The 72,089-nt window shown below is 42.1% G+C and overlaps 2 protein-coding genes across 4 annotated transcripts; both read right to left on the bottom strand.

The window, feature by feature from the left end:
- Positions 1–1,877: 1,877 nt before the first annotated feature.
- On the bottom strand, positions 1,878–17,100 carry PPM1F (protein phosphatase, Mg2+/Mn2+ dependent 1F). Its single transcript, XM_057411287.1, has 6 exons — positions 16,673–17,100; positions 13,376–13,575; positions 12,595–12,783; positions 11,323–11,466; positions 10,799–10,892; positions 1,878–10,506 (listed from the first exon to the last, which is right to left on the bottom strand). Exons 1-6 carry the CDS (start codon positions 16,842–16,844, stop codon positions 10,133–10,135), a joined length of 1,173 nt encoding a protein of 390 aa, XP_057267270.1. The 5' UTR covers positions 16,845–17,100; the 3' UTR covers positions 1,878–10,132.
- A 12,809-nt stretch (positions 17,101–29,909) lies between these two features.
- Positions 29,910–43,875, bottom strand: TOP3B (DNA topoisomerase III beta). Of its 3 annotated transcripts, none has more exons than XM_057411321.1 (17): positions 43,728–43,875; positions 42,887–43,018; positions 41,729–41,835; positions 39,912–39,986; positions 38,829–39,025; positions 37,889–38,045; positions 36,698–36,811; positions 35,722–35,812; positions 35,254–35,408; positions 34,925–35,030; positions 34,464–34,610; positions 33,590–33,763; positions 32,670–32,798; positions 32,264–32,413; positions 31,747–31,847; positions 31,310–31,511; positions 29,910–30,427 (listed from the first exon to the last, which is right to left on the bottom strand). In XM_057411321.1, exons 1-17 carry the CDS (start codon positions 43,795–43,797, stop codon positions 29,946–29,948), a joined length of 2,589 nt encoding a protein of 862 aa, XP_057267304.1. In that variant the 5' UTR covers positions 43,798–43,875; the 3' UTR covers positions 29,910–29,945. The 3 variants fall into 3 exon arrangements, with proteins under 3 accessions (XP_057267304.1, XP_057267305.1, XP_057267306.1); XM_057411322.1 differs by having other exon boundaries at positions 34,925–35,023; positions 35,250–35,408; XM_057411323.1 differs by lacking the exons at positions 39,912–39,986; positions 41,729–41,835; positions 42,887–43,018; positions 43,728–43,875 and having other exon boundaries at positions 38,795–39,024.
- Between the last annotated feature and the right edge of the window lie 28,214 nt (positions 43,876–72,089).

Here is a 72,089-nt window from a genome sequence, read left to right on the forward strand (position 1 = left end):
CAAGAATTTAAAAAGCCTCCATTTGTGTTGCAACAGTCACTAATTCAGGCTGAAACAGACACAACTGCTTCATCACCACTGTTAGCTCATTACTTTCTACACTGAAGGAAATGAGTGGTTCAGATTTTACAGCATATTGCAAAGACACATACATCAAATGGGGGTGGTTAAACAGGACTTGAAGATTTGTCATTGCTTGCTCAAACAATTTAGGTGGATAACGCTTCTGTGTCATGAACCCCATTCATGGCATCTAGTTTAGCTAAATGTAGCTTTAAATCAAAGTTTTACATTCATTTCCATGGGCTTATTGATTGCTTCTTGCTCAAACCCACCAGCAACAGAGACTGCAGATGACTGATACCACAGTGCAGAAGGTTGGCTGTGAGCCCCATGTTGAACACATGGTCTACTGGAGATCTGCTAGATGAAAAAGAAAACATTCATGAATAAGATAGCATAGCCAACGAGAATCAGCAACGCCAAGATTTCACCTCCTACTAGTCAAAAGAAGACAGTAAAGCCAATGCTGGGCACCAGCAAGGAGAAGCAATAGTGATGCCCAGTCCTTTCCTTGACTGCAGCTGGAATGGGCTGTGAGCTATAGGAAGACAGCACCCTTTGACAGGAAGTACCAAAGATGCCTACATGACACTGGAGTGATTTTGTTCAGCTCTGTGTCGTTGTCAGTGAAGAGCAGCTGTAGTGCCTTTGGATTGTGGAGTTACCTGGATGATGAATTCCCACAGTTGCTTTACATAATCATGAAAGAACAGCAGCACTTAGCTGTTGCTTATGCTCCCTGGTGAGCTAAGTTAATCACAGGCTAGGAAACTGCTGCTAAGCCTCGTCAAATAAATCCCAACCTACACTCTTCTGAGAATTTGCTACTTCTCTATAGATTATTACAAGTGAATTTTCACCTCTGGAATTCTTAAAGTTAAACACCTCCCAAACAAATCAACCAACAAAACGTTTAGAACTGTGAAATGGAAGATATTTTCAAGAGATTTGAGGTCTGATTTGAACTAGGTTCAAGTATTCCCACGGCATCTCAAGCAGAACCTACCTGATGATTACGGTTTTCCTTATTTCTGCATTTCAAGAAATATCTTCTCTGCCTCCCTCTGATGCATTATCCTTGGCTCTTACTAGATTTTTATTTTTCTTCACTAGGATAAATACAACAGCATTTAGACAAACTGCCTAAAAGACAGCATCTCTCAGATCCCTCGAGACTGTTAAAGCTTGCTTTTTGTTGTGTGCCTCAACTCTGTCCTGCTCTCCTGACATATTCTTTCCTGAGCATATGAACACCAGCACTTCAGAAACAATCACACAGATTGGTTTAGCTCCCAAGCCATATTTTGAAAGTTACCATCCATCTGAAAACTTCCTCTATGTAGCAAATTAACCCTAATGTACTCCAAGAATTCACCATCCATCCTTCCACTTCAGCAGTTAAAGACCACTTCTCTCACAAGTATGCAATTAAACAACTGGTCACAAATCTCTGCTGCAACAGGGACCTTCAGATCCTTATCCCATATTACTGTACACGAAACTTAACCTGCATTATTGCTGCTGTTAGCTGGTAAAAACAGTGAAAGAAAACTTAGATCAAATCAATGACTTAAGAGGTACACAGGCCATTTCTGCAATGGTTTTAGTGACATTATCATTTCAAGTAAGCATGCTCTCTGATTCCAAGGACTGCTTCCTTCTACTGCTTCCACTGGTCTCTTTTCCCAGGAAGGCGCTATGGAAGAAAGTAAGATTTGGTGATAGGGTAACCATTCAAAATGTGCAATATTGCAGATCCAGCTATTTGAAGTATTAGAATTAAAAATACATTTAAGAAAAGAAACAAACAATGCTTCGAGTCACTATACTTTATTAATACTTCAGAAACACCAGGTCCTACAGTGGCGAGTTTTTCTCCCCACCTGTTCCAATCACTGCTTTGAAACAACTTCTTGCAATATGCAAATAGATACATGAGGCACTGTGTGAATATAAAAGTGACAATACAAAAAACCCCAACAATTAAACCTCATGCAATACATACATATATATAAAAAATATGGTAATGTAGCATAATACACACAAGCACTGTTAGAACAATCCATGTAAATGAATGTACAATATGCATAGCATTTAATGATCGCTGACAACAGGTTTCTGACCTGTGCACAAAACCAGACAGCTTAAGTAAGAGTTTTAAGATACTAGGTAACTGGTTAAGCCACAGTTTATAAAACCTGCTGTACTGCAGCTTTTCTGCTCAGGGTCACAAGTGCAGATTAGCATACAAAATAAATAAGGACTACAATTCTACAACACTTGGCTAACAGCTTCTATTTCAAAGTCACTGGCCCTCTTACTTTCATTCAAGGTTCATTAGCCAACATAGTGGCAAGAAATGTGCCTAAAGCAACAGTTCTGTTCTTGTACTATTTTAATACTGATAAGAACACAATTTTTTAAGTCAGCAGAAGTAGTTACAGAAGTCTAACTTACCACTAAATAAGCACAAGATTGAAGTTGTCGTACAGAGCAGACACTGAAGAATTACACTGACTGAGAGGTTGATTAGCCACAAGGTATGCTGCAGTTACCATCCTGCCTGTTCCGCCAACTAGGGCAAGAAAGAGAGAACTGGAGAGGTGAAGAAAGTCAGAAGGCTTTTTTTCCCTACTCTAATCAGTGCAAATGTTTGAAAACACAATCTGCAGAACAAGGAAATACAAAGAAGAATATTCCTGAAGTCCTGTGTTCAGGATGAGAGCTACTATTACCTGAAATAAGCTTAAGTATTCCCATGGAATAACATGCAAATAACAGCATTTTCTTCTTACACATCCAATAGTGGTCAATGCCAAAGACGTAACAGTTGTTGTAGTCTCTTATTGTCCTAGCTGACATGGTACTTCCTACACTCAGTGTTGCAGCCTCCAAAGATCAGACCACATTCACTATGAACACAGATAAAATGAAAATTATGAAGTGGCAACTAAACTGACTTAACAGCCAACGGAGTTTACAGTCTAAGAAGCAGCATTTTGGGGAGGGGGACTGGCAGTGTAAAAGGATATAAAGGATAGAAGAAAACTGGGAAGAGAATAAGGAGGAGATAGAGCAGGACTGACTTTTAGAAGAGGAAGTTAAAAGTAATCAAAGTAGTTAAAAGTACTTCAAGCTAAAACTATACTGGCCTTTTTTTTGTTTGTTTTTTCCAGTATAAGGTTTTAACCCCCCAAACAAACACCTTATTATTAAACACACTGAAAGGAAAAAAATAAAATAAAAGAAAGCAGCATTAATCATCCAGTATTAAGCAGAATGCCATTTAACCAAGTTAGAAAGGGCAACACAAAAAGAGGAAGTCATAGTATTTAATTGCCTTGAGAAGGTGCCCATATTCTCTCTAGTACTCTAGCCATTATCTCCTTATCCTTAAGACATCCAAAAAGGAACCATCACCCTCTAGGTAAAAGGATAAATACCTTGTGCAGTAAGGGATGGTCACACCTTCCTGCTCCGTTTGCCAAAGAGACAAACCTTCCATAAGCCTCAGGTATTGCCTCACAAATGATAATAAACTTCAAGAATTGATCTGGTGGATCAGGAAAGACTGATAAACTTCTTGTGCATGGAAATCCAGAACCATTTCATCATTAGTAATTTCAGTACTCACTCTATTAATATCTCCTGGAAACGAATAATCAGGCTTAATAGTTGAGAGAAAATTCAATAATCACAATCTAACTAGTCACAAAGCCCAGATACATTCAGCTCCTTAGGAAGTTAAATATATCTTCTCTCTTCAGACTAAAAAGCACATACCAACAACAAGATACGGAACCCTGACTGAGAGGAGTTTGTTAACAAAATAAAGCAGACATTACAAAGCAGCCAAATTCATTTGCTTTAAACAGTGGTTTTCAGCTGACAGTGTGCTGCCAACTCTTCTAGGTTGCTTTTTTTTTTCTGTATTCCATTGTTTGCATTCCAAGATGCTTGAAAACATTTCTTTTCCTATCGATTTTGTCCTCTTCTGGTTGACAAAAGCAGCATCTTGCTAAATTTTCTCTGCTGCCAACACAGCTGTCTTTTGTTTATTTCTGTGTGCACCAGCAGCAGCATGCAGGGCTCAGAAAATCCATTCAACTGGCAACACTGAACAGCTTGTAGGGAAGGCTTGCAAGTGTCCAGGCTCTGACGGCTCACACCAAACTAAAGGTTTAAGTGATTCTCTGTCAGATTTTGGTTTCCTGTTCTGTTCAGAGATAAGGTTATCACAATAAGGTAGTATTTTAAGAAATCTCTATGACAGATACATGTTCAGGTCCAGTCACCCCCTCATGTCTCCATTTTACTGCTTTTCAGCTGATACAACTGCTATCAACAGAAATAACTTTAGATACAGTGAAATCCAACAAATACATTAAAACTAACCAAAACATATGCAGAAAGTGGCTGGCTTAGCTCTTAAGAGCTGTCAATGCTGCAAAACAAATACTTACCAGGGCTAGCTGGTTTAGTGGCTTGAATTAGGAAAGCAAGGAGGACTAACCTCTTGGGTTTGGTGCTGCCAGTTTTAAAGGTTATGCCTACCTTGGCAGGAAACCTATTGCTTTCTAGGACAACTGCTCAAATGCAATCAGACCTGCTATAAACACATGTTTAGCGAGAATACATAACTTAGCATAGATTGGGAAATTCTGCACTCATTTGAAAGCTCATTTTTCTCCCTCTCCAACCCTTCCTAAATGACATTTTGTCTACCAGGACTTGTTTGCTCCTCAAAAAGGGGCGAAGGACCATTACTTCTTACTAGGATTTTGTGCAGTGGCACAGGCCCCATTGTAAAAGGGACAGTAATAGAACTAAGCAGGGAAATTTAAATCAGGCTTAACCAGAGCTAAATTGTATATGAATCATCTGCAATCTGCTCTGTTGTGGCTAACATCCCCCCACCTTCTCCCTAAAGCATTTGCTTGATACCTAAGTACTGTAAGAATGGAAATAGACCATGTCTGGTGCTGTGCATTAAGTACCTGCATCCATAAGAACACTAGTAATTTAACCAACAGGGTCTCACACAAAGAGTAGAGCTGCAATCTTAATTTAGACTTTAAGCAGTCCAACTGCCTGCCTATGTTCTTTACAGACGAGGGTATTTGCTGGTTACCTTTTGTCAGGGCCCTTCAGAAACACTCATGTTTCTCAGCCACTTGTTTTGGAAGCACCTTTTTGTTACTTTTTAAAGGACTGCTTGGGAGGGAAGTTTTAAACTCAAACAACTGCTTTAAGCTATCAGCTGAAAATGAGTGTTCCAGTGCAGACAGCCAACTTATCTCCAGAATTCAGAAAGCAAGAGAAGCACTTTTCCCAACATCCAACAAAAAAATGGAAATTTTAGTGCCTTTTCATGACAGGAAGCTAATAGCACTGGAAATGCTTTTAAAATGAGCAGCATCTCATCTGACTTTGAATTCAGATAAGTGTCTATTAAATGCTATTAAAGTCATCACTGTGATTAACACTATTCAACTGCCAACTCTGCTGTAACCACTCTGTGCCCAATTACTCATCTTATGAGAGCTCACCAGCCTATCGATTCATTAACACACTTCATGGCACTTACTCATGGCAGCAGTTGTGCAGTGACCAGCAACTACATCTACTGGATGCTCCCTCTTAGCTGCTCCTCATGCAGAAGGATGTTTAGAAAAATCCATTTAGTACTATTAGCTTCCAAGACAGTGTTGAGGGGTCACAGTAAGTCACCTTGGATGCTTTTACTGTGATTCCTTTCTGGGCTGTTTGAAGACAGAGTTACCATATCTGAGTTTTGCCTTTTTAATGGGTGTGTTTCTAATTCTTTCAGGCACTGGTATTTCACTCTAAAGAACTGACATTTGTAGCTCTATTTTCCAGCCCACTTCCTTTTTAAAATAGGCATTAATAATAGTTAAATGCATTCCTGTCTCTCACTCCTCCATCACTCAGAGGGTGGATTTTACTTAATCTCCCTCTGTTCTAAAGACTTTCCTGTATTTCCATCCTATTCTCAAAAAGAAAACAAAACCCTAAACCAACCCCTCAACAAATGCAATTTGTAAAATCATAATCCTGTCTATGTCAGCCCCAGAATACTGTCTTAGGTATGTTTCTTTGTTGGAGAGGGTGAGGTAGGGAAGGGAAAGAAAGGGAGAAAGGTAGAAGTATGAATTACCCACAAGCAAAGGAGATACTGGATACCCACTAAGCAGAATGACTAAAGCTAGTTTTTAATTAAGCACAATACAACAATTTAAGCATGCTGTGTTTTAAATATGCCGGATGCTTTAAGAAGCTGGGGGCTAAAATGCAGCAGCACCATTCATTTGGAGTCTAATAAAATATGAAAATACTCTCATTTTTCATTGCACATTTGTATGGAATCCTTCAGCTATTTACTACAGCTTCAGAGAGTTTGGCTAGACTCAAGAATTGGTTTTGTTGCAGGCTATTCAGAAAGACAACAAGGAAACAGGCAAATCATTCCATTTGGCATTAGTTGATTTGACATTGGTGGACAAGTGTTAGTACTTGCAGATGACACCGGGAAGTCCCAGATAGGTGGGAGCACTCTGTCACCAAAATCATGTCTTATTTTTAACCAAGAGAGGGAAGGAAAACAGAACAGCCAACGCCAGATATCCAAGAAGTTTTAAGAGGAAAGGTAAGAAAAGATGATGTAGCAGATTAGGACTGTAAATTCAAAACATAGCACCATTTCATATTTTGGAATATTTAGTTCAACTTCATACCTTCTGCTAGAGCTCCTTCCCTCTCTCCTCACCACCCATACTAGTGGCAGTTCTTGTAACAGCATTATGCATTACAGCTGGTGGCTTCTAAAAGTGATCTCAAAGTCACAAGTGAAACAAAACCTGGAGGTTGCCTTCCCATCCCAAGGGTTAGACCATCCTGATAACCATTTGCAACAGAATTGAAAAGTGCACTTTCAAACCCATACTTGCATCCTGTGTCACGCTTTCATTACTGGTTCAGCATAAAATTGTAATCTTGCGGCTTCAGTTCAAAAAAAAAAGAGTTTCCATAGGTTTTGATCAGGCTGCCAAGGATAGACAAGACATCGCCAAGACCGATTTCCCCCCCAAACAGTATTTGGAATTCTGTTGTAGATGACACATTAGAACTTATTTATTCCACTGACAGGATACAAACGGCCATTTGTGATCCAGTTACAACTCCTACAGATGTGAGCAGACTTCTTAAAGCTAACAAGAAGTCTCTGAAAAGAAAGGAAATATTTTTAATCCCTACTGAAATCTGAATTCCCAAAGACTGCTTCTATCCCTTACATCTCAAAGAAATGAGGCAACAGGTCATTCAGAATGAAAACCTCTATATAGGGGAACAGCTTCTCAGAACATAGGATTTCTTCCTGAGAGCACAGCTTGAGAATTAAATTTTCTGATGACCACAGACAGCTTTTTAAAGGCCCATTTCACTCAGCTCCCATAAAAAAAACCAACAAACCAATATCAAATTTGAAACAAAAGAAAGATATTCTCACATAACTCTAAGAATTCACTGAAGGTCTTAAGACTTTGTTTCTTCAGTAATGCAAATCTGCCCCAAAAAGGCCAAAATACAAAGATCATTATGAAGAACTTGGCTTGCTCAGGTCCCTCCATGTTTCAGGAAATTTGGCAAATATCAGAAACCAAGCTATACTACAAACTCACCAACTTTGCACACCTCCCTTCATGAATACAACAGCTTGCCCTCACTCAGCAGTGAAATCAAACAATTCTGTGTGATCCTTACCATATTAATAATGAGAACTATTTCCAAGACACCAAGAGGCACTAGTGGTCATCAGAACTTAGCATGACACTGAGTATCTGGGTTAGAAATCAAAGAGCTAGGAGATGGTAAATCCGAAGAGATTACTAAGCAAGTCTAAAGGCTTCCTTAACTGAAGCAGGTTCACTACAAAAATTGATAGCCCCCTAACACCAGGTTGCCATCACCAAAAGCATTCTCCACATATTTTAGGACAGCAAAATGGAGGACAGAAAAACACCTGCAACCCTCTCAGGGCTCCCTGTTGCTGCATAGCAGAACAAGGAAGTCACTATCTGAGTTGCTATGCAATGAGATGGTATCTTATGAGGAGTTTCTACATTAAACTATATGATCGTTCATAGTAATCCAGCAAAGCACTCAAGTCATTTGGGTAGCTGCATTGCCCTACACTAGCTAATGATTCAGAGACACTGTTCTTCCTTTCAGCCATCTCAACTTTTCTACCTAAATTTCCTTCCTAAGCAACAATAATGTTCAACACATTTTAATCAACAGCACTGACATATTGCAATGCCATGTGCTTCTAAATTAGGCACACAATCTTGGGGCCAGATGTAAAGCACTTTTTGTTTAGATACAGGAATTACTAACACATTTACTGTTGAGCCTTCAGATCTTGTCGAGTCCTGCTAGCCAGGCTAGTAAGGCAAGACAAAACACAACCAGAGGCTCCTTCACGTAATGGAAATAACAGTTGCACAACAACATACACATTCATTAGGATTCTTTCATCCTCCCCTTAGCTTTGTATCTCCTTAGAGAGTTACTTAGACCCAAAAAATTCACAGAGTATGGCCAAATTAACCATCTATTAATCAGAAACTGTTACTAAACTGTTTCTAGTTTGTGTTATTACATTTTCTTGTGAAGGTCAAAAGCATATTTGTTTTTAAATGAAAGTCATGATGACTCAGACTTGCTGCTTTATGGTTAACTACAGCTTTTTGCATGGGGTAGGGGGTAAGTCACAGTAAGTATTCTGAAGCTTTTATGGCAAGCCACAAGATTTGGCAACAATGAAAGTTGTTTTTTAAAATCCAGTTCCCACTAAAATAATTCACACAAAAAAAGAAACATTTAAGTGCATTAAACATTAGTATTGAAATAAAAAAGTCACATTTTAAAAACACTATAAACTGGCTCACCAGAATATGATAGAAAGCCAGCAATCCTTGGGTGAAATATTTAAGGCACTTGAGGGTAGTCAGTTTTTAAACCCAGATAATAAAGACACAGCCACTTTAAAATTCTAATTTAAATAAAAACCACAATAAAGTAACACTGCAAAAAATTCCTCCAACTGTAAAGTTCAGTAAATAAACACGCATTTAGAATAAAAATAAAATTCTCATTTGTTATAGTACACAAAAAAATGGCAGAAACAGCATATTTAACTGCTAGAGCACACATACTGTAAAGATCTCTCTCAAATACAACAATAAGGGTCCTTTCTTTTCAGGTTGCCAAACAGCCACTAGAGCATGTTTTTTTAGGGGAAAATAATCCAGTGCAGTTAAATATTGGATTCCAGTTTATAAACCAGAGCATCCCAGGAAGCAGCTGATTTGCATCATTTTGCCTGGGATATTTCTAGTTAGCTCTCTTGCTCTTTTTCTGGAGCATTCAGTCAGTTTTATTTTCTCCTCTCCATACAAACAAAATTAAATGTCTCTGTTTGAATGAAGAGGCCACATCATTCTCATTTCATCTTTGGTACAAAACAAAAGCAACTTACACAGTATAATGGTGTCACCCAGTCTCACACACCAAGCCTGTTCCTGCAGACCACACACAATAACAAGCTTTTCTATCTGTCCTCCCAATCTCCAAACTAACATCACAATTAAATACAACATACAGCATTCTTTTTAAGCACTAATTTTCAATTTTCACTCAGAATTCACAAACGGGTGTTCTCACCCATTAGCTTATACATATTATGGTTTCTTCCCACTTCCAGGGCAGAGGGACATGACCAGCAGCCCTGGGACACATGTTAGAAGTCTGCTCCCAGAGACAAAATAGGTGTACAAATCTCCACATCTGCTCAGTGTTTTTTGAAGGGAGAAGAAAGGAAGGAAAAGACAAATGGGAATTCAGTAAAAGGAGTCTTGCCTTTTTGTTAAATGTTTGTCCATTTGTCATTTCTCTCCTGACATGTTTTACCTATTTTATTAGAGGCTTCTTCAGTGGAAAGCAGTTCCTTATGTGAATTTATTTGAATGTTCGGATTAAGCACATTTTGTCACTGTGTGGCTGCCGCCTCACAGCTGAGGAAGTTAAAGGGTGAGCTCTGAGCGTCATCACCAGCCCCAAGGCTCTTAGGGTCTTTGAGACAGTCTGCCAAGATGTCCTGAGGATCCCTCAAGAAGACCACCAGAACAGTGATGTTATCACTGGATCCATTTTCCTTTGCAGCAGCCACCAGTCTTTCTGCTGCTTTGAGACCCACTCCTTTGGTTTGCATTAAATGATCTAAGACCAAGTCTACAACCTCATATGGCTTGACAGCATCAAAGAATCCATCGCAGGCTAGGAGCAAGTAATCTTCAGAACCAGTCAGCTCAAACGAATCTCCATCTGCATCACCTGAGATGTAGGGTTTCTGACATATGTCACCTATGACAAACAATCAAAACAAAGGCTTTCTTACTTCAAATGTTAACAGTTCCTTCTTCAGGCACCAACTGCTTTTACCATCCTCACTGTAAACCCAATAAGATTATATGGCTGCAAGCTATGTAAGTTACACAGCTGTAAGACAACCTTATGGCAAAGACAGTAAGAGTGATTTACTACTTGGTCAATGCTGAGCAAAATGTCATTTACAGTAAACATAACATACAGTCTCAGGTGGTGAGTTTTAATCAAATTTAAGCTGAAGTCTACTAATTCTGGTGGTTTATCTTACCAATTGCTCTGGAGACAGCCAAGGTACCATTAACCCGCCAGCAGTCCATATAGGTCACACAACCACCCAGAGTCTCAATACGTTCTCTCTCATCCTGAAAAACAGTAGAATATAATTTTTATACTGAAAGCCTACTCATGGCTTACTGACCTTGCTGTTATCCAATCAAGGAGGAAAAAAGACAAATCCCAAAACCAAAAGCTGCTTCAGCTTCTGTATTTATACTATGAATATAGCAAGCACATGTATCAGAATCTAGGGTGGAAAAAAGCAATTAAGATTACCAGAAACAACCCACCTACTTCCCAGCTATACCATGGCTTGTCCACAAAAAAAGCAGAGTTCTTAAGTTTTTGTATCATGATGTTCTTTCCCATATAGATGAGTACCCTTTCCTGCCACTTATTCCCATATGCAATTATGTAAAGCACCAAACACTTCACTTTAGAAGGCCTGATTCCAAAAGGTTTCATCAGAGATTCTAACAACATGTGCATGAGAGGAAAACACCAAGTCAGACTTACTTCTCTTTCCGGTTTGTGAGGTTCCATTAACGTCACAGCTTTTCCTTGCTGTACAAGCATTACCTGCGAGTCCCCTAGCCATGCTATGTGTAGCTTGTTCCCTACAATCAGTGCAGATACACCTGTTGTACCACTCCGCAGCTTCTACGGAAGAACACAGATATATTAGGTGAATATTCAACAAGTTCTACAAGGTTACATGGCAATATTGCAAACCTAGGTTTAATCACACTTAAATGCAGCAGACTAGACCTGCCAATCATAATTTAGGTACCTGAATAAAAGGTACAGGCATTAGACAGACTTGAATTAAACTATTTACATATTCCAACATGCAGCTGGCTAATACTGCCTGTTACATTCTTCCTTCTCTGTTATTAATTCCAAAACTGGTGTAGGAGACTAAGACCTCTATTGTTCAAACCACAGAGAGAATATAAAAATGAAAAAAAAAGGTTCTGAATTTCAGTAGTATAAACATTTCTCTCACACACAGAGGTCTTCCCAATCCCTTTCACATTCTCTATCACTAGCAACTACAGACACCTTGCTCCACAGACATTCCGTTAACCTTGAGTATTTAAATGATGATGTAAACAAATGAGGGCACTATCCTAGATTCCCTAGATTAGTGAAAAATTAGACCTCATGAAGATGCTGGTCCCTCTTTTGTACCTCATTGACAGAAATTAAGGTATTAACAATGAATACTTCCATATTCAGTTACTGCTATAACAAAAGAGTTCTCATTAAACTGTATAATAAAACATCCTCCCATTATGTAGATATGAAGAAAGAATGATCATCATACAACTTGATTCAAAGCTGATCAATATCCTTAACGAACTGAAGAGCCCGATTTAAATCATAGAATATTTTTCATCTTACGACCTCCTGTGACATTAATGGCAGGACAAGAAAGAGGGAGACAGTCACTGAATTACCAGGAAAAGGACAACAGGACATCCAGAAGCTGCCTAATTTAGGCAAAGAGGGAGCAGAGTGTTCTCTCAACTAATTAGTATGTCAGAATCATTTAAACCACTTAACACTTCTTTTCAATCACTCATCTTGAACTCGCAAAAACTGTCATTTTGTTTTTCCTCAAAAAAAAGAAATGTTTTGATCAAAGAAAATCTTTGATGTAGCATAATTTCATAAAAAGGTCAGTGATTCAAAGAAACTGTACTGGCAGATTTTTCTGGATAATACCATGTTGTCCAACAGTTCTCAATGTTGTTTAAACACAATGGAATTAATCTACCCACTCACCTCTCTCTTGGCTTTGAAAAGAAACATTTCATCTGTCTTCTGGAAAGAGCATTTCAAGGCCTCAGCTGGATTCTTAACAATCTCTTCATGTAGTCCAACATTTACATGTAAATGGGTTGCCGAATAATTGGCAGCATCCACTCCACCATGGCCATCAAATACCGCAAAGAAAGCACGATCAGTGTCATCCTTTGGTGGGGAGAGAAAGGAAGAAATATTCACGTTCAAAACCAAACTAGCTCATAGACTGGTACCAGTCAGCAAAGATGCTTTATCCTAGGCCTTCTTTCATACAACTTTGCATGGGTAAGGGCAATTTAAGTCAGTTTACCCATATGCAAAATGGATCAAATGGGTACTTTGCAGGGGACTTTTCCTTGTTTGCTGTCAGTCATTTAATATCCTTGAAAGTAATCTGGAACTGAATCAGCAGACAGCTGGTTACGTAGTTCCACTGCAGCTTCATTAATTGGCACTTGCACAATGGCTGTTCTCCCCCTTCTTTTCTTAATATATGTTACCTCAGTCACAAGAACATTGTAAATCCAGCAACCTAACAGTAGGTGAACTTCTCTTATGACATAAAACCCAAGGTCACAAGACCCTTCTTCACCAGGCCAGTAGTAAGCCGGCAGCAACCCGAGTCAGTAAGTCCTAGCTCAAGACATGATAAAATAACCTGTGGTAACAAATTCTTACCCTTCACAGATTACCCATCACCATGTGTACAGGAACACTGAAAATCTAACAAACTGGCCTCCCCACTTGTGTCCACACTTACTGATAAACCAAAGAGCTGGTTGAACTCTGGGAGCAGAACGTGGCGGTCCTCCATTTTCCGCCGGGTGTTACGGATGGCATGGATAGAAACAAGCAGGAACCGCTTCAGTGGTCTCAGTGGTGGCAACTGCTTCTGCCACTCAAAGCAAACATCCCAGAGCTTGTTAAAGAAGCAACGCTGCAATGACTCTCCATCCAGCACTGACAGCACAAAGACAGACAGTAAGTTGTATGCCCACTTGCCTACATTACCCCATCTTTTGGCTTGTCTATCCTTCAAATGTTAACAGCTCTTTGCTTAGAGCTATATACACACAGTCAGCACTCTGCCTTTACAGGCTCTGCAAGAATTAAAATAGGCTTCTGAGAATAATGGGGATAAAAAGTTGGAACTGAAAACAGTATAACAGCAAAGATAAGAAAAGCTACTTGCTCATTCTCTTTCAAAATAGAGGGTTATCAAGTAGGTGATTACATCACAAAAATCATAACAAAGATACCATATTATATTACATTATATTACGTCAGGCTGGCATATTAGATGTAAATATTATTATGGAAATAAAATTAACAAGATTTAGTGGTAAAAATACATCCTAAAAAAAAAAAAAAAAACAAACAAAAAACCCAAACCAAATAAAAAATAAAACCCAAAACCAACAACAACAAAAAAAGCCCAAAACAACCAAACAGAAAAAACAAGTGGGCAGAAAAGCCTTCAAGATAAAAGACGGCTGCTGTCTTGGACACAAAGGTTGAAAAACATTAGCCTGGCTTTGAGTTAGGTTATGTCCTACTGAACCACTTCCACTGAAATGACAAGGAAGCCTGAGAATGTTTTGCCGAGATCAATAGCTCAACTCATAGCTGAGCTGAGCAGATGAGAATTTTAAGCTGTTGTCTTTATGTTTTTAAAAACACATGGGTGTAGGAGCCAAAAGACAGCAGAACACTTCCACCACTTTCCTGCTCTGTCATTACAGAGCACAACTGTAAACATCCATTGAGCAGAGTGTGAAAAGCTCCAGCCAGACACTCAAATCCTTTCCTGGATAGGTCCCAAAGATCAATTAATCCAAACTTATTGTTCATCAGACTGAATGCTTCAGTTTGGCATTGTGTCTAGCTTTGCAATGCAGTCTCTCAGAATATGTAATAATTTAAAGTTTTGCTATTTGAATAAGTGCTGAATCAACTAACTTCAGAAAGCAGCAAAAAGACCATCTATAGAGCAAAAATAATTTGCTGCTCAGTAATGTGTTTCCTCAAGAACTGCAGTACATGAACTATCTTTTCTGTTCTATTCTGACTTCTGCTAACACTGCTTGCATTAAAGCTTCCTCAGAATTCCTTTTTATAACTCCTGGTTCTCAAACGAGACTTCTTCTCAGCAACATTGGAAGGCCAATGAAATATTTGTGCTGAAAGCCTATATATTTATCAAATGTGGTTATAATCTGATGTTCTTTATTTTAGTATAAAGCCTGAGCAATAACAAATAAAGATATACTACTGGAACACAACATCACAATTCAGTAAGATACAATTCTTTCTAATGCAAAAGAGACAATAAGAAAGATGCTTTTATACCACTTTTGGCATGTCTTACCACATGCCTTATGGCCACTGTGGCAATACAGAGCTTCTAGTCATGGAAGTCATGCAGAAAGCCATGCTCTAGTACTGCTGCCTGCACTTCTTTACTATCTTACAACTGCAGCGATCTAGTCACACAAAACTCTCACAAGCCAGCTGCTTATCTCGGGCAGAGTCCTGCTCCCGGTTAAGTTAGTTGCAGTGAAGCCCGTGCGATTGCTCTCGGACAGGAGAACGTCCCTATATCCCTACGGAACATACTTGCGGGCTGGCTCTGTGAGGAGGTGCCAGGAGGCTCCAGCCACAGCAGAGCCCGGGCAGGCCTCCGGGCGGTCGCAGCTCCGCCGATGGGCGGCAGAGGGCGCGATCCGCCCCCCGCCCGGTACCGCCCGCCGCTGCCCACATGCCCGTGGAGCCGCGGACCGGTTCCTCCCTGCGCCCGAGGAGGAGGGCCAAAGCACGTTGTTGTTTAGAGCCCAGCCACGCTGATGCGAAGCCAGCTGTTCCCATGCAAAGTGCTGGAAACCTGCTATATCTCTCCAGGCACATGAAGGCTGCAAACATGGAGGCAAGGGATGAAGTAGTCAGGGTGCAACCAGGCTTTATTAAATGTACCCCCTCCTGCTGTTTCAGACTTGTATGTGAATACTGGAATAGGCTTCTGGAAAGCGCCGCATCCTTGCCATTACCAGAGGTCTACTTGGAAACACACCCTCTGGGACACATTGAACTGCCTTCAAGTCATCCCAGGGAAATGGAAGGGCGAGCATTTCTTGTTACAGGATAAACTAGTTTGCCCAAGCCATCTCTCTTCCATTTTTATCTTCAACTCTGCCTGCATCCGGCTCCATTTAAATTCTTGGCACCGGGATTGAAGGTTTGGTGAAGTCTAATGTTAAACATTTCAGCATGTAAATGTAATAGGACCATCTGTTACATGAGGCACAAACCCAGTACTCAGTCACCAAGGTCTGTTCTCTCTACAGTTCAGTCAGGAGAGAATGCAAGCATCAGGAAGAAGCCATGCACCAGGTTCTTCATCCCTCAGCATCCCATCTTTATAGGGGAGGGTGGGAAGAGAAGAAATAATCACTAAAGACAGTGACTATTAAGAAACTTGCCAAGAGAAAGATCCACGGTTTCAAGACGTTCAGGTTGTGGAGGGGACACAGATCCCAAAATCTGGTTCCCAAGAAGAAACAAAAGCAAGCTGGACTATATGGATGAATTTAAGGTGCCAGTATGGCTGCACAAGAGGAACATGTAGGAGTAGTTATCTAAGGTCAGTTTACCAAAGAGAAAAGGGCACTTCAAAAATATAAAAGGTTATCAACTTAAGATAGGAACTGAATCAGTTCCATTCAAGTGAAATTACCAATGAGGAAAATAAAAGTTCTGAACTAGTTCAGTTCAGGAAGCCCAGTGGACACAGTCATCAATTCTTTTTGGGAAGAGAAACACTCTTCTCTTTCCAGAAAGCCAACCCCCACAATCTGTCCGGAGCTCCAGACCCCATGTTTGCATCCTGCCCACAAAACTAGCACAGCTACTTTCATCCCACAGATACCCAGCAGGAGCAAATAAGGTTCTGTTCGCTGCTGCTTGCCAGCTAACCAAATATTCTGGGAAACATTTCAAAACATGGAAGTCTTCCAACAGACAGCCTCTGGGAAAACCACAGAAGGAAAGAAAGCATACTTACAGGTGAACCTTTCCTCATCTCCTTCTCCCTCTGTTTCCACATTTTGCTGCTTGAATTCAGCCAAGTCTGTTTGGAGAACTTCATTAACTGCAGCATGGATCAACGATGCTGCAAGAAGTGGTGAAACACCTCTGCTGGTAAGAAAAAGAAGGGAAAGAAAACCATACTGCATTAGTTGAAGTTGAGCTACAACCTCACTGGTTACAGGTGATGACCTCAGAATTACATGCAATCAGTAAATCCAACTTAATTCGTAAACTAGTAGAGGAAACCATATGTTTAATATTTATTCATACAACTCTTTAGTAAGATCTTCAGTTAGACAACTGCCTTCGCAAGCATTCAAAGAGGAATAAGCGTATGAATCATGTTTTCAAACTGTTGCCTCACACTCCAGTCGCAGATGGTACCTCCTTCACTTCAGCTCTTGCATGGGAACTTCTACCCTCTGAACACAAACATCTTGTTTCTACTCACTATACAACGTTTCTTTCTTGCAGTCAACTGTAAACCACAGACAGTACCAGGATCTCTGCGTTATGGTACACACCAATCTCCAAAGAGGTTAATTAAGACTCCAGTTCCCTCCACAAGAAAAGTAACGCTCAGTACTAACCTACAGCCCTTTAACACTCAGTTTCTCCTGACTGGAAGTTCCCCAAAGAAATCACCCAGGATGAAGGTGCAAAAAGCTGGCTCTGCGGAGGAGAATAAGAAAAGACTCCAAGACTTGTGATTCAGCTGAAGCGTCTAGAAGACAGTAATGCTACACAATCTATGCAGCCTCTCCTTTTTATTCAACACTTCATGCAAGCTTCGTGCTTTTGGTGGGTTAACCCTGGCTGGACACCAGGCGCCCACCAAAGACTCTCTGCCACTCTCCTCCTCAACTGGACAGGGGAGAGAAAATGTAACAAAAAGCTCATGTTGAGATAAGACAGAAAGAAATGGTTCACCAGTTACTATCACAGGCAAAACAAACTCAACTTGGGGAAATCAGTGTGATTTATAACCAATCAAATCAGAGTAGGACAATGAGAAATGAAACAGAATCTTAAAACCACCATCCCCTCACAATCCCTCCCTTCTTCCTAGGCTTAACTTCACTCCCCATTTCTCTACCTTCTCCCCACCAGCAGCACAGGGGGACAGGGAATGGGGGTTGTGGTCAGTTCACCACATGTTGTCTCTGCTGCTCCTTCTTCCTCAAGGGGAGGACTCCTCACACTCTTCCCCATGCTCCAGAATGGGGTCTCTCCCATGGGAGACAGTCCCTCGTGGACTTCTCCAGTGTGAGTCCTTCCCACAGGCTACGGTTCTTCACAAACAGCTCCAGTGCGGGTCCCCAACAACTCTTATATTCACTATATTCCCATGGCAGGCACTAAAAATTACAGTACATAACACACATTCCAGATATTTTCTGTGAGCACAATGAAGAATAAGCATGGATGTCCATAAAAAGCATTTTTTCCGTTGTGCATGGAGTGTTTGATACCCACAAAGTATCAAATTATACAGCCAAAGCAAAACACATTAAGGCACCTGCAGCAAGTCAAGGGTAACACATTTAGAGTCCTGCGTAATACTGGTTGGCTACAGACTAAGAAATGGTGGAAGCAACTGGTCTCTGCACATGTTCAGCAGAGATGACTCGTTCTGTGCGTACAGAAGAGTGGGGAGGGGAAGACCATGAGGTTTTAGATCTCGGTGACAAGAAGCTGAAATGCATTTTGCCATTGTGCTTCTGAAAGAGAGGCCTTGTCATCTCCTCACAGCCCCATACGAGTACCTCCTGTGGCAGCAAACAGAAAGCATTGTGTTAGTCAGCAGGCTGCTAACAGAAGCGTGTTTCATGCTATGCATTCTGTGGCCGTGATGGCCTACTTTAATGAGTCATTTCGGTACTTCAAATAGATGGCAACGTGTTTGCAGTCCTTTCAGTGCCGGCTGCAGTCACATCACATCACGGGAAGCCAGAAAGTGGCATTTTCTTTCTTTTAAGGCTAATATGTTCAGGGGAGTCAGTACCTTTCCTACCCAAGTTTAAATTGACAATGCCTGCTTATACTTTGACACCAACAGAAAACCTTTTAAAAGGTCAGGCAAGAAATGCATCTGAAACAGATATGGCAACCCCCCCACAAAATCTTGCTTCCTGTTTTTGTTGGTAGAGGTGGAAAAGAAAGGAATATAGAAATAGAAGCCACACAAACAGTTGTCAGATGTGTAGCTGCTGCTGCTGAAAGTCAAGAGCTTTAGTTAAAGTAGGTTTCAGCTCCAAGAACAGAGACAAAAGTGAAGCAGCTATGCATTTACATGCACAGTGAGAGCCACAGCTGCAGTTATCTTCAGAATTTCTCTGCTATGCTAGAAGAAATATTCAAATCTAGCCTGGGTTTCCAGCTAGGCATGAGAAGAGGGCTTAATGCTTTGATTTTAAACTTCCTCAACTTCTGCTTTCCAGAGCCTAGGCTTGCTGAACTGAGTCCATAAAAAGAAGCTTAAACAAAAGGCAATACATTAAATGCTGTAATTCACAAGTCCTGGGAATAAACCTCTGCTTACAGGATGCCTGTAACAAAAGTTTTTGAGTTATTATGTCACATCCTTCAACTTTTTCCAGTTGCCACCCAGTCCCTAAAAAGGAAATTCAGAGGTTCCTCAGTACCGATAGCTTCATTCAGTTTTCCTTTATGCATTTCCTCCCCCTCCACAGTTTTGCAAACCTGTGCAAAGAAGATGGTTGTTTATTGGGAGTTTACTTGTTATGCAGCCAGCAACAACACTGAGCAGTTGATTCTGACATGCTGACAAAAGATAAAAGCCTAAAAAATGAGTCTACCTCTTCAGTTATATCTCAATTCCAAACAGAACATATTTGTCCATTACTTTATAAACTTCTAATACCAGTACTGCCATATTGCTCAACCTGTTTTTTACTCAAGCTCAGGTAAATGGAGGTCCAAGGCAATGGCATCTTCCATTCAGATGAAAGATGGCTCTGATTTCATCCTCTAAATCAGAGACTTCAAGGGTTAACAAAATAGATAATTAAGAGTAAGAACTGCTGCTTTAGTTGAGAGCTACAAGGTCTCACATGGCTAGAGAGGATCTGGAAGCAGACACAGTACCTATGGCAACCAGCATAAAGGCAGAAGCCCACTGCAGTTACCATAACAGACTTCAAACCTTTTCTGTAAGCAAGAGAAGAATGTCACTTAGTGTTAAAATCTTCCTTTCAAAGCAGCCCAGGACACCCTGCTGACAGGCTGAACAAGCATAATTTAATCTTCCTGAATCGGAAGAAAAACTGGAGCTGTTTCCTAAGTGGAAAAACAACTGTGTTGGGAAGAAGAGGGAAGCTGGTGGGGTGTGTTATGTGGAAAGGATGTTACCTCCTCGTAAGCGTGTCTTAGAAGAAATGTGTCAGCCCCATTTCTATGACACACGCAAGACTAATTGCCTAGCCTCAGCATACACAGGCTAGTAGTAAACAGACTTAGAATTTCTTTGCTACAGGCTATTTCTTTGCTAACAAAAAGGGTGTGTTTTGACCACAATGGAAAAAAAATACTAAAAAAGAATGAATGCATGTTGTAACAGTGCAGATGAGACACTGGCGCTTCACCACCAGGTAAAGTCAGATTGCTAGTGGCTGGAACATATCCCCCAGACACTTCATGGTATCCCCAGGCCACTTCATGGGAAAACACAAGTCTCATTTAAAAACCTGAGTAGAGATAGAACTGTTAAAGAGTAAAGCAATACTTATGCTAAGAAAGAACACACTTAAATTTATATGCCATCCTCCTCCTTGAAAGATTCCAGACTGCTGGACACATCCAGTATTGTTAAAAGGAGCTGTGGAAAGCTCCTTTGGACCTGTGGGCCAAAATAAAGTTACACACAGAAGGAGAAAGCAATTGTGATAATTTGCATACATTAGATTTGGCATGAGGTATAGAACAGAACTTACTTCTCTTGTTGTTTACCTTGTTTCTCTTCTGCAAAACAATTTAGTTCCCAATTTTATTTCACTTTAAAAGACCACCTTGTCACAGCCACAATGTATTTACGTAAGTCAGCTCAATCAAAAGACTTACTGAACACTTATATATCAGCTTTCAGGAGGACACAACAGAATATACACAAGTTCCTTCAGGAAGCAGAAACCCCAGTAAGATCACATTTTATTTGGTTTTATTGGGTCATTAAATCCCCAGTACACTCACAGTGAGTGTTGCAGACAAGTCACCAGTTCAAAGATGCCCTCACCTCTTCTTCCCCTCAAATTTAAGAGGGTATATTGAGAAATCTGTAGTTAACAGCTTTGCAGGCAAGGGAGAAGCACCCAGAGCATCAAAGGTCAGGCCACCACTTCTCATCCAGAGCCTCAACTATGACTGCACTTTTTTCAAAGGCTTGGGAACAGATGACAGCCTTTCTGTTGTGCACTATGCCCACAGCTTACGGCAGCTTTGAGACAGCAGAGTAGGGCAGCAGATGGCAGATTCCAAACAGCTGCTCTTCAGCACTTGGAGCAGAGAGAAGCAAGCTCTGTGTAACCTGGTGGAGAGTGGTACAAAGCCTCTCTAGGACATACCAAACACCCAGTGTTTACACAAAGCATTTTTTGGAAGGAAAATAACTGGCATCTTCCCACCCCAGACGCACAGATATTCTCTCACAGTACTGTCAGGAAATCTGTTTGTAGGAAGAGAAGCACGAGAGATTGCCAACTGTATTGGCCAAGCTGTTGATCACTTCTCACCTTTCAAATTTAAGAGAAAAAAAAAAAGGTTACATGATGTTGTTTCTAGATATTATTAACAAAGTGATGGCAACAAGGCAGCACTGGAATTGCAGGCTATAGCACCACTGTATGATCCTCTTTTCCTTTCAGAGTGTGCATATATATATGTATGCATGCATATGCTGGCAACAGAGAGGTGCTGTATCTGCGAGCAAAAGCTTCTAGAAGTCAGTAGCAGCTGACTTATATCAGAGGGAAGATATATTTGTGCACTTATTTGCTACACAGACTCTGCAACACCAGATCATCACATATAGCACAGCTTTGTCAGTAAAGCAAAGTTTGTCAGAGCAGACTCAGTGTGTTTCCAGCACATTACAGCTATATCAGCAAAGCAGTTTTAGTGCAGATTTGCAAGCACTAGCAGTTCTCTAGTAAGTGAAAGATCCTCTCATACTGCCAAAATAATAGCAGGTCACAAGTTTCCTCATAAACAAAAGCTGCTTGTATTCAGTATTTTCTCCCCAGTCTGCTACTTTTATTTTCCTCCCCCATTTTTATTCTTATAATCAACTACAAAATGTTTCCATCCAAGTTGCTCTAAGCATTAGTATTTATTACAGCAGCACTCAGAGTTCCCCAGGTGATTGTGACCTGAAAAGTACAAATATGTATCTGCTGCGAACATCTGACATCCTACAATGCACAGAAGTTGTTTCTTGCACTAATGACATCAGGTCTTTACAGTAGATGATAAGATGGAATCAAAACAAGTATATAAACAATGCCACACACAGAATTTCAGTCGTTCATGTTTCCATCCATTCCAACATCCAAGCCATTTTTTGTACAGCTTTTCTTCTGAAACTATCAGAAGCGACAGCTTTATAATCCAGAATCCATCTGCTTAGGCCCTTAAGTCATCATGGAACAGTTTTTGCAGAGAACATGCAATGCAGTCACCTGCTGCTTCCATTTCCTTCTCAGCAGGAAGAAAAACCACACAGCAGAACAGGAGAGACATAATTCCACAAAGGACACTTCTCAATTAAGCCATAAACCTGTTGTTTCAAAACTGAGTATTTCTTATCTTGATGCCCAATTCAAACAGCAACAGAAAGGATATTTCGCACAGATTACAAGAGCAAAATATGCAAGTTCTAGGGACAGACAATTTCAGTTTTCCAAGCAGAACTCAAGAAGCTGATTTAAACAGCACCGAGTCAGCCCTAGAAGCTTCCTCATCATTATACATTTGCCCTTTTTTTCAGCATTTCATCAATTTTTTCTCTCTTGCATTGCAGGTGTCCCCATACATACACTTCCTTTTTAAAGGCAAAGTGATTATTTCCCAAAATACTAAAAGTATCTTGTAGCAGGAGAAACTCCCTGGGAGCTTTAAATAAAGAAATGTATTCTAAAAAGCAGTTTACTGATCTCAAAATTAACTGTTTGTCCAGCCTGTAAATACTGTTAGAGGCAATTCTGAACTGCCCAAAACAGTTACCCAGACACATGTTCAGTGTGAGCTGCACAGCATTTCTCTCTGTGCGTTGCTCTGCCATCAGCTTCAGAGCCATCAGCGGACAAACCACACATGACAAAACAAGCTGGTTCTGACCATCATCCAAAAACACCAGAGCCACTTTGTTAACCATTTGCTAAATTAACTAGTTAACAGCAGAAGTACCACATTCCTCTTGTGCATTAACTTTCTCAAGGCTTCCAACTCTAACATTATTAACCACAAACCAGTGAGAACACTGGTGTTGCTGAAAGAGCAGGCTGCTCCTGCTAATCCTATGCTTGCGTTCAACACCAAGCACAACTGGTCCCCTGAAAACTAGAAAGTTAGTTTACAGGCAATCACACATGAAATTCACTTTCTTGTCTGAAATGAATGGATGGCTGATACCACAAATGTGCTCTTAGCAATGAGAAGCATTACTGCATTAAAATAACATAGACTGAATGGTACAAATTTGGAATAAGGAAGTAAATTTTAGGGGATTTATTAAAAGCAGAGGTTACAGTAGCCAGGGTATTAGTAGTTTTCACAGAGGAAGGGACTAAAGAGACTTTTAAGAAGAGATTAGGTAAACTAGATGCAAAATGAGATTACTTTTTTCCCCGTCTTCCTGCTTACATCACATAAAGCCATCGAAGTATCAGAATTGCTGAATTAACCATTCTAAAAGCAGGGAAATGCTGAAAATAAAGACGCTGGGGCCACACCTTAGGTGAAAGCATTACAGTGTAAAACACAAAGACACAAAACAGGATGCTGAGGCAACCAAGAGATGAAACACAGTGAATCGTTTGGGACGGGGCAGAACAGGAAGCTGGAGTCTCACAACTGTTATTGCAGTAAAGTCTCCTCAAACAGGAAGGCTGCTGGAATTTCACATTGTTCTTTGACTGTGTCACAGGATGGTCATACAAGTTACTGCTCTTATCAAGGAAAAGGAGACATTTCTGTATTTGGGGGTCTGATGTCATCTCGTGTTCTGTTTCAGTGCAAGTCACAAATTTTCACATTAATTTCTAAAGCTCTGGAAGTAATTAAATGGACTCTGCATCCACACTGACCCATTTCACAGATGGCCAGAACACACAGCTCATACCTAAAAGGGTATGTTAACTAAAATTCTGCAAAACAAGATTACTTAAGCCTGCCCCAATTCTTCAGAGTTTTATGTACATATTTAGTTTCATAAAGGCGGTTCCATTGATTTGAATGAATTATTCAAAGTAGAAACATCTGCAAAGCTTCACCAGATTAGCGATTTAAGCACAAGTCCTGCCAGGAAGCAGAAGTGGTTGGGTCCCTTAGCTAGTGCTCAGCTATCCCAGCTGCATTTGCAGAAAATGGGCAAAATCATTCATTTTAGATGCGTAAAGACATTCAAGGGGGTTAGCCTGGAACAGCCAACTGCTTCCATGTAAGAGAGGTATACAGCCTTAGAAAAGCAATAGCATTCAGAAGCTCCCTGTTGGACATAACATGTGTTACTCCTTGCCCCATTTATCTTTGCAACAGCAGTCCTGATTGGTGGTGGAGGAAGAATGTTTCTCCTTGCAAAGACAAAGATGCACGCCTCCAAGTAAGTGGAAGAACAAGCTAAACATCACTGTATTTTGGCCAAGCCAAGGATATCATTGGGCTTTTATCAGCTTCGGCCCTTCAAGACATGACCCACACATCTGTGTGAATGTGAATGAAGTATCTCACAAGATAGAAATAAGAAGCAGAACCATGTGCCAAGCTTGACTCCAAATAACACTGATCTATCAAGAAATCCTTCTTCATTACTAATCATCATAAAATACATTCTGTGATGCTGGAGTGTTAGAGAAGTCCCCAACTAAGGAAATACAGAACAAGGATCAATGCTAGAAGCCAGCGAAGTACCCCTGATAACATCTCCAAAATGTTAAACCGGGTTATATGGGCACTGTGATATTTGCATGTGCATATTTTCCACTGAGCTACCATCTGTGTGCCAGGGAGGCTACCATGATAGCCTGCAACAGCAGATCGCTAGATCTAAGCTTCAGTGACCTCTCACGAATTTGTTTCTTAATCTGGCATCACTTCTGCATCTTCAACAATTTCTACACAAACATTTACATGTCTTGTAAGCCTCATTCCTTTTCCTAAACCTTTAGCATCCTTCTTTCTCCTGTCTCCTTACATTCCCTCATCTGTTTCAGCAAAGATTTGGGGTATTCAGAGCAACTGAAAAGTTTATTTAACCATCAAAGCTACATTTGGAGTTGATCTGTAGTAGCAAATGTGGGAACAAAAGTGCAATGCTTGGCAGTACCTCACACAGAGACTTCAGGTTTGGTTCTTAATTCCATGGATTATGAAAAGGTGGCCTGCATTTCTGAAATAACTAGATTCTTGGCCTGGCCTTGGGCTCCACATGCAAGAACTTCGCCTCCCAACAGGAACCCACAGCCTTTTTGCAATTGCAAAATGAGGCTTCTCTTTCTCACAGGAGTCTAAAACTGAGCTGTAAGTCTGCTGGGATCCCTACGCTTGACATTTCAGTTATGCTCCACTGTGTCCAAGCACCCAGCTTCACACACAGAGTTGCTTCACTGTTTTGCCTGCAGGCAGCCAAAAGAATTCATGAAAACACTTTCCTTATGTAGTCCTGTTTTCCAAGTATATTTTGTGGAAATAAGGACAAACAACTAGACTGCTGCACTTCTATTCTGCTTTATTTTCTTCAGCTCTCTTTCCCTTCCTTTATATTCCTTTTTTTCTTCTTTTGTGCCAGCTCAGACTACAGAAGCTCCACAAATCAAGCTGTCTAATCAGCACTAGCTGCAGGGCAGGTATGTGAGAAATGCAGCTTCTGACAGGGCAGGCTCCTTTCCGTGTAAACACCACAAGTGACAGGTGAGATGAAGGCATTGCAAAAGCAGCACTCTTTCTGTTTCCACTTGTTAATACGCCCACTAAAGAACAACAGCATGTTAGCAGATACAGTAATTCAAATTACTGTTTTAGAAATCACTACAGTTTGAAGAACTGATCCCACATCTCTCCAGCTTCATACCTTAGAAAACCTCAGCCTGACCCACATGGCAGATTAGAGAAGTATTTGTTCAAGATTGGCATTGCTCTGTTCTTTCAAGCGCTCATGCAGAACCACTGTTGCCCCACAGAGTTCAAAGATTCAGTGCACGCAATGCAACAGCTGTGTTTTGTTCAAGAGCAATTTAGCCAAAGCACAACTAAGTAATGCAATGATCAACCAGGTCTTTTTCAACTACAGCCGAAAAAACTCTTTTTTTTTTTTTTTTTTGCATGCATTTCTCATCTTTAAGTTTAGGCACACCATTTAAGTGAATGATGTTATGCCCGGGAGCATCTCTGTAACACAAAGCACAGAACTAAGTTGATTTTTTAAAGGCAACTTAATTAAGGCAATTTAATTTGTAATCACCCATACCCTTTCAACGATAACAACACCAAAAATCTATTCAGTGTTCATAAACTCACCAGACAGTAGCTAGAGAGAGGTGTCATTCAAATCAGTTTTCCAGCTTTTTATCAAATTCCTCTAGTAAGGGGGTAACATTCAGCACATACCTAAACAGAACCAGTGTCCCTTAACTCCGTCTTCACTAGTTACCCCCAGCACAACAGCACAAAGTCAGCTCTCCACTTGGATTCTTTTAGACCATCTGCAGTCCCTGCTCTTGACTCCTAACACACACATTAATGAATCAGGTTGTGGTAGGAACTTTGTAAGCCCCAGAACTCCCAGGCCATACAGCCCAAGTGCTTCAGGAAGCAGAGGCAGTGTCAGGAGACACGGGATTAGAGCAAGACAACTTGTTCTTGTGAAGCACTAACTTGCCACAAGCAGTAAGTCACATCCCAATTCTTAGCAGTCTTAGAGAGAAGTCTAAACAGGTCAGGATGTAGATCTCTCTGCCAAGATCAGGGGATGACAGAAACACCACTGAGAGAAGAGCTGTGTTTTCCAGTGGTGTGTTGTGACTACGCTCTTGAAGTTTGGAGAAAACATCCACTTCAGAAACCCACGCAGGCACGTCCTGCTCACCAGGACAACTCAAGAGGGCCGGGAAGCCAAATCCTTTTCTGGCTGGCTCGCTTCTTACGCCTGACAGCCCTGCAAGGCAGGTTGCAGCTCACTGACTGCCTCCCTCCCCAGGCTTTTAAGTAGACCCACACAGATGCCCTTAGGGACCTGAATTCAAACTATTGGCACTTTACCACACGAATCGCCCTATCACGCTAATTACAGGATTGTAATTTAATCTCTCGTGCACCAAGAGCGAGAGAGAAATGTTTTCGAGAGCACACAAACATTACTATAAAAGCACAGAGCTCGACAGGAGGCCTGTGGCAGAAACGCGCTATTAAAAGCCCAGCTTTAAGGAGAGTATCCACAAAAAACAACTAAGAAAGGGGAAATAAATAATAATAACAATGAAAAAAGCCAGAATTCCCTGGGAGACGTGGAGCACCGCTCCCCGGGCAGCCCAGGCACGGCGAGGCCCGCGGGCCCGGCGGCGCTGGGACGTCTCCTCAGGAGGAGGCACCTCCCGCCGCCTGCACCTGCTCCAGCCCCGCACAGCGCCCGCGGGCCCGGCCCGCTCCCCTCAGCTACCCCGCTCCCCTCAGCGGCCCCGCCAAGTGTCAGCGCCCGCACCGCCGGGCTCTCACCTGCCGCCCAGGAGGCTCCTCGCCCGCTCGGCCAGGGCGCCCGGCAGAAATCGCAGCGCTCGGCACACACCCGTGCTGACCGGGGGCGCCTTTCCACCGAGCGCTCTCGTGCTCAGCACTCACCCGGATGACCGGTTTTCATCCTAAAGCCCAACTGACTCCACAGCGGGTTCTGTTTACACGCTCTGACAGGCCAGGTGCGGCTGGAAGTGCGCACAGGTTAGGGGTTCACCCAAGAGACAATCCCCCCCCCCCCAAGTCTTGTTACTCACAATCCCTTTTTGCTTCCATCCACACCAAAATGCCCATTAAAAAAGGCTTCAGAAGACCCGAGGTAGCCGTGGCAGGGTTGTGCTGTATGTAAGTCACTGCAAAAAACCTGTGCTAGCTTTCAAAGCCTTATCACAGGCATAAACGCAAGACACCATCACTTCCATAGATTAACTAAAAGTATAGTGAGTTTGGAGAGAACCATATAGGAGGCTGACCAGTTTGTCAAATAACCATGTCCATCAATAAGCTATAACCTTTCCTTGCTCATTTAAGAGCACCTGTAGCATAGAAAAGGAAGTGCATCAGTAAATCAGATGGAATTATCTTTGTCCTATTCTGGAATCTTCCAAAGAAAGATTGAATGAAAATCCTGAACCCTAGACACACAAAAAGAACACAATACCAAACCCTGCAGTGAGGTTAGTAGGACACAGGCATTCAGAATACGTGCACTCACCTCACTCCTAGATCTTTTGGGTATTTACAGCGTATCAACTAAATCCCTTCCTTCTTGCCTCACACCAAGCTGTGTTTCTAAGCCATTAAAGTTAAGAAGGTTCATATCCCACCTCTTTCCTGTTTTTCCTTTGGTAAATTACAATAGCCTGTATCCTGCAACATCCCTGCCATAGTCAATCCCCCAACCCAAAAGTTGTTTTTAAGTAGTGAAATGATTTACAACATTCTGAGGACACTAGAGCAAGACGGACCTTTAGAACGTGAGAAGAAGCTACTCAGGCTAAGGGAGATGCAGAAAGAACACAGTATTTAGGAAACAAATCCAAACCAACCTCTGCCTATGGCTGGGTCTTTTAAGCAATACTATTACAACACAGCTCATGTTTGAGCTGTAACTGTATAAACATTTGATCAGAGGAACAAGCTTGGGGCTGTGGTGTTTCATCTGTGTTCAGCAAATGCAAACACCGTGCCAATTAAAACAGCAGAGCTGTACATTACCTTTTGTAGGGACTTGTCTTTCCTCTCTGTTGCCAGTGAATCACGTGTCAGAGTTGCTCTCTGCATATTCTGCCTTCACATGCAGTAGCCTTTGCACCTTGTAAAACTGCTGTGGCATCCCCCCATCCAATCACAACTAGTGCTGTTTTGGGGCTGTAGATGATACAAACTGTACTTGACCAGACGACCAGACAAGATCAGCTATGTGCACATGGAAGGAAAGGAGAGAGTATTATAGATCCATACAGTTAAGAGTTTGTAATGTGGGACCCAGTGCCACAGTGGTTAGATACAGCTCCATACAAAAACAAGAGGACACCATCACCAAAATGAGTTCGGGATACAGAGTGTACAAACTATTTGATCAGGTATGATCAGCTGTGTGAACACAGGAAAAGAAGAGCATGGGTACTCTACCTGTCCTCCAGCTGCCGAGGGAGGCCTTACTTAACAGAGGCCTGCTGACCAAAAGATACTAATTTGGCTGCACAGACCATAACTTGGGAATCACTGCTCAAGGCAGATACAAAATGGAAGGCATAAATGTGAGTATGTCTCTTGGCATGACTCTCTTATGCAGCAGAGGGACAGGTCTGAAATGGTGCTCTTGCTACTGCAGATGTGATTTAAAAATCTGACAGCTACTAATCTTTTATCATTTTTGAAGATTCAAAGTCAAATGAAACAGGACTCATTCCATACCTGAAGACTACAGCAGTGTAGCAGTGATTTTAATCACCTCTTATATTGCTGGCACTTGAACCGTTGACAAAAGCCTCAGAAATGATGGAAAATTTCGTTTTCTTTCTGTCAACCACAGGTAACAGACTAGCTTCCCTATTGTTTGTGAGCTCTACTTGGACCAATGAATTCCAATTAAAAGCTTAAAGGCTTACTCAGTTATAAACTGATCATCCAGAAGAATCTGTTTTGTGATTAAGTCAAGGCATACAACAACATAAGGTGTTTAACTTTTCTAAGAACACAAAAGCAGTGAAGATCAAAAACACTTTAAAATGAACTTAAAGGGAAACAAATTTTTATAAGAAGTTTATTTTTCTGTTGTGTGCCCATTATACAAAGTAAGCAGCCAGAGCTGCCATTTTGTCCTTGGGTTTCTTTGGATTGAGTCTTCCTCCAGGCCTCCGGCCTTTACCTCTTCCTCGGCCTTGCCTTTTTCCTTGTCCCCCACGGTGCATGGGGTGCCTCATGGCTGCATGCTTCAGCTCCACCAGATCTTGAAACACGGGATCACAGAACACACAGCCTGAATGCTGGGTCTCACCCCCAGGTAAAGGAGATTTGGCTTTGTTAAAATCAACATCCACAAGGGCTGCATCGCACAAGTCGCAGGTCTCCGGTGACACTCGGACCTTGTGGGCATTCTCAAAGAAGTGCACAATCACATTGCATTTGTTGCAGGCCATCTTCCACTTGGGACCTGACGTTGAGTCCAGCACCAGAACCCCATTCTCACATTCAACGCACTGCCCAATTCCAAGCATGCTAAGAGAATGCTGGCACGTGGGGTGCGTGCATTCATTACAGCCCATTCCTGGTGGAAGAAGAGTAAAACCATACCACCAGGAAGCCTTCATATCACTACCCACAGGACCCAGTTTGGAGGAAGTGAGACACAGAAGTCAGAGACAGCTTAGTATACTACAGGTTTTCTAAATCACTAAAGAATGGAACGACTCCCCAAATGCCAACTTGCCTTTTCACAGATTCAGAATATTCCCTTGCTCAAAATTTCTTCTGTTATTGCTTTCAAAATTGCCAAATACTGCCACTGTACAGGCAGTTTGGACACATTAGTGATGAAAACTATGTTTTCAATTGAAATGTATGGCTCCTAGCTGCTATTTCATACTTGCCCATACACTGTTAGTACAAGACATTTTTAATTAAGAAAAATGGTAATAAAAAAAATGCCATAAAGCTCCTGGTTCTCAGCTTCAAAGACTATGTTAAGTAAGTTACCAAACTGCAACTTTAGAAACTGGTCTCAGTTACCAAACTGCAACTTTCACCCCCTCTTACATCCTTCAACAGCTTTTGACACACCATCTACCTCAGTATCAAAACACTCTCAAGACCTGGTCCTAATCTACAGCTCTATCCATAGCAAGCATACTCCAATTTGCAAAGTATCAGAATCCCAGTGTCTTTCACTGCAAACCAAGTGTTACAAAGGTCACCTCCTGTGCATGCACATAAATTAATTTCTTACTCCTTTTATAAAGAGAAAAAAAAAGTATTCAGAAGTGAGATAACTAATAAATTTTGGTCAGTAAGTTTGAGGTGAGTTTTAGGTATCTGCAACCTAATTTGAACAGCGCTTTATACTAAGTAACACTGAATAAAAACTACTGTATAGACTGCATCTAATCTATTTCAAGTGAGGTCATTCCCTGCATATTTACAGAATTCCTACCTTTTTTCATGTCCCTGAAGGGAGGATGGTTGTAACAGTATGGACACAGTGGGTAGCTCTTTCCTCTGGATCCAGACGACCACAGCACCAGCTCAAAGTCATCTAGTGGGCAACGCAACTCTTTGTAGAGTTTAATGGTACCATTCTGTGGAAGACTGTAGGTGTCATCACAGTGGGAGCAGTGCAGACGACTTGGCTTGGCCTGGAAATAGAAGTCCCCTGAACAACTGTAATGTCAATAAGGTTCAAAACTTCCAGTAAATCCCAGTGGGGCTGCTCACTGCTTTGTTCCCCATGGAAAAGTTCCACTGGGTTTCTCATTTTAGAAATGCCCTCTTGACAACCACATTTGAATCCAAATTCAATACTAGAAAAGGGGTTTCTATTCAATGCCCCTGGCAAGTGAAATATAAACTCCAAGCATGAGGTGAAGTTACCTGAATATACTTCATGAAGCGATGGCATTTACCACAGCGGGAAAGTGGTTTACCAGTGGCAGCTAATGGTGAAAAAGACACTTCCATCAGTTCATCCATACCTGTGAAAGAGAGAATCACACTTACATTAGAATTCTAGTTCTTATGAGGAAACCTTGCACAAAAATCACCTACAAAACCTGTGAAGTGAGAATATTTTATTCACAATGCTTTCCCTTGTTTACAAAGACTTTTAAATACACAGTGTTTTGCACTGAGCATGCACAAACACACAAGGTTAATTATTTCAGCTAGTCTGAAGTTTTCAACAACTCAAAACTACACAAAATAAATCTGAAGTAGAGTTTGTAAGCCATAATTCAGTCCATTTCCTTTTGGAGAGCCACTTAATTTAACTGGAAACTTCCAGTTCTGATAGAACTTTTCAGTAAGCCTAAACCTCTGAAAGCAACCTGATATATATGTATTTTGTACTAGCATCTTTGCAACGATTAAGTAATTGTAGGTAAAGTTTTACCTGCAATAGAATCCACAAAATAGTGGAATTTCCTTTTGAAAATGTCAAGGGTGTGCTCCAGGACCTGATGATAATTTGCTTTACCCAGAGCTATTAAGTTGAGCTGCTTCTCCACAGCACTGCGGATTGTAGGAAGAACCAATTCTGCATCTAACAGAAAACCAGAGACAGCAGCAACAGAAAAACAGCAATGAAAGATCAAAATACGGGGATAGCAAACTGTCTGTGCATAAACTGACATCCAAATAAACAAACAAGTTTTAATTATAACACTCTTTGGAATTAGTAATACTTTCTTAGATGCATCATTTGAGACAGAAATGCTAGCTATACAGGGACAACAGCCCTTAACATACTGAAGGGGAAAGAAGGTAAGAGGATGGAAAGGGAAGGGCATTTAACTGACCTATTTTGTAATAACCATGAACCAGAACAATGCCAAGGTTTGTAGGCTTTAGTCTCCGACCACTCTCCACTGTGACATAGTTTCGCTGGCAAATGTTGTTAATGTGGACTGGAATACTTGCATCAGTTCCTGGTGCACAAAAGAGAACAATATATCCATCCTAAACAAAAAGTCTTCATTGAATTACTCACTTCTGACTTCCCTGGGTTTATGTCAAACTGTAGGGCTCCTGAGACTGTTTAAAATTCAGGAACCTTTTTATAATAACCCATGTCAGTGGGTAACTTCTCTCTCTAGTAATTCTTAGGTTCCTTTGCAGTTCTGAGAAGTCTGAAACATATATTTTAACCTTAAGCCTTTTGTCTCTTCCAAGTAATTACTGTGATGAATCACATACTCTCACATATCATTTATTCTGGAAAAACACAGTGGAGTAAAAGACTATGTGTGTTTTGACCAGAAACATTTAGGAAAATGCAAAGCAAACAGGTCACATTGAAAAAAAAAAGGTAGTATTATGGTAAATTATACACTAAGACATGTAAGGACTACTGGAGCCAGCAAAGCTGAAGCAACTTGTAAAGACAAGAATCGTTCCTAAGAACGGGGAGATGCATTCTTGCACATAACATCAGTTCTTTCTGACAGAGAAGTGACAAGGATGTGTTATGAAAGGATGCTGCTTTGGCCAGAAACCAGACATAAGGATAAGAAAAGGAAAGGAATGTGGGGGAAGAGACAATCTACCATCTGCTAAGAGGAGCTACAGACATTATGGTTTGAAGGGAGAAAGACATTATTACTGTACCTATTCAAACAAATACTGAAAAGTCATTAACCAACAGTTAGTTCAGAGCAGCAATTCAGACTCTCTGCACTCTTGGTAGATATAATTAAATGTAGGTTAAGCAACTTCCTACCAATGCCATGCTTTTCCATCAGAGTGATAAGTTCTGCTTCTGTCAGGTAATCAGGAGGACTGGTTTGCTTTTCTAACAATTTTATTTCACCAACTGGAAAAAGATCTCCTTTCTCACAGTGGGGAAGGCTCTCTTCTAATGGGATGCTGTGCCACGGCATAATTTCTGTGAACCCTGGATGCAAAGAAACAAACAAAAATAATAACAGTTTATCTTTGTAACTTTCAAAAGGAAAACATGGGCTTCATTATACAGATCAAAGTTAAGAGGCTATCTGCAATACCATGCAGAAAATATCTGAAACTGGGATTACTGAGGAAATAGAGTATCACAAGACAGTATCTCTCACCACACTGCACCAGATCTACTTTGTACGTGACTTGAGTCAGGCTGACGTATGGAAAAAAACCTAAACACTTTCCTTAAATGAAACCACAGTGCCAGGAAGGATAGGAAGAGTTTCTTATAAAAGATATACAAATAGCAAGTCATATTAATGTAATAAGGACTATTGGGCCAGCTTACCATGAAAAAAATCTTAGTGGTGGTAAGATATTCTTTTTACAGAGGCCCAAGAAAAAAAGAAGTAAAATATGCCTTTGTGTAATTTATCACCCAAAAGGCGTTTGCTGCCTGTAAAAAGACTGGTCTTCATTGGCAAATGTGGCATTAAGTTTTTGAGACTACTACATGAAAAGTAAGACTTTACCTATTGTAACTGAAGTATGAAAATGAAGATAACTATTTGGTCTCTGGTCTTGATAGCTCAAAAAAATGCTTCATCTTTATATCCATTCAATGCATTAATGGAAGAAAACCAACCAACCACAAACATATATCTGTAGATAACTATTTACTCCGTGGTTAGTCTTACCTGGTGAAGTTACCACTTTTCCAATACATGTAAAACGTTCAGGGCCAATACTGAAAGAAATGGTGGTTTGTAGGTACTTGCAATCAGCGCTGACAGTGGCAATGAAATGCCTGGTTATATACTCATATAGCCGCCATCCATCTCCACCTGAAGAAAAAGAACATCTTACCCACAAAATGCAACTCCTGCAGCTCTACCTAAAATCTGTTCTAAAAGGTTTAGCTGGCTATGCCTTTTTCTTAGCAGTACTATGTTCCCTAGATCAATTACAGAAAAGCAGAGCAGCTCTGAACTTCACTGTCATGAGAAGCTTAAATTACAGTAAAGTCTGCTCTCTTCACTTCTTGCCATTCAAATAAATCTATTTTCTGTTGAAACTCAGGGATTTTCAAACTGGCACCTATACCTCTAGGAACTAGTTTGCTCACATAGTGTCCCAAAACTACTGGATTTGTCTATACCTAATTCTGCTTCTGTCGCAGCTCTCATTGGGGTGATGGGAGGATGGTCTCCTGCATCATGGCCTTTCCTTGGACGATTAATGCTATCTGTTAGCAATGCTTTTACCTGGGTGAAGGAAGAGACAGAAAACAGGCAGGCTGAAATGTATAACAGCTCTCTCTTAGCAGGTTAAAAAGCTTTTCAGATGAAATCCTTAACAATACAACATCCATAAATAAAAGCCACTATAGATATTTATTGTTTCTGAAGACCTATATGAAGCAAGATACATTCTAAAACACAGACTAGAGAATGATCTCTTAGTACAGGTTTTGCTTTGTGTACTCACAGTTTCTGCCCAGTAAGGATTATTGGCTTGTTGTCTCAAACATCCTTTCAAGTCAAAGTTTTCTGGATAATGGGTAGTTTCTGTTCGAGGGTAGCTAATATAACCCTGAGTATAAAGACGCTCTGCTATTTGCATGGCGTGTTGTGGACCCATTCCTAAGATGGAATAGGAGGAAACAAAAATCATCTACACACCACTGCAATTATGATTTGTTTGCTGTACCTGAAAGTATACCTTATCAAAGCATTTATATAAACCAGTTTGTCCTTTCCATCAGGCTTTTGTTGCCTTGACCTTACCAAACATTACACTTTTGACAAGCTTTCTAAACTTGGTCCCTCCCTCAGAATGACGTGCTATAAGGAGAGGAAGGTATAAACTATATTTGATATATCCTTGATTACTTAGTCTGAAAAGCCAAAACATTTTGCTTTAAAACAGTATGAAAATCTGAGCTTTTACACATACCTAAAGCAGCACTGGCCACTCGTAGCATTTCTACCGTGTTCAGAGCCAGTGGTCTCTGCTTCACCTTCTCTTTTTTACTCACAGATTCTACCTAGAAAATAGCATTTTCCCAATAAAAGTTTTGAAGTTTGGTAACTGGTAAATGTATAATTTCAATCATGCCTATAAACATGTGGCATTCCTACCATTACCTGCTCTCGTCATCGCTGTGGGTTTGTTTTTCTTAAACAGTAACCACCAATATTTTTTACTTTAGAAAATTTGACTGGAGTAATTTTACCAAATTCTGAAGTTACAGTCCCAAGGTCCCCTTGTGCTATGGACTATATCAGGCCTATAACTGGGAATGCAGCAAGGTAGCTTATTGCTATCTTCCCATTTACCTCAGCAGCACATACTTTCAGTGCTACAATGATTTAGGGCTTATTACAAGTAATGGTCCTAACTATAAGGATCCAGATTTTTAAAAGCCTCATGCACTCTTTGAACCTCAATGGCTCTAAGCACTTAAATCCAAACATGCTGTCAAACAAGTATTGAACAGAGCAGAATGAGAAGTTAATTGGCTGTAGACTGTACCATACACATGATTAAAAACTTAACTCTGGGAATACTGCCCTAGAAGTAATTAAATTCTGATTTATACAATGTCTCATGGCAAATAAGAGGCCTGCTTGGAGAGATCTGAACAATATTTCTTAGCAGGTTTAGTAATGAAGACTTCCTATGAGTGATGGCAATTTCCAAAGTCAGTATTAAGAAGAGGCTTCTGCTGAGAAGATCACACAAACATAATATGAACTACAGGAAAAAAATCTCTTGCCTTTTATTCTCACTTACACAAATTAATGGAGTAAACACCAAAACACACATATTTTACACTCTTCTTTAACAAAAACAAAAAAAAACAACATGCAACCAATGACATATCAAATAGTATTTCCTTTATATGAAATATGGCTCGACTGACACTTACCTTTGCTTCTTTTGACATCTTTGTTATATTCAGGAACATTTGGGCAATCTCACGATCAAACACCCTCACTCTATCCCAGTCTAAAGTGAGAGAACTTTCTTTTTCAGGGTTCACCTATTGGACAAATTAAAAAACATTAATTCCCACCAAGTCTCTTCCTAGAAGTGTGAAAATACACATTCCAACAATAAATCCAGCAAGCAAATTCTAATAATACCTGTCCTAGGACACAAGTGCTTCACACATGCACTTGTACTCTTTCTTTTTTTAGAGGGGCTTTTGAGAAAGACAAAGTACTTTGAGTTCTGGGGTCAGGGGAATGATTGGAATTATTCCTGCAGTTAACCAAGATACTATTCTTGGGGTTAGTGCTGAAATGGACAGAAACTCAAAGTTTACAATTCTGAATTAACAAAACCAGTCATTTGTATTAAACTGTAGCTAGATCATGTTTTAAACCCCATGTACAAAAATAAATATGAAGCAGCCCACATGAGTACAAAGCTCCCTGAAAACAGGCACCAAATATTTCCTAGCATGACGCACTAGATGCATCAGAAAAAAGATGACAGCGGACACCAGATTTCATCTTTTTTTATTTTAGAATCTAAAATTGGCTATTTTTTACCATCCATCCCTTATTTGTTTAAAAAATCCTTGTGATCACATGCAGTAAACCCATGTTGGTTTGCTCTCAGAGCTTGGACAGCAGCAGGGTTATAAAACTGCTATAAGCTGCCAAAGTACTCAGAGGAATCAACTGCCAATTAACACAATGAGCATTTTATTTGCTTTAAAATTCCAATACTCAGCAATGCCAATGTTTGTTGGCAGCCTAATTAATTCCTGCATTCAAATTAACAACACAGTCAGTCCAAGGACCCCAGGGAACAAAAGAAAACCATTTTAAATAGTCTTGCTGGCTGAGCCCAAGCTTAGATGGTTAGCACTGAAGAATTCTTATAAGGAGCAGACAATAACAACTTTAATGCAAAACTGACATCCTGGAATCTGTTCTCGAGAGAGCGGTGACACACATGTGAACTGAATGGGAACACAGGAGTAAACTGCAGGCATTGTGAGTTCTTGTGAGCAGCTACACATTTATGAATAAACAAAATGAAAATATAAATGCATTTCTTTGGTAAAAATACATATTCCTCATACAAAAACAAGTACTGTAAAACTTACTTTAGCTTGCAAGACCCAGTACGTCTCAGGCTTAAATGACTGGATTTTGTCATGCCTTTCAACACAGAATCCAAGTGTTGGGGTCTGACATGGCCCGAAGGAGATGAGGGAGCTGTCTAAATTCCCATATTTCCCCTGAAAATATTTGGTCTGAAATCTAAGACAGGAAAAAAAAAAACCAGGAACATTAATAGCCTCATTCCCCTGAAATATTTATGTGTCTGTGTATAAAATTTTTCAGTTTGGTGCTGGCAATTAGCTACTCTAGTTTCAAAATATATTTAGTGGTGTGCTGGGTTTGGCAGTGCTGGTGTTAATTTTCTTCATAGTAGCTGGTACAGGGCTGTTCTGGATTTGTGCTGAAAACAGTGTTGATAAATCAGGAATGTTTCAGTCATTGCTGAGCAGTGTTGACACACAGCCAAGGCCTTTTCTGCTCCTCACCCCACCTCACCAGTGAGCAGGCTGGGGGTGCACAAGGAGCTGGGAGAGGACATAGCCAGGATAGCTGACACCTACTGACCCAAGGGATATTCAAGACCATGGGACATCATGCTCAGCAATATGAAGCTGGAGGAAGAAGAAGGAAGAAGGGAGGGTGACATTTGGAGTTACAGTGCTCTGTCTTCCCAAGTAACTATGATGGAGCTCTGCTTTTCTGGGGATGACAGAACACCTGCCTGCAGACAGGAAGTGGGGAATCAATCCTTTGGTTTGCTTTGCTTGCACATGCAGCTTTTGCTTTACCTATTAAACTGTCTTTATCTCAACCCACCAATTTTCTCACTTTTACCCTTCTGGTTCTCTCCCCCATCCCACCAGGGTGAAAATGGGGGAGTGACTGGGTGGTGTTTAGCTGCTGGCAGGGGTTAAACCAGAAGAGTGGATAGAGCAGTATTCCTGAACCTGTCATGAAACTGTCTGTGATCCATGCTGTCACCTTGTAAATGCACAGCCAATCCTAAGATCCAGCTCCTGGCGGGCATCCACTGAAAGAGCTTCATTGCGATTGGGTTCTCCCAAGTGATTCATGGCATTGCAGATGTCTGTGTCAGTAATGGAACTGAATTTAGCTCTATAAATCGTCCTTTCGCTGCTACGAGGTTTGTTCATAACAGGAAGAACAGCATCGAGAACCTAATGAAGATCAGAAGCGTATTTAAGAGTATTTGAAAGATAAAGGCTTAAGTCAGTTTTCCTCTCTAAAGAAAAAAACTCCACAAAAATATTTGCTTACACATAACTACTTTCTTAATTCAGTAAGATGTCATGCCCACACACTAACTGATAAGCAAGGGCAGTACTCGTCTATACACTCAGAAGTGTATTAAGAATTAGCAAATCTCAAGGATTTATTTACCAAATAGCAACTGCTGAACGTGAAGTGCTATTCTTAGCTGAGTGCAAAACATTCACCAGTGCAGCTGCAGCACCTTTTGGTGAATATGTATTGGTTTCTGCCTGGGTTTATCCCATGTATTGCCAGAGCCCAGTTATGATACAATGGTATTTAAAGAACTTCAAACAATTACTTGATCAGATGTGCTTCTTTAACACTTTTAACATAGACTTCTGGGAATAGGATGGTAATAAAATATCTTTGCACATCAAAGTTTTATTTCTAAACCTTTCATGTACACAGTCCGAATTCCTGCAGTAAACCTATGGTTAGAAGTGATCTCTGTGCTCTAAAGTGTCTAACTGCTTAATGAATAAAAGATAACGGAGATGAAGTTTTATAAGGACAGCAAAATAACTACCCCAGCTGTGAAATACAGACCAATTCTCAAAGCACTGGAATGTTCTAACGTTTACGAAACCTTATCTCAGATGAGCAACATCTGTGAAATTGATTTATACTCTTTAACTGACATCTCAAGAATTTAAAAGCACATGAGTTTCTCCACCAAGGCCCTCCATGCCTTTAAAACTTAATCACTTAGATTTTTACTGTATATTCATAAAACAATACTGATAGACAAATATATTATGGTATTATAAGTCTTAAAAATGGAAATCTTACTTCAAAACAGATGTTTTCTCCTTCCTTATCACAATCCAACCACAAGACAATACAATCACAGCCTCTTCCCTCCACCTGTGAGAAAAAAATAGCACAAATTTGCAGCAACTCAAAGACAGACCTATCTCCTCACTAATTGTATACTTTTTGTTTATACTTTAGAAGAACTAGAGATAATTTACGTGGTGCAAAAAGAACTGGAAGAATATAGCAGAAGTGACAAGTCTGCAGGTACTTAAACAGCGGTTGAAGAGAGAAGCAAGCTGTGCTTCATGGGATCAGAAGTCTACCTATGAGACGCTTTTCTACAGGACCTGAAAAATTCAGCGTAGCTCTACAGCAGTGGAACTCTCCTGAAACTGCCACAGTTGGTGCATGCAGTCTTGGGCACAGTCCCTTCCCCTTCCTGTGCCTTAATTTCCACATCATTATAAACAAACAAGAGAAACACTTTCCTAGTTCATAAAGATACCAGAAAGTCTAAATTTATCTGACAGAAATTAGTTTTACACCACATACACTTGCCTTTCAGAAAGCATATTATTTTGTAAAAGCAACCAAGCTACCATTGCCCTCTCAGAGGGGTGCACGTGAAGAATGAACAAGAACCAACACAGACTTACAGAAGGCATTTACAAGCTAAGCCTTGCACTTGCTGTTAAGAAGCAAAACATGCATCCAGCGCTTTGACAAGCAGGATATCAGCAATTGAAAAACCTCGTAAGGCAATGGCAAGAGTGAACTCAACAAAGATGTCAGACAGTGTAAGAACCAGTAAAATTAAAAAAACAGATCTGACCATGACAAAAAGCTGCTTCCTCATGGCAGTATGTAGGAACATACTCATGTCTTTCTGATGCTAGAAATCTAGTATATTGTACAGCATATTGCCAAACACTGCCCACTTTTGGGAAGCAGGTGAATAACCTGCTAAATCCAACATTGAACAACCTGCAGCATGAGAAACACTACATTCAGACAGCCTGTCTGCCTCAGCAGGAGGAAGATATGTAAAAAATGTTTCTTTAAAATATGTTTTAAATAAACATTGGAGGGTAATGCCAGAGGACTCTCTCCTTTAGAGGAGGCATTACCTGTTAGAGGAGACATTACCTGTCTCTCCTGTTAGACGGCATTATCCTCCAACAGAAAACTATCTGTTGTGAAGACAGACTCAATTTTTCACTCTAGAACAAAGCAAACTGACCCAGGGCTGGAAGAGGGTTATAATTCTGGTTCTTACATAAAGCTAGCTAACTTGTAAAAATTGTTTTTGGAAAGCAAGGCAAATTCATAATTTCAAAATTACTAATAATGATTATTACTTTTGAGAACCACAAAAGAATTTCAATTCTTTTTCTTGACAGGGTAAAAATAGGTGTCATTTCTTTGTATCTAGAGAAAAAAAAGAACAATGAATCCTTGAAGACAGACAAGAGGTAACAGACAAAATGTACAAGATGTATCCTTTTAGGACAAGAGATATTGGCCTCAAGCTGTGTCAGGGGAGGTTTATATTGGATAGCAGGAAAAACTTATTCACTGAGAGGGTGATCAGCCATTTGAACAGGCTGCCCAGGGCAATGGTGGAATCACCGTCCCTGGAAGTGCTCAAAAAACATGTAGATAAGGCCCTTTTAGTGACATGGTTTAGTGGTGGACTGGATAGTCCTGGGGTAAAGCTTTGGACTTGATGATCATAAAGGTCTTCTCCAACCTATTTGATTCTATGATTCTATGAAATATGCTCCAGATAAATAAAGAAAAAAAATGCCAAGACAAGATTACTGTCAAACACTACTGCTAAGAAAGAATACCTGTAAAAATTTCACCATGGTCAGTTTGGGATTAGCTTCTTTCTTTTCTGTGGGAGCTTTGCTAAAAAGTTCTGCCGGATCCACTTTGTCCCAGCTGTTGTATTTCCCTGAAAAACAAAAGTATTTGAAGCAGAGCTCTAAATATACATTAAAAACCAACAACACAACAAACAAACAAACAAATAACATTACCTTGCAAAACACCTGGCTTTCAAAAATTGTATTGGAAATTTCTCTACCCTAAAACCTCTTGCTCTATTTTCTACCAACGACCCCCTTAGATTTCTATTGAATTGGAGCTATAATTTTAAAATGTGACATACAAAGAGGGAAAGAGGGGATGAAAAAAAGAAGGAATATTACATGCCTTTCAGAAATGAGCTATTAAAACACCTTCTTTTGTACAGTGAGATGATCAGGCCTAAAGAAGGGAGCTATCTTTCCTCATCTCCACAGTGCATGCATAATGTGCATATTGCAGTCTGTTCACTACTTTAATAGCCCGTTATGTCTCAGCCATAAAGCATGTGTCGCTTTCTCGTATCAATGCATTTGTTCATTTCCATTTCTCTGAAGTAACCCTTAGTAATATTGCTTAGCAATTAGACAGAATCGTACCTCTTCAAAGCAATGTACAAATAACTTAAATTCAGTCCTCATAAAACTTGTGAGATAATTCTCATTAGAGGAAACAGAGTAGTCACACGACCAGCCAACACTTCAAAGCAAGTTAGTGACAGGATTCTTTGTACATAATCCTTACCAGATCTCCATTTTGTAGTAATATACTACAATGCTTCAAAGAATATCCTTTTAGATTCTGCATCCTTTAATCACCTTGCATCTGAAGTACTACAACATTTACCCAGGTAAGCAAATAGAGCCTCATCTCCCCTCATGTTCCAGGGGCATAATTCAGACACAGAAAAGACACGTGGCATGACCAAGAAGTCAGCCAGAAAACTAGAAACAAAAATCAAGGCCTGCTGACCACAATCTTCTCATTCTCCTTTTCTCTCTGTTTTTTTTCATCCTCCTCGTCTTTCTACTTCTTGACTGAATATTCTTCCTGAATCATTTCCTCAATCAGTATTTTCCTATTACAAGTCCCTGACAGCTCTACAACCGTACCACTTAACATGTCTTACGAACAAATACCTATGAAATCCAGAGTCATGACGTGACCACATACAGATGTCATCTTGAAATGGGCACTCTGTCCTACAAATAATCCAGTGTACTCATGCACAGAGCATGCACCATTCAGTCCCTTGCGAGAGGACATGTTTCCTGTGAAAATAACATGACAAGTATCAACAAGATTAAAAAAAAAAAACTACAGACATAAGTTATTTCATAAGAAGTTACATCTCCCCCTTTCCTTAGGCCTCATAGCTAGGATCTTCCTGATTACAAAATTCTACTCATTGATCAAGTTTTTACTTAGTTAATTAGTACTTCAGAAAGCATAGTTCATTTTCAATTTAAACTCTTCATTATCTCCTCCAACCTGCCCTTACCACCAGGAAATCCTTACAGAAATACACCGAGTTTTCTACACCAGTACAGTTATAATCAACTCATTCCGTTTTTTATAAAATTCTATAAAACTATTTATCAAATCTTTGCTATAGCTTCAAAAATCTCTGAACAGCAACCTGCAGCTTGATTGGTGTTTTCTATAAACCTTATGCACCAACACATGCTACAGTTACATAAAATACCAAACCCAGCCTCCTTTATTCTTGAACTGAAGTAGCATCAGCACGTGAACAGCATGTGAAGGGCAACTGAGCTCTTTCACAAACTGCAGCCTGTCCCTCCCGGGTACCAACTACCTGACCAGGTGTTTCTCAACCTCACTTCACCTACAGCAAAATCCGATAACCTTCGGCCACGCAGTCTGCCTGCAGGCAACCAAGAGGTATCTCCTCAGCGGGGCTGTGCGCTCCACTCTGCCACTGGCACAAGGCCTGACCCCGCAGGCTTTCCTTCCTACCTCTCGAGAGGATCTTGGCGATGGACTGCGCCAGAGAAGGCTTCTCCGCCACCATCAGAACAGTCTTCATTTCCAGCTCAAAGTGCCGCGGCGCTTACCGGTGCGGGGAGGGGTTAGTGCAGACCGCGGCGCGCAGCTCACTACCGAGAGCCAGTCCCCAGCCTGCAGAGAGAGCACGGCACAGGTTTACCGCAAACACGCTGCCAGGGAAGCTCACGCGGAAGCAATGACAGACCTCGCCCTCCCCTCGGGGCTCCGCAGCTCCCGCTGCCCGGACCCGCCCCCACAAGAAGCCCACCGGGTAGAGCGAAGGAACCGCCTCAGCCTGAGGTGCCCCCCCACCCCCCCGGCCGCGCTGTCCCGCCCCGGTGCACCCTGCGGGGCGAAGGAGCCGCCCGGCGCGCTGAGGGGAAGCCGGGAGCAGGGTCCATGCACATGAAGCATATCTGCTTTATTCAAGCAGCTGAAGCCAATGCACCTGTGCACAGTCCATGGTTACGTTTCTAGTTTCCATAGGCTAAAACCGCCACAAATAGTCTCTGCCACTAACAGCATCTACTTCAGTGCAAAGAAATTTATTCTGCGAGCGTTAGGAGCTCCCAGTTCCCCTGCACCTAGATGAGGTAATGGAAATAACATTGATTTTGTAACGATTCTTGGGGAAAAGTGCAATTTTTTTGCACATTACATTTTAGAGGAATGATGGTTTCTTTCTTGAGCAGAAAGGGAAAGAAGGGAAAGGAGAGAGGGAGGGAAGGCCCAGGCAGCAGCACTGCCCTTTCTGGCCCATATTTCCTGGGAGGGGGCAAGGAGGTTTTGTCAGGACCGAAGCAGCTCCAACGTCTCCTCCACGTGTCCCAAAACCTTTCTGTCAAGACAAGTGCTACAGAGGGAAGCCCCAAGTTGATGAGCTCCTCCCTGGCGGAGGAGCTCAGCTCTCTCTTCTTATCCCTGTGGCATGCACCAATCACAGCCAATGTTTATAGCCCTTTTCCAAGAGCCACTCAGTGCCATACAAACCCAAAGGGAAGACCCTGGGCAGCAGCCAGGATGAGGATGTGTATCCACCTCCTGCTGTCTGGAATAAAAAGATACTAATTCACCTTCAATTAGATTAGCAAACAATTAATAGATACCAAGTTATTAGTGAAAGAAAAATCAAAACAAACCCAGGCAATGTTGAAGTTAGAACTTACTAAAACAAATGTGTTCTGCTGTTTCAGTGCCTAGTTCCCTTTGACATCTGGGGAACATCTGGAACAATCAGGATGCAAGTTAAAACCACGTCTTCAGATATGTCAGATACATATTTTTCAATTTCCTCTAGCAAAAGCCCTCTATGAAACCCAACCTTTCTTGTTGAATGCCCAATGCAACATGCAAATTCAGATGTGTACTTACCTGTAGAAGCACAGCTGGGCCTCTCCAACCCACAGCTGCGGGACTCTGGACACTTCGAGTCCCTGTGTAGCCCTGCGTTGGTACATACACACGCGTGGTTTGCAGGGCCACACAAAGATTTGCCCAGCCCGAAGGACTCCCTTCTCACCGGACAGTCTGCGTACACCAGCTCTACTTGGCCTCACCACGGAGCACGCTGGCACGACAGTGGCTTTGAACCGTTTTGGGAAGCCTTTCGCAGGGTGCAAAGCCTCACCCGTTTGTAACCCTCAGCCCCGGCACTGCCGGGGGGACCCCCGCGCCCATCCCAGCTGTGCATAACGGAGGCTTCGTGCCGCGGGGGTGCCCGCAGCCAGCGCGTACCGCCAGGGGGCGCTGCCGCAGCGGGACCCGCTCCCGGAGCTGCGGGGCAGGACGCAGCGTTGCGGGACCGGAGCCCTCCGCGGCCGCCCCGCACACAGCGTTCCCCTGTGTCACTGCTAGGGCAGCTTTGGCCGCCCTGGCTTCAGGAGCGCTTCTCGCCGTACTGGAAGGGCTCCAAAACGGGCCGTGTGAGCCCTGCGGCTGGGGAAGGTCTTCATTCCCACAGGGAGAACTCTGCCGGCACACCCGGTACCCACAGCGCCGGGGCAGGCTGAGTCCCGACCGCTGACACCCCCGTCCTTGCCTTTTTTCAGCTCCGGCTGGTGTTCCTTCCCGTTTCTTCTGAAGAGCTGATGGCCATAAACCCAGCTCTCCAGCTGTATGAACGGGGCAGGACAATAACAGCCCAAAGCAAGCAGCCTCTCCTATGGTTTTCTTAGAGAAAATCAAGTTTGTTTCTAGGTTTAAATCACTAGCTAGGATTTGGGTTACATTGACTTGGTAATCATCTCAAATCAAGCTACAGCTCTAGGTAAGCACTCAACAAGCAGAGGATACTTCAGCCTCGCTGGTCCTGCTGCATGTAGAACCCTAAGTTTTTCAACGCCCTGGTTATCCCAGGGTATGGCTACTTAAGTAGCTAAAGCCCTCACTTTAAATGAGACATCCACATCTCGCTTCACCTCGAGAAGAGCTTGTGCAGGTGTTAGAGCCTTGGACCTCCTTGTTCTACTGCTGACTTAATGATTCAGTTTGGTAACTAACACCTTGATGCCTCCTCTCACCTCCAGGACTCAAGTAGCAACTTCCCTCTTCAAGAATGTTTTACCGATCTGGATGTGTAAAGCCCGTTTTAAGAGCAAGACAGAAAAAGCTATAGAAATACAATCTATTGCAGCAAGCATGATCATTCCTGTTTCACTTCCCTGGGCTCATTCTTGACCTTAGAGTAACTTCTCCCTGTTTGTTTCCAAACACACTTGAAAAGATTGCCATGAAATTAATAAGTATTGACAGGAGAGTCGGGCAGGCCGAAACACATCTGGAAGGATGCCACAGACATTAGAAATTATGAAAATGCAGGTTAAATTATTAAAATACTTTTTCTTCTTTTTTTTCTATTAAAGCTAAATAAGAACTATGAGGCCACAAAAATGTGCCTGAAATCTTGACTACAAATCTGGGCTCCAGACACTTCAGTGCTGGGAAAGAGGAGACAGAGCCTACCACATACAGAGCAACAACAGCACTTGGAGTGTTTTGTGCTGGAGTGAAAGTTATGCTTATAAGAAATTAAAAAAAAAAAGGAAATCTGTTAATAATAGAAGAGAGAAGAGGGTGAATGCTGCTGAAACAGGATATTATCAGTTTCTGGGACACACATGACACATGATGTGTCACTGCATCTTGACTCTGTTTTCCCCATAAGTAGTAGCCTTTTGTTCAAAGGAAAATGCTAAAGTTCACAGATAACCAAAGGTCTGTGCTAGCAAACATCCAGGCTTCATTCCCATACACATCCAATGTATCATCTGTGTGAATGGGAATTGATTCACAGATCCGTCTCAGATGGAATGAATGAAACCAAACATATGCTTTTGTTCAGGTTTGATTTTGCACCAACCTCTGTGTAATCCAGCCCAGTTTTCCAGTTTTGGTATTGACAATAATTCATAATCCAGGTAGGATAACACAGTGCTTCTCCAAATGCCATCTGCAGTAGGAGAAAAAATAAGGCAGAAAGAAACCGAAAGGCAGCATGATGAGGACAGTTTGAAACTTGTGTCCCCATGTGTATGTAATTGTACTGCAGGGAGTTGAGCATGGCTGGAGGAAGCACAGATCTCAGCTGCTTTCTTGGGGTTACCTGCAAATTGCAAGTAGCTGAGACCTGGCTAGTGCAGCCCACATAGGAGCCTATCTGAGTAGAAAGATCTACCTAAGCTGCAATCTGACCACTTTGGTACAGACATGCTGAGATCACCTGCCATCAGCAGACTCAGCACGCTTCACTACTGGGGAGAGTTTCTTCTCCCAGGGGAAGCAACACTGCCTTCATGTCAGGTATCAGGGAAGCCTCTGGCACAGGGACATTGATGTGCAGATTGCCTAAGAGCTGAGCTAGCTCCCGAACTCCTGTACAGCATTTCCCAGCTGTGGGCAAGCTTCACCTGAGAAAACTGGCTTTGTTCTGCCCTGCACTGCAGAGCTTCTCATGTCCTACCCTACAGATCATCTAATGCTGCCCACCTTCCCTTACACTGGCTCAGGCAGGGCTAGCATTGAGATCAGGCTAACAACTGCCCAACTGAGCTAGATCATGTAGAGCTGTTCATGTCTGCTTCATGTCCCCCCACCCATACAGCACTGTAGTCCCAGCTATAACTGCAACATGGAGACACTCAATTTGACCTGTCAGAAACCCAGCACTTGTCTAGCAGAATGGACTGAGATGTGCCCTGGCCATGCCGTGCCTGTACTGGGTATCAATTATATTTGCAGTTCTTAAGGTCTTGTTCGAATGAGACAAGTCTAGATAACAAAATCACGTGCCATAAACAAGCCCAGTGCAAAAAAAATAATACCTGGAGGTGATGAAATACATGATTTGTAATTCATACGCACACAGGGAGGTTTAGACAGCCTTGTAATGTTACTGTATACCTATTATTCAATTCTCTGCTTTCTAAATGTCTGAGTTGTATAAATTAGGGGTAGGGTAAATTCTTGGCTGTCACTTTGCAGGAATCTCAGATGATTTTTGAACTACAGTTTTTATTGGGGTTGGAACTTGGAATTTCTGCTTTAAATTGTGTTGACTCCTCAGTGCTGATAGCACTCTGCAGCTGAACCCATGTGGAACCAGCCAAAAACTCATCTCTGCCTGACCCAAGTTTCACATCTCACTCCATCCAGGATGGGGCAGAATTCAGGACCTTGGAAGTTATGTTGTGTTTTTGTATGTTCTATCTTTCTTATTGCAACCACGTTTTCTCATGGCCTCTCTCTTTCTCTGTCACACATCTCTGAAGCTAAAATGATCCAAACAACTGGAGCTACACTGCTGTTTCTTTGGGAAGAGCCACCCATCTCCTCTCAAGTCTAGGACCTTGCTGAGGCTGAAGCAGCTGTGAAAAAAATTAAGAGCAAGCTTTGGAAAATAAGGAAAAACCAACTAAACAGACCACACACCAGCCACAAACCTGACAAACGAAGACCCCTCATTACCAGAAACCTCTCACAATGACAGTGTTGTAATTATACCTATATGAGAGGCTCGTATAGCCTCTCTCTTCTGCTGGCTGCCTCTGCCACCTAGCCTAGTCCCAAACTCTGTGAGGGGCGGGGTTGCTCTTTCAGTGGTTGTGGCCCTGGCCTTTGAGCTGTGAGTTAATTTTGCATTATACATTTCGAGCTAACAGCCACGCTTGTGCTGAAGTCCAAATTTGCCTTGCATCCTAGTGTTTGGAAGTTGCTTTGGGTCTGGATCCGTGCCATAGCTCCCTCACCGCCAGTTGGAGGCACACACAGAGTCCACGGTAAAGAGCCCTTCTACACAAATGACCCAATTACTTATTATAAAACCTTTTACCTCTCTCCTACATGATACCAGCACTTCCTTTTCTTTTTATAATTAGAAGTAAAACCAAAATGAGTAGGATAGAAATGTGGTAGAGGGGAAGGAGTCTGACATTTAGCATTAGCTACTGACTCTCCTGCTTTGCAGCTCTAAGCAGCACAATGTAGTCTACATTGGTACAGAGTGGCTTCAGAATACTACCAGATGCAGCCTGCAGAGCACAGCATCCTCCTCCTGAAGTGTTAACTGCAATATACACTGAGAAGGAGTCCCCAGATTTTGGTTCCTTCTGTAAATCTCACACTAGTGCTTGCTCAGTCTCCCCACCTGCCCCTGGACTCTCTGCCTGGTCCCAAGGCGGGTCCATTATTCCTGTCTTTTCTGCCCACTTCACAACACTTGTGAGCAACTGCAGCACAGTAAGACCTCCAAATGGGGAGCTCTCTCTAGCATAAACTGCTGAGGGTTTGATTAACAGGATTGCTGCACTGTATTTCTCACTCATGGAAGCGTTGGCACCTTTGTGAAACACATCCTACTGGGGCTATTTTATTACAACAATGAAAACCTCTTTACCTGGGTTTTCCTCTACAGCTGTGGCTATGTAAATCCACCTGGATTGTAAAGGCTGTACAACCTCCATTCAGACTACCTTCAATGAGTTTGTTAGCCCATAAATAACGTCAATCAGCTGCTGGTTTTGAAGTAGGGAAGTAACTTGACAGATCCTTTCAAAGGAGAATTAGGTCCCTGATTATCTGTGACCTTATGTGTTTCAAAATCATTACAGCCATTACAGGACATCGCTCGTCTTTACTTTGACTGCTCCTGCTTCCTTTGCATTCTCCAACATTTTTCCTATTGATTTTCAAGGAAACTGATGGGGTTACGCTGTGGCCCCCAGCAAATATGAATCCTCAGTACCTCCAGCAGCTCATGATCAGAGCGTGGAATGAAAAGCCATATATTGCAGGACTGGTTAAGCTCTGAGCCCTGCACTGCTGCCTGGGAGACTGGGGCAGGAGCGATGTCCATACTGAATTGGGGTGGGCTTGCCAGGATAGCACCCTGGGGAGCTGCTGGGACAATTCATCCTTCCTGGGGCCCTCCTGATTGAGCGGCAGTGAAACCAGTGCCCTGCAAAAGTGACAGTCAGGCACACAGCCCATATTGCCATGGATTTCCCAGTTGCCTGCTGCAGGCACTTGGCAGGAGTGAAGCTGGAGCTCATGAAACAAAACCTCAACAGAGCAGGGAGCTTTGCCTGTTGATGGGGCGGTGTGACTGGTCCTGAGAGTTTTGAAACTGCAAAGGTGATAGCTCTGGAGGTATTTTAACACACAGCCTGCTGCCATTGCTGTATCACCTGAAGGGGAGGGGAGGGAGGATGGATGAGGCAGTACCAATGCGGTATTTTACACATATATTTACTGTGAGCTCAAGCTGAAATCAAAGAACACTCACTGCTGAGAACATTTCCACGGGAGGTGCCTGAGGTAATTTTTCCATAGCTTTCAGAATAACTCAATATCTCTGCAGAATTGTGTGGAAAATGATGTGTCCAAGACACATTTTTGAGTCTCCATGGGTGGAATGATGGAAGGGGTTAACTGGGCAAGAGGAGCTGAATTCTGGAGACATTTTCAGATACCTGGGGTACCTTCGGCTCCACAATGTTGACCTCTGACTCTTGAAGTTTATCAGCACGTTCACTAATCAGGGGTGTTTAATGGAACAGCCACACGGATTCCTGGCATTCTTGAAACGTTATGACCCTGTCAGTTGTATGAAGACTAAAAGTCTCTTGCTTTTGAACTCACTAGAGTTTGCACTGTCTTAGAAGCCTTTGATAAATACTTGCTGGATTTCTTACCTAGCTGCTCTAATTTGCCCAAGGTCATCATTCCAGGAAAAAGGTTTTATTTTCTGGGCATTCATCACTTAAATGGATCAAATAGATGTTTTCTCAACTTGTGAAGTGGAAAAAAGCATTGTGTGCCATGTTTAGGAAAGCCAGCAGATAAAAGATTTATTTTCGTGTTACACATGGGTTTTTTGTGTTCACTGTCAGTCTCTAAAGACTGGTAAAAAGCAAATGTCAAATATGTTTTTCCACAAGAAAGAACCCTAGCATCACTTACGTACATCTCATGCAAGTACCCAAAGGTTTTATCATCAGAGTCCATGTGTGTGTTCTTCCTTCATAGTTCACACTAGAGGATTTAAACAAAAAGGTCTGGATTCAGTTACAATCAGAGATCCAAACCTTGTTCAGAATAAACTGAATCCAAATTCAAATACGTTGAATTCCCCATGAATTTAGGAATTAAACTATAATTCAACATTTACTTTGAGCACTTCAAAAATGTACTTCATAAGTCCTGGGTACAAACATAGTACACCAATGTAAAATAGCTTGAATTGCAAGCAAGAAATACTTTTGTTGAATTTCTTGTGAAGAAGCTCCATATAGAGCAAGCCTTGCTGGCACAGATAAGACTGGATAACTCATCAGTGGTAAGAAAGCCTTGTAATCAGGGTACTGGCAACAGGCAAAGAAAAGAGGCTGGAAATAGCAAGACTTAACAGGTGACTTGATATGGATGACTCTCTCTGCTACAAAGCTTTTAAAAGCAAACAGTTCACATAATTTATGAATGGTTTCATAGGAAGGCTCACATTTATCCCAAGAGGCCATGCCTCGGCATAGCAGACCTCCCAGGAGACTTTTCAGGTGACTATGCCTATATCAACCTCAGTTTATTACTCCTGGCTCTATTCTTCTGCTGTTTCTCATCATATCTCTTGATATTTTTAAGCTCATCACCTACTGGCAGCTTGTCGTTAGATTCCATTGTTCAGAGGAGCTACACACCCTTATTCAGAAATGGACAACAGCAAGAACCTGACCCTTCCCAAGGCAGGGGAAACGCATATAAAAAGAACTGAGGAGGTCAGATTCTGCACACGGTAGGAGCTGAGATGCTGCTGTTAAGCTGAGCATTGTATAACATATCTCACTTGCAGGCTAATGCTCACCCATTGCTCCACATGCACCATCCTCCACCTCTTGGCTTTCACCTGATATTGTGAGGAGTTAAGGAATGGGAACATACAGTGAACAAGATCATTTCCCCCACACTTGACATCAACCATCTCACATGTGATGCAACACAGCTACTTTGTGTTTCCTGCTGACCCTCCTTACACGGGCTCAGAACCTAGGAGGAATTTCACAGCAATCCTTGGGATGTCTTATTCGCCTCATTGCCTCTCCTGACCTAGCAAGTGGGGGGCAGGATGGGAGTGATCTTCATATCTAGGTCAGATCTTAATCTTTTTTTCCTTTACTCCAGAATCACTCCCTCCTAGTTCCTCTCAGCTCTTTTTCAGGTTTGCCTTTCAACTGCTGCTTGAACACTTGTCTGTCATTCCCTCCTTCCGCCCTCTTCTGCCCAGGGCAGAATCATTTGTACTGAGCAGGGTGGCACTTTACTTCATTTTCTGTCTCGCACTTTTCTTTTTCACCCCATCTTTCATACCCCCACATCTGACTGGCGCAATACAAGGAGGCATTTAAAACCACAGAAATTGTGCAAAACAGATTATTTTTTCCTCTTTACCTAATGGCAGAGCAGAAACCAGCTGGGGAGCCACTGATGTAAAACTCACTTTACCACTGAGACTCACTTGGCTGTCTCCAGCCCCATGTTCCACTTGTCAATGAGGCAACAGAGCAGGTGCCATTACTTTATCTTCAGTCCAGCAACTGCTTCACCCAGCATAGAAAGACATAGAGGGAGCTGGGCCAAAGAACCTGTTCACTTTCACTCCATAAAGTTCTGATGTTGGGCATACCCCTGCTGCCTGACCCTTCACCCTGCTCTGAACTGTATTACCATGAGCACAATGTTCACAGTTGTCCATTCAAGGAGATTTGGTCCTGTTTTGGCTCACAGCCACACTGGGACTTGCCCCACACCTTATATGCAAAGCCTTGGGCAAACCTTCTTGCAGCCTTGATTTTTCCTTGGGTAAGTGGCAGACTGATGCAGAGACTTGCTAATATAACTCTTGCACACAGCACACAAGCTTTGAGTAGAGCAAGCTACAATCACCCATTTAACAGGTATCAAAATAAAACTAAAAACAAATTACCACAATGCAGGAAATTGCAGAGCAGTGGCAACCACAGGAGGAAAGCAGAACACCACCACAAAGGCCAGGCAGAGACATGGCTCTTCCTGACCCCTCTCCTCTCAAAGGGAGGAAAACTCACCTCCCTCACTCAGCCAGGGGCCCAGCCTGCAGTTAGTCACCCATTTTGGATGACCACAGATACATTCATTTAGCCGACTAGCTAGAAGGAAAGCTTTTGAAAGGAGTATCAAAAAAATCATGGGAGCCCCATGTGTAAGAGCAGGCAGCATGACGTGAAACCTCAGCACAGGCCAGCTGTGATCTGCGTTAAACCACTGAGGCTCTGGCACTTGAGAAATGCCAGTGAAAAAGGTTTGAGATGGTTGCTAAGTTGTACAAGAACTTCTGTGATGAGCTTCCTCTTCTATCTGCCCCTTCTTAGGGAAGAAGGAGCTTGGAAAGGCAATCCCAATTGCTTTTCTTCCCCTCTTCTTCCATTTGCTTGTGGACTCTGATTCGCAACATGCAGCAGAGCCAGGCTGTGGGCATACATCCTCTTCCAGCTGCCAGAGTTTCAACTAAGAGGTATGTCTCCTGGTTTGCCCTCATTTCTCATCTTCACAGCCTCCTCCTGACTTTTAGAGACGACTGCTATTTGAGAGCTGAGCATCTTGTGTGGCATGCAAGAGGAGATGAGTTAGTTAAAGCAGTAAAGCAAACTAGCCCAACCTGGCTCTCCTAATTCAGACTATGCCACAAGGGGAGGAATCACCTCCAGCAAAGGGAAGGATAGCAAATAAATCAGAGCTGGGAAAGGCTGGAAGAGTAATCAGACTGAGGATGAATCTACAACAGCTAACAGTCCTGGCTGCCAGACTCAGATTCTTCCATCAACAGAGACAAGTAGGTCCCGTATTTTGACCACATACTTCTTGCTGTTGCAGTTTCTCTGGGGGGGGGGGGGTGTGCAGGGATGTGCCAGTGCTGAGCAGCAGGCTGGCTACTAAGCAGCTTGGATCTCAGCCCATTGCTCAAGAAATGCATGTCAGGGCAGAAAACTGGCATCTAACCCCATCTCATCCCTCTCAGCTTGCCCTCTGAGTCCTGCTCTCCTGGTAGCATCTGTACATTGAGTGCTCAGTAATGCTAGGAAAGTACCAAAATTTACTCCTTTACATTTGTCCTTTCCTCCCCTGTTTGTTTTAAGGAAGGGGCAGGAAAGCAAACTCTAGAAAGTGTTTGAAACCTGCCAGTCCCTTGGAGGCTGAAACATTTTCCACTCACATGAGTGTTACTGATTTAAGACTATAGGGCAAATTGCTCATTTATGGCACAGCTAGTGAAATGTTAATGTGTCCGTACCCCTGCTAAGGCTGCAGGATACTTTGGCTACTGGTGAAAGCTTAATCATCCAAGCTTATGTGAACAATTTAGCTGAAGTGAAGAGTTGGTTTCATGCTTCGCTTACTGAAATTCTCTGAGCTGTGAGCTCCCCACTTGCTGCAGTTTGCTGTGTACTCTATGTGGCTTGCTGTCCACATGTGCCACTTGTGTCTGCTGCTCCGATTCTTGCGTGCACCATTAAATCGGAGCAACAAGAGACTTTCAGGTAGACAAAGCCATAGCTGGGAACTTCCGTTACTGCCCCAGCAGCTGGCACTCATGGCAAGCACCACGATCTCTGTGGGTTCCCAGTGAAGAGGAGAATCAGCCACAGGATGAGTGGTTGGGTTCAACTGCCTCATGAAGGCAGAGACTGCTTCCACAGCTCCTCTGCTCCAGCACCTGCAGAGTTCTCCCTCTTTTGCTCCTTGGATGAGAAGTTATTTTTGGCTGTGGTTTGCTATATTAAATATTAGCTCTAGGCTTTCCCCTATGTACTGTGTAATCCTGTTCTGTGCGGGTTTTATATATTGTTCTTTTGACATTATCACTATTGCATATTAATAAATTAAACTTTCAATTCATGTTACTCTCTTGGGCCAATGTATATTGCTAGGGGGTGAAAAGAAGGGATTAAACTGGCTTAAGGTGTTCTGCTCTTGTACCATGTTACAGCAGATGCATAAGAAGGATCATGGGGTTTTCTTGGCTCTGAATTGTTATATTAATAGCAGAATTGTGGGGTCATAATTTTTATTACACTATTTTACTAAGCTGTTGATGCACACATTTTACACCTATGGGGAAATATAATTATGCTGGAATTGTAACACTGGATGTTCTTAGCAGAGTATCACAAGGTTTTAGCAAGCCTAGGAAGGGGCCAAGATTCAAGTGGGGGGAGTGAAGACTGAAGATAGAGAATGAAGCATAAAAACAACCTGAATGTCTCTAAGTTTGGGCTTTCAGTTACTGATCAGCATAGCAATCAGGGAGCTGGTGACACAGACCTAACTCTTCAATAGGAGCCTATGCAGGTGTGTGATGTGGTGCTGCATACAGTCAACAAGCTCCAATAATAAAAATGCACTGGAGAAAATCCTCCTAGTAAGATACAGCTTATACTGGGGCTTCAAGACACCTGTCATATCTCTGGTTTACCAAATGCAGTGTCAAGCTGTGGAAAGGCAAAACCCCAACAGATCAGATGTTCCTGTAGCCTGATAAACATACAGTGACAAAAATATGTACAATGCAATAAGTAGACAAATATGACTTATCTTTAGTAAATGCTTATTTTAGTAAATTATTACTATTTTTACTTATTTTTAGTAGGTATAACTTATTTTTACTATGACTATTATTATTTTATATACTGTAGCATTACAGAATATAAAAGTCTCTTAACAAACATTTTAGGAAGTCACTTCATTGCTCTAAAAATCTCACCAAGAACAGAAAATTATTGCCTTAACTCTTTTATTTTGTGATTTAGCACTTGCCATCACTTGAGAGGCGAGATACAGGCTCGTTCTATACAGAACTTTGCATTTTTGTCCCAATTGGTGACTCCTGGGTTATGATACCTGCTTGAAGCCCTGTCAAATGTATCTTAATCTGTTAACAGTTTTGCTCCATTAGGCTGACTCTGCTAAAAGGCTATAAAAACTAATAGTCCATTTGTGAGTTTACTGCTATTAGATACAAGTGTTAATTCATGTGCAAAAAACCCCTATATAGCTATATAGGTTCAGCCAGTAATGAAGTAGAGGAGATTACATAGTGGGTGAGGAAATGATTCCCATTGTATATTTGGTGCATATTCATTTGTAAATAGTCACCCCTCTGCCTTAAGAAAAAGTGATACCTTCTTGGGTTTAATCACACTCTGTCAGTTCTAATTGCTTCACAAACAATATCCCGGGGTGGGTAATTGGGCTCTGCAGCTTCTCCATCATAACAGTGTGACTACTCAGGACAGGAAAACAAATCCTCACCCGCTCCAAAAGCTAAAGCAAAGAAAGGGATGGAAAGGGACCCTTCTAATTTCAGTGCAAGGTAACACTTACATGTTAATGCTTCATTAACCAAACAAGAACAGGGATCTCCCCAATGAGCTCCTTGCCTGGGGATGTGTAGACAAAACTATTGCATTTGAGAAAGCAGACTCAAACCTACCACCTGCTTTCACACCCATGCAAAGGAAGATGAGCTTGTTGCCACCTTTCACTGTCCTGTTTGTCAGTGCTTCTCCTTTCCCAAGGACATACAGAGATGAAAATGAAGCCTGGAAGGTGCTGGACAGTAATTTTTCCTGCAGAAGTGCCTGTTGCCTCCTCAAGCACCAACACAGCATCCCTGCCTGGCACTGCCTGCCAGCACTGAGCAGAGCCTAGACAAGAGCCACCAAAGTGCCTCTGCAGCAGTCAAATATTAGGGGCTTGGGGCTGGGTTTTTTCTACCAGCAAGAACAAAATCCTGCAAAACTAAAATTCATCAAGGATACCAGTGGAAATCAATATTCCCTGGCCTTTACAGCAAAGCACTGTAGTTTCTAAGGTGATTCCTAATCATATCCCTTTTTGGGAGACCACAGAACGAGGAAAGCCTGACAGCTCAGCATCCCACCGCTGCAGCCAGAGAATTGCTTAAACACACTGCAAAACTTCACCAAGGAAAAGCCCCAATCCAGCAAAGCGTGTAACTATGCTATGTAACTATGCTATGTAACTATTACACATGCTATATGTAACTTCACTTGTACATACAAGCCATACCTCTGGAGAAGCATTTTCTGGCTTTTTAGGTACCGCTCTGTCAGCACTGTAACGCCAAGAGTATTTTTGCCTGGTTTAAATAGGAAACATAAGCATGGCTGTGAGGATAAGATGAATACAAAAAGAAATTATCACAGTTACAGCAAGGCTCGAGTGAGACCACATGGAACGAGACAACAGGGAAACCGATCAAAGAAAAACATCGGAAAAAGCCAGGTCTTATTCAGTGGAACAGGATCCTCAAAATCTGAGGATGCTTGCAAAGCAGTGCCAGTTCCAGGGGGATACCAAGGACTAAAAGCCTGCCGGAATTTGTTATCCTGGGTTTAAAACCAATTAGTTTTTAGAAAGTAACAATGTTCCCAATTCTTTTCTTTTTAAGAAGAGGCAGCTCGCTGGACAAGTCTCCAGAAGCAGCAAAAAAACAGGTTGCAACTATGGGTGCCAAGAAAGCAAAAATAAAGCAATGTGCATGCAAGAACCTCATGCTACATCCCAGAGAGCAGAGGAGAAATGTATATAAGCCCTAGGAAAACTATTCTCACTACCCCCTATCAGAATGGTAAAACAAAACTAGTTTTGTGACACAGTGGTCTGCAGTGGCATGTAGACACATATTTTCTGTGCCCTAGAGCTTATTTTATGGTCATATGCACAGAAACACTATGGTACCTTCTGCCATGTCAAATCTGTCCTGACTGAAATGCCTGGAAATATTTCATTCAGAGCTTAGTCCCTGAAAACCAACACGTGCCTGGTCCAGAAGTTTTGCTTGCTCTTATTTGAAAGAATTTTCAGAGGGTAAAACTTCTAATGATGTTTTTGTTGAATCCCACCTTGTTTGCATTACATCACATAAAAATGCATGGCAGGAAGGTTCTTCATAATGCCATTATGCTATTAGTGATAACGGAAGAAATTGCCATATTTAAGTATCAACAGCAATAACTTCAATGCCTTTCAGAAGAGATGGGAAAGAGAAAAAGGGACAATCAGTTGATATATCAGACATCCACAGACAAGCGATGATTCAGAGAGGGGTCTGATGGTACCAAGGCTAATGAGACCCTGCAGATAATGAGACAAAACTGAGTTCACTTTATAATCTGAGTGTATTATAGAGCTAATCAAAGGAGGAAGAAAGAAAATAAATCACTGCTTGTAGAAGTGGAGAAGGGGTAAAAAAATTCAACAGATGACTCCTGTTCCTGCGTTAATCCAATTTCAACTGTCCATTGACCTGCCTGCAGAGGTTTGAAGAGTACTTTTTAAAATGTGTTAAGTGTACACTAGATTTTCCTGGCTGAAAAGACAAAGTCAGGACAAGAGATATTTCTAATCTGCCATTTACAGCTAGGGAAGAAACACAGCAGAAGAGGGAGTCTTGACAGTGGCCGATTATATTTGCGCCTGCTGTGGGGCAGTGTGCACTCATATCAGCTGATGCTGCTCAGGTGATCAAACCTTTAATTTCTTCATTAAAAAAAAAAAAGTATTTTGCATCACTGGTCTTTTAATAACACAAGGCATTCGGGTTTAAGTGTTAGGTTTACATCTCTTTCATCACCCTGCTTTCCCTGTATGGGAGGGAACTTCTGATGCTTTACACTTTCTAAAGTGTTCCCCTGCCAGCAAAACCTATGCAAGCAGCAAGCATCCAGCAGTCAGTCGGTTGAAAGATCTGAGAAACACCCATCCAGGATTCACATCTGACTACTGGAAATGCAAATGAGCCGGACTCGGTGCACCAGATTCACTGTAGCTCTGGGAGCAGAGCTCAATACAGTGAAATCCTGACACTCCTTATTGCCTGCCTAGGTCCTGAAAACTTGCTGAAAGTCATAAACTCTTCCCATGCTTTGCTTTCCAAACATCTCAGAAGCAGAGAGACCAGTTTGCAACTTCTGTAGCAAAGTATTTGATGCTGTCTGATTCTATTGGATATCAGTACTGGGAGACTCTGGTATTAAGCTGCCAGGAAGAAACTATTCAAGAGCTTCTGTAACTGGAACTGGTTCACCCTCTATCAATTTAGAGAGAAATTCACTAATATACTGTAGCCTTTTGTAGTCAATGCATTATATTAGCTTGTGTGTCTTGTCATGATCTATTCCAAGTGATATGTGATGACGGCAAATCTGTTATCCATTAAAAAGGTGCTGAAGACCAGCTTGTTGGAAGACTTTTTCCCCCCCCCCAGTTTTACTCTTCATTAGTTTTTGAAGCCTGGAAGTTACCGAACAAAGTTCATGCTAAAGGCTACCACTAACATTATCATGCTGCTTTAATGCTGAACTAATCAAATACATGAAAACTATATTCCCAATTCCTAGCACCACATTTTTACTCTAAACATGAGAAACACACACACATCCTGGAGAGAAAAATGTTTGCAGCTGACTGGTATTTATCTGAAAAGTGTGATTTCCTCTAAAGCAGCTTGATGCAGCTTCCCGCCTGCATGGCTCATGCCACTGGGGCTCTGATTCAATACCTGCATACTCTGCAAGAGGACACTAAGGGGTGTAAATTCATCAGCTTCTACTGAACTTCGTATTCACATGCTGCTGTAAAGTGAGGTCAGAATAAGACTCCAGGCTTTGTTTAGCAGGATTATTCCCTTTTCATGGCCTTAGGAGGGGTTGGTTTGTTTGTTTTTATGGTTTTTTTTAATAATAAAACCACTGGAAGGCAGAATTGATTTTATTATCAAAAAAACATGATCTAATGGGTGGGGGGTTGATTTTTGTGGGTGGTTTTTTTTTTGGTTTGTTTTTATTTTTTAGGAGGAAATGATTTATATTCAGGCATCAGACATTTTTCTCTGACTGAACCAACTCAGGTGCTTTCCACCCCACCCTTCACACACTAAAGTTTTGGAACTAACTTTTAGAGCTTTCTCCTTTTATCAGCTAGCAAGAAATCCTGGACACATCCACTTAGTCCTTCCTTAGGGATCTCAGGATTTATAACAGAAGATTTTGCATATCAATCATTTGGCAATAAACCTCCTCCATGCCAAGGTTTTAAAATCATCTTTGCATGCTGCTCCTATGCCTTAATACATCTGAGAAAAAGTCTATTACAGACCTTTGCAGGATTTATTTGGAGAGAGAGTTCAATGCTATATATCAGAATTTGTGATGATTTAGAACTATTTAATAAATCAGATAAAGACTGACAAAGAAAGTATGATCTTGTTCCAAATGATGCTATTGAGAAACATCACAAAGGAACTTAATAACGTGGAGGCAGAAACTTGTGGAATTCAGAGTTCCCTAGCAAAGCCACAGTCCCAGGCTACACAGAGGGAAGAGCAGAGATACTGGATATCTGATAAAGAATATGATGAAAATCATATGGTAGCACTCTGAGTGGTCTCTTCCAAGTACTTGGACAACAAGTTTCTTGAGGTATACATGCAGTTTACAGGCTTTGCCTGGTGCAGATAATGTTTGCACCACCACCACCACTCTATTTACTCCAGAAACTACCTTATTAAGTACTCAATAATAAGCATTATTAAGACTTCTCGTCACCAAAGATACCTACCCCATAAAGGACTGAAGCCTGCCCATGTAGCTATGCACAGCTGTAACAGTAGGAGTGAGGTCTATCATGGTAACAGGGAAGGGCTCTCAGAGCTTTAGCCACTTTTGTGGAAAAAAAGCAAGCCTTGGAATGGACCCTCAAAAAGCTTTCCTGGTCAGACACAGCTATTCTTTGTTCCTGAAAAGCAGCTATTCTAAGACATCTCTTTGTAAGGACAGCCCTGTGAGAGCACATGGCAGCTTTCCACTATTAACATTCTTTTACTAAAGGTAAAAGAACTTTATCAAGTAGTTGGGCTTTCCTTATCCCTTAAACGATCACTTGCAAATCCCTCCATATACCTGTAAAGGTTTTTAAAGAGATCTCTTTAAAAAACAGAAGCACAACTGCAGAAAACCTCTCTGTGGCAGGGGTCCCAGAAAGATTTTACACTTCTGTTCTGCAGTAGTCACTTTCAGCCTTGCTCTCACTTAGAAAGTGTTGGAGACCTTCCCTCACATCTCTGAGTACAAGGAAGTTCCAGCATCATTTTAAAGGGTGGGAGCTGACAGCAGGCACCACCTATAGATAGGACTGTTTATGCTGATGCGGGATAAATGGATGGAGATCTCCATTAACTGCAACCACTGGAGTAAACCTGGAAGTGTTTTCTTGTACAGAGAGATAGCAATGCAGGCAAGGAGCATAATGGGAGCTGTGCTATAGCTGCAATTGGTTCTTTGCAAGGAAGGTTCCTGCTGTTAATATTATTGCTATCATACCAGATAATACAGTAAAAGGCAGCAGTTTGCAGAAAGACTTAGGCTAGAGTAAACCGAGGAGTACTCTTCTGATTACAGTGTGGGGTAAAGTCCACAGGGTGTTCTCATATCTCTGCAAGCTAACCATTTGTTGTACACCAGGACAGTGCTGCTGTTTGTATTGCAGTAACACCTTCAGACTGAGCAGGAGCAGGGACTCTGCTAGATGCTGTGTAAAACAGAGTCAGACCTCCGCCTGCCTCAGGGAACAGAGACAAGGTAAAGGCTGGGAAATGGGAAAAACCTGTGGTCCATCGCAGTGCGCTGGGACACATCCCGACCCCTCCAGGGAAGGCAGGTGTCCTGTGATCTACCATCAAAGGCAGATGAGCTCCCCCAGAGGAGACAGTGACACTGCTTGGGGCCAGTCCCCCTCGTCCCTGGCAATGCTCACGGTGGCAGAGGGATGCTGTTTGTCTCCAAGACGCTTTGAACCCTTGGAAGAAGCACAGCTCTTCTCTTCACACACCAGTCTTTCCTGATTTACTTTCAGTTCCTTCCTGCAAAGCAGCCCTGTGCAGCATGCATGTCAGGGATGGAGAATATTCGCACCCTGCTTGAGTCCTCTGCAAGTGGCTAATTTACTACAACATAAAGGCAGAAAGGAAGAAGGATAGTGAAACACAGCCAGCCTGGGCCTCAGAGCCATCTCAGGTTCAGAAGGGAAGGAAAGCACAAACAGCTCAGAGACCCCCCAGTCTGGCTTTTTGCAGGACCTCAACATATCAAATTGAAATGGGCCTCTTTTTGCCCCTGGCTGTTCCTATAGTTTAAATGCTTTAACCTTTGAAAGCAGCGTTCAGGAACCATGCTACTTAAGTGCTAAAGCTAACTTGGAGTGTATTTTTGCAAAGGGGAAGGAGTTTTATGGGAGCTTTTACCTCCCAGGCTTGCATTTCATTTCAGCACAGGTCATATGTGTTGCTGGCTCTGTGCGTAACCTGTCCATGGTTCCTTGTCTCACCAATTTCCTTAGTCTTGTCCTGAGAAGATCAACAGATTAGGAGCAAAGAGGATTTAAGGCTTCTTTCACAGTGGTGCTGAGAGCCCGCTACTCCTAGTAGTTTTGATAGGAAGGGTGATCAGCACTTCTGCAGGAGGCAGCAATTAATCTTTATCAGTGCCTCTCTATGCCCTGGTCTTTAAAGTTTATTTGAGACACTGAACAAGAAATGAAGAAAAGCCTTTCCCTATCAAAAAACATCAAAACTCTCCTCAATTCTGTTGATACCAATTATCGCTAACTATAGCCCCTGTTCATCCTCAGAGCTGGCCCTGTACAGCCTTTCCTCCTCTTAAACTTTTTTCTTGTCCTGCTATTAAGTAAGCCTTACCCCATGTCAGAAGTGCCACTTTCTCTCTGCTCATTCAATCCTCTAATTCCCATTTTTTATCTCCTTGTCCTCTTCTCTCTTTTCATATCTACTGTTATTTTCTATTTCCTTTGTTTGATGTACAGATCTTGGAAAAGGCTCTCTTGACACAACCAGCTTTCTGCCTCCTCCTTCCTGTTGCTTTCTAAACTTCACCGTTCTTCCATATTGAGTCCCTTTTCCATTTTGGGTTCAAAAGTCTCCTTTTCACAATCACTCTGAGGTACTTGTGTCCTCCTTACAGCCAAGCCAAAAAGGGACCTTTCTCTTCTTACACACGAAGATCACATCCTCCTCAGACACAGGTCAGTGTTCCTTCTTTCCAGACCTCCTCAACTACTAATTTCCCCTTTCCCTGTCTGATGCTCAGGCTCCAGTAATTTCTTTTCTGTCTTGCCAGTATCCTGGCACTCCATGGAGTTCTGTCTGGCTGCCATGCCCTGTTACACAATTTTTACTGCTTATCTTAACTACCAACAACTCTCTCTACAGGTGACTCCCCACTCATCTGGCAGTGAGAAAGGAGCTCGTTTTCTGGGACAGGTCACCCATTTGAGTCTGTCTGCTGACATCAGCCACAATAGCGCTGAGAAGCTATGTTTTCTTATAAGGATACCTGTACATTAAAACCAAGCAGCAATCAGTTCTTTTCATGCTCTGATTTGCCATTTAAATAGTTCAATTTGGGGCAGGCAAGTATTTACCTGCATTCCTTATAGAACATGAATATAGCAAAATTTCAGCAGCAATCTCCCCAGGACAGAATAGACACTGGACAATAGCCAGTCTTGCATCCGAAATCAGGCAGGAAGGTGAATATCTCTATATTCCATTACAGAATCAGGCTTCCAGCAAGGCTTAGCAGCCAATGGCTTTTCACTGCTTCCACAACTGTATATCAGAGTGGGTAGCTGAGCACACATGCATTGCAACCAATCCCACCCTCCAGGCACTCCATCCCAGCAAAGCCTCAAGAGCAAATGTATTTCTGGTTTCCAGCTAATTCTTCTCTAAAATTGGAAACCAACATGTGATACCTCCTCTTAACCAGGCATAACAGGTCAAACCCGCTGCCACCCACACTTCAGCAAAGCCCTCCTACTCCTGTCATACCTCCATGATTTTACAACTTTATTAGTCACTTCTCTGGGCAGAGTTAGCCAAAGCAAAAGATTAACTGTAGTAGAAGCCAAACCAAGAATTATTTGGGGGATTTAATGGCACATGGACATAGCTTGCAGCCAGGTTCCCAAAATAACACAAGACATTCCCCCTGTTAGCATGGTGGTGGAGCAGATCCTAGAGGGTCTAACTCTTCCTCCAACCAAAAAACTCAGCCTTGAGACTCACAAGTGAAATACAGGAGGTAAGATATATGTGAATTGCTTCTGAAATAAAACCAAAGAAGCACAAGATCTCTTTATCACAGAGTAGCCTTAGCCCCAGATAAACTCCATGTTAACCGTCCCCCAGCGCTCACCCAATGCCTCAAACCAGTCTCTAAGCAGCCAGGCTTTCAGAAAAGAGCAGAGGCTGAATGAACTCAGCACTGCTGAGTGACTCCAGCACTTGAGACAAGAGCAAGCCCTGCAGTGCTGGCATCCCAAGAAGATGCAGCAGTCGGCCAGAAAGCAGAGCAACCTGAACAATGTGTTTCCTGCCTGTAGATCTGCACTGGATCAGTACTAACAAGCTTAAATAGGTTTTCAAATCAAAGGTGGTTGATTGCACTTTTTCATTGGTTTTCTTCTTTTTTTTTTTCCCTTTAAGTAGTTGTTTTTATGAAATAATCTTCATCTTTCCTAAATTGTTGTTGTCCAACTTTCTCTCTTCCTGGTTAAATCTGGGCTAAGGCTTGGTAGCTGTAGGACAGAAGTATGTTAGGAAATTTGATGCAAAGGACAAGAAAACAAAAATCAGAGGTATTTGGTCTGAAAAGAGGCTTTGTCCAAGGCATAATTCTTGTGTATTTAAGGACAGAGTAATAGATTTGGAAGGATAAGTCATATATCTTAGGATTTTCTTCCCTGCCCCCTTTGATTGATTCATTCCAGTCTCTTCAGATCTTTGCCTGTTCCCACAAACCTGGAATCTCAGGATTGTTTGATTAAGTCATGGTTACCATGACAATAAAAGTGCCTCTGGCCAGTTTGACCTTTGACTGGATTCAATTCACTGAGAGAAATGGACAGAGACTATAGAAAAAGCTTCAGCTTCATGTCCACTACTGCATAAAACGGGCTCTCCCGCACTTTCAGACGGCGAGCTGGTCGCCTTTTTTAAACCATAAATTGGGCTGGAATGCTCTGGAAAGCATGGCTGAGGTTTTGGTAACCGGTGTCTCTAAGAATATCACTTCAGATATAAAATGCACACAATCATATGGTTGGAGACGCATTTTAAAACATGGAGTTTAGCACAAGCAGAACAAAAGCTGAAATGAGGCTTCACACGTCTGATACATGCACACACAGTTTAAAATCACGTCATAGCCATTCCCAGCAAATATTTTAAAGGTATCTACAAATACCTAGCTCCCTGTAGATACATAGACACGCATAAAAGCAGATTTCAGACTTAAGGCTCATTTCTTGTGGCCATGCCCCACCCCCATGCTGCAGGCGTTGTGTTGCTGTTGCTCATATAGATAATGATTCCTTCTCAAATACTTTCATTGTAAATCCATTTCAGCAAAAATAAGGGGAGGGTGCGGGGAGAGAGAGATTTCAAAATTAAACCTGTGATGCGATTTGCAAATGGGTCTGACAGAATGACAGCCGAGTGGCCGTTGCAAGGCAATTCATGCATGCAAGATTGCCAGATCCCTGGTGGGAGAGTACACGGTGCCCGCGCACGTGTGGGGGCTCCACTTGGGCTCTGCTCCTTTCCACTTTGAGCTATGTAGCACCCTTGATTTTATTGCTCTTTCTTTGCAAAGGGGGGAAATCCTTTCTTTACGCTAGCTCAAAGCAATGATTAAAGACAGCTAAAAGAGGGCTTGCTTCTAGTCACCAGCTCCACAAAATGCAGTGGGTTGACATGGTGGCAGAATCAATGGCATGAGCCACTAGGGAAGAGTGGGCTTCACTGGGCACACCGCAGACGAAGCAATGAACATCCCTTCCTCAGTATATCCAGCCAAGGTGAATGTTAGCCAAAGAAATGGCACAGAGCCAAATAAAGGGAAGAAAAATAAACCCAGGCACTGTGAAAACAGAGTGAAAAAGGGTGTCTGGGCTGAGGTAATAGCTGTGATGACCTTACTTGGGTAACAGACAATGCTAGATGTAAAGACAGACCAGAGTGGGCAAGCTGGAAATTAAGGATTAATTTTCCCAGTTTAAGTCAAATGTTTTTTTTTGATTTGTCACTTATTTACTGTCAGGAAGTTCTTCCTTCTTCTCACCTAGTTACCTTGATTTCTAAAGTCATGGCAAATAACTGAAGGGGATTATTTGAGCCCTCCCACATAGGCTCTTGGATGTAGAAGCCTCCTGCTTTCCATGCTGGCCATCAGGACCGTATTCTGTCAAGTGGCACAATTTCAACAAGTTCAGTAGAGAGCTGCCATTGTTAAAGGATTTTGGTTCCCAGTGCAAGAACTGAAGAATTGGAAAAGATACTTGTCTGGGAGGGGATAGGGAAGGGAGGATTTTGTTTGGCACCCCCACCACCACCCTTTTTGCTTTTCTGGTGAATGATAGCAGGGGAAATGTCAAGAATGTATACAGAAAAATGATCAGACTGAAGAAAAATCACTAGAAAAGCATTTGTGCCTCCAAGAGAAGTCAAAGATAACATTTTCAAAAGCACCTACCTGACTTTCAGGGAAAATAAACTCCTAGAGATCCTCTGACTTTAGAAAAACATATCTGAGTCCTTCTACTTCCATAGTTCATAAGCGGAACTCTTTGATTTGGAGGACGATGATAATTTCACCTCTGAAGAAATAGCAGTCACCCACCTCACTGGCTCATTCACCATCCCTCACCACAAGATGGGAGAACATTATTAATGTAGAATTTTCCCGTTCCATCTTGGCCTTTCCCTCCCCTCATTCTTTTGATGCTGAGCACTTCCAGTTGTGCCACTCTGCAAACTCTCGGCGGTATTTTGTATTTTCCTTCAGTCTCTCCCTCTCTGTAAGATTTCACCAGCCTATTAGTGCTAGAATGTGAGTGTTTATTAAATCCAGATATCTATTTATCTATTGGTCTATCTTTATGCAATTCATACACATGCATGTCTGCTGAAGCACAGTCCTGGGTATAATGTTCCATTAGAGTGAAATGTTTATGTAAAGGAAACTGAGGAGTTTAGCTATTATAAACCTGGACACTGTCAGTTTACTTACAAGAATGTCATATGCGGTCCATGGCCAACCTTAAACTGAGACCCTATCACATCTCCCCTTCCATGTCTGCCCCTTTTTGTCTTCACTTGTGGCCCATCACAGACATATCATGGATTAGTTCAGATGCAACAGGAATCTTAATATTAGTTAGTAGTATGATTATTGGCAAGAACTGTGTCTGTACAGAGTGAATATCAGACTATTTCTTTTTGTCCAAGAGGATATCTATTCCTATAACCTTGGAAAATTATCACAGACTATTACATCTGTCTCTCCCTCAGATATTAATCCACACACAGCTACTAATTCTTTTTTTCCCCATTGAATAAAACCCCTCTATTGAAATAGATGACAAGCCCCCAGTCCCCATCCATCCAAGGTAAGCAGTGATTTAAGGAGGGTTAGGGAGGAAGCAAGAGTCACTGGATGAACCAGGGGTACCTACCACAAGGAAAGCAATTTGGAAGTACCTGCCTCTTTGTACAACCTAGATTCTCTGCTCTGTGAAAACACACTTTATTTTTAGATCTAGTAAATAACAGGATGTTAGGTGATCACCAAAGTCAGGGACTGTGATGTTTAAAACCCTGCCAGCTAACTGTTCCCATCTCCAGAGTAGAGAGTATCCCTTCACCATAGTCACAAACAGCTGGTGTGATTTTAAACGTGTCTGGGCATGGCTAGTAATGGCATTAGCTGAGGGGAGTAAAAACTTCTTTCCCCTCTTGTCCCGGTTGCCAGAGACTGCTGCTCACATGGTGGCTCTCGCTCCCGGCAGTGCAATGTTGCTGCCTGCCCACTCTGCAGCCCAGCTCCCTCCTGCCTCACCCCCCGAAAGGCAGCAAAGCTCTAATGACCTCCCATGCACCTACATCTAACAGATACGTTTTTGAAAACAGAATCGGACCTCACACATCTACAACCACTTTAAAAGGCTTCTCAGCGCACCTTCTGCTCTCTGTTCTCTACACTCAAGTGGAAGAATTGCACAGATCCCCCCCTCTCCCCTCCCTTTTCACCTAGCTCTTCGCGACAGCAAGGAAAACTTACAAGAGCCAAAGGAAAGCTAAAGAAACAACTCTGGGTCATGTCTGCTCAGGGAATAATTTCCATATCTGGCTTTTGATGCTGCTAGAGGGCTGGGTGCAGCTTTACTATCACTTCTCTCCCTCTGTGCCCTTTGCTTTCCACGGCTCCATGTGGGAAGGAATCTGCTTGCTGAGTCAAGCCAGGCAATAGGAGAATCTTTCCTTCACCGCATCCCAAAGACTGTGCCTCTTTCCCTCAGATGCTCACCCACTCATGAAAAAGGGAAACAAGAAGATAATCCCCGAGTCAGTCTTGGTTCACCTCTTCTCTCTTTCTTTATTACTCTGTTACTTCCAGCCGCGAGATTTATGGACTATCTTTTATTGACTGGTGTGGGCTGAGTCATGAGAGGACAAATTTACGGGAATGCATGAGCCTGTGTGTGTCACAAATGGCATATGTCAGAGACTGGAGACAAAGCCGGATCGCATCGCTGATGTGTTATTTGGACTTGTTCACCATTGCACTGGTTAGTGTGGATACTTGAAGTTGTACAAGAGCTTAACAGGCTTTTTCTCCACTCTAAAATAAACAAATAGAAACACAGGGGTAACAAGCCACTGCATGATGCTTTAGCTGGTACAGCCTCGTACCATCTCCATGACAGAGAACAGAGGCAACAGGATATACCTCTGAACACACAAATTGATAGCAGAGCCAAAAGCTCTAATCAGTCCTTAGATAAGTAGTAACATAGTGGAAACTAGTTAGGAGGTTTTTAGCATTGGTTCAGAAAAGCCACAACTCCATAAAAGACTTTACTTGGATATAAACTCAGTCTATGAACCCTTAATTCGTAACAGTTTGATAGGACAGCCCTCATACTGAGAAGTTTTACACCAGATCAAGTATCATCTGTCTGTACCATTTCCTGGTGCTGTGATAGGCATCATACAGCAAAAACTCTGTTGGGTGCTCTTGGTAACTCAGCAGGACCATGTGGCCATGCCCAGTTTGGATAGCCCCTGGGCTGCCAGGAGGTCTGGCAGTGCACAGTGACACCTGAGGTCCCTTCCTTTGCTTGTTCCAATTGTGACTTTCTTAAGTACTTGCAATAAGTTGTTTTCCAAAAGTAAACCAGAAAGACAGCTACCATCCATTTACACTCAACTAGGAGTATACCTTCCTCCATGAGCCCTTCTGCTTTGTTACAATCCCCTCCTTTCAGTGCCTCCCCTGGGGCTTTCTCCATTTAGCACCACTTGAACCCAAATGGGTTCTTGGGAAATGGTTTACCTTCCCCAGATGGAAATCTGAGGTACCAGTTGTTTTTTACAGTACTCATTTCTCCCACTAATCATTCCCCTGCACTTCCAAGGTCAAATTGCCCGCCCTTTGCTACTGTTCAGTCATCTCTTCTGTAACGCCTCTTTGGTGCCTAGAGGAAAACAGAACTAGAGAAGATGATTCAGACAAACTAGAACAGCGCTTGGACTTCTTTCAGTTCTGCGTGTTCTCTGAAACGGAGCTGGGGAAACTGCCAGCCCAAAGCAGAGCATCCTCACCCAGTGCATTCCCTCACTGCCACCCAAACATTACCCCCATTTTTTCTTTGGAAAGAAGGAGATTCTCTGCTAAGAAACACCTGAGGTGATGATTTTTCTGTCGTTCTGAGGCCAAGGGAAGCCTCTGACGTGCCCAGATACAAGCTGGCAAATTTAATTCTTTTAGCTGCTTCTTCACTAGGTCTGCACTGGCTGCTCATCTGCTGCACCCCTGTAGAAAAGGCATGACTGAGGACCCAAGTTGTCAAAACATCACTTGTCTTTTCCACCAACGCTGGTGGAAGCATGGCTGCGCTCAGCCGGAGCAGGGTTGAGGCAGCTTTTAGAGGGTCCCTGTTTCCAATTTAGCACAGCTCCCAGGAGGTATTACATTTCCTGGTGCAGAGCAGAAAACGCTTTGAGATCCTCAAGCACAAAGCCTTGTTGTTTTATTCATTTGTACTGCTGAGCAAATTCTCTTTTCAAAGCTTTCAGTGAGGAAATTTCCTTCAGTTTCTCCATAGCAAAGTCCAGATTAAAGCTACCTTTACCCTTTTAATGTCTAGAAAGCAAGATTCCTTCAAAGACTGGTTTTATTTCCGGTATTCCTGGAAGATCTTTTTAATTACAAAAAAAAAGAACAAAGAACTCTGTTCCTAATTACAAAAGCATTTGAGCTCATCCTCTATTCTGTTGTGTTGTTGGCAAAGCCCCTGGAAGAGCTCTCCAACCTGAAACTTCCAAGGAATCTATTAGGAAACCCACTGCAGCTTCCAGATAACACACTGCCAGCTTTACTAAAAGAGCACTGCTCGAGCAGGCTCATACTCGCATTGCAGTCATTCTTGGCACTCCTGCAGCCTCCTCCATCCAAGTACTCTGCACCGCTCATTCCACTAGCTGCCTCTTCCAACCATCCCCACCACAAACCTACACAAGCACCTCCAGGAGCACCTGAAGCACATGTATTTGATAGCACTTCATGAATTGCACCTTATAAAGACTCCCTGCTGTCATTGCCTGCTTTTCCCCAAGAGAGAAACTGAGGCAGGGAGCCAACCGGAGCAGCAGCAGCCCGAGAGGTCTTTGCACCAGCGGCCGGGGGAGGCTGGCTGTCTCGTGAACCCAGGGCAGGCTCTCTGATGTTTAACATGCTTAACACAGCCCTGTCCCTGAGCACTTGTGCTGCCGTTAACTGACCACATCCCGGGGTTCTTCTCGAATTTTCCCCAGATTACAACCAGGGCAAGTTTGCTGCTGCTTCACAGCAACGTTCCTCTGATTACAACCTAGACTGACAATTATAGTGATTTAAAACCAAACTAATTGTGAAGTACTTTGATCATGCTTAGCACAACTTGTGGTTTGTAGGCTGCAAACAGTTGAAAGGAGCCATTGGGCTCACAATTTCCTTGAATATAAATTTTATGTTGATGCATAAGGTATGATTTTAATATTAAAATTAACCTGGTGTTTGTTTCCCCTTCATCCCATTTCTCCTTTGAATGTTATTGCTGCTGTAATTTTCTCTCCCTAAGCTTAATATTTACCACATAATTTGTTTTAGCTTAAACCCAACTTTCCTTATTAATTTGCTTTTATTTAGAAGGATTTTGTATCATTTTGTTGTTTTGTTTTGGGATTTTTTGTTTTCTCCATCATAAAAATTTTTGGGTTTGGTTTTTTTTGTGGTGATGGTGAAGTTTTTGTTTATCTTTCTTCAAAGAACCTGGCCTGGCAATGCAAGTGGCTTTCTTGCAGGGCAAAGAGAGAATGCATCCAAGCAGCAGCTCAACTGACTCCAGACCTGAGTCACTGTGAGGATCTCTGCTGGTATCACAAAAGTCTTAGCAGCGATTTGCACTGCATTAATACAGCCCATGCACAGGTATTCTTAACTTAGCATGGGAAACAAATCCTTCTATTTCTTTCTCCTTTCTTTGCGTTGTTGACAGTGTAGTACATTTGCTTCTGCAACAGCAACAAGCTGCATCAGTTGGTTGTAGCCAAAGCTGCCCTGTTTCTTGCCAAGCACTTGCATGGGTCCATATTTCAGATCACATTTA

Source organism: Pezoporus wallicus, unplaced genomic scaffold (assembly GCF_028554395.1).
Source record: "Pezoporus wallicus isolate ANWC-B61680 ecotype Strahan unplaced genomic scaffold, APGP_CSIRO_Pwel_v1 contig_6401, whole genome shotgun sequence".
NCBI lineage: Eukaryota > Metazoa > Chordata > Aves > Psittaciformes > Psittacidae > Pezoporus > Pezoporus wallicus.

Excerpts from the sequence above, each read along its gene's own strand:
- TOP3B (XM_057411321.1), bottom strand. The coding sequence starts at position 43,797 with ATGAAGACTGTTCTGATGGTGGCGGAGAAGCCTTCTCTGGCGCAGTCC. Across the intron at positions 38,046-38,828 it reads ATTGGCTGTGCATTTACAAG|ATTTCAGACCAAATATTTTC; the intron begins GTGACAGCATGG and ends TTCCTGTCTTAG. Across the intron at positions 31,512-31,746 it reads GCTTCATGAAGTATATTCAG|GCCAAGCCAAGTCGTCTGCA; the intron begins GTAACTTCACCT and ends TTCTATTTCCAG.
- PPM1F (XM_057411287.1), bottom strand. The coding sequence starts at position 16,844 with ATGCAGTATGGTTTTCTTTCCCTTCTTTTTCTTACCAGCAGAGGTGTT. Across the intron at positions 10,893-11,322 it reads CTCACAAACCGGAAAGAGAA|GATGAGAGAGAACGTATTGA; the intron begins GTAAGTCTGACT and ends ACTGTTTTTCAG. Across the intron at positions 10,507-10,798 it reads GGCTGTCTCCAGAGCAATTG|GTGACATATGTCAGAAACCC; the intron begins GTAAGATAAACC and ends TGTTTGTCATAG.